Source organism: Notechis scutatus, chromosome 2, assembly GCF_049901735.1.
Source record: "Notechis scutatus isolate UNSWTSFEM ecotype Mainland chromosome 2, rNotScu1.2, whole genome shotgun sequence".
NCBI classification, from domain to species: Eukaryota; Metazoa; Chordata; class Lepidosauria; order Squamata; family Elapidae; genus Notechis; species Notechis scutatus.
In genome coordinates this window covers 18,824,095-18,886,570 of record NC_142010.1, presented here as the reverse complement: position 1 = coordinate 18,886,570, position 62,476 = coordinate 18,824,095, and the positions used below count along the sequence as shown (strand labels likewise).

The 62,476-nt window shown below is 41.5% G+C and overlaps 3 protein-coding genes across 5 annotated transcripts; all 3 read left to right on the top strand.

The window, feature by feature from the left end:
* Positions 1–1,961: 1,961 nt before the first annotated feature.
* Positions 1,962–12,959, top strand: LOC113423176 (E3 ubiquitin-protein ligase TRIM15-like). Its single transcript, XM_087954067.1, has 4 exons — positions 1,962–2,152; positions 6,489–6,584; positions 8,781–8,879; positions 11,379–12,959. The coding sequence occupies exons 1-4, from the start codon at positions 2,083–2,085 to the stop codon at positions 11,897–11,899; spliced, it is 786 nt and encodes a 261-aa protein (XP_087810193.1). The 5' UTR covers positions 1,962–2,082; the 3' UTR covers positions 11,900–12,959.
* A 2,017-nt stretch (positions 12,960–14,976) lies between these two features.
* Positions 14,977–28,635, top strand: LOC113423189 (butyrophilin subfamily 1 member A1-like). 2 transcript variants are annotated; one of them, XM_026684476.2, is made up of 4 exons: positions 14,977–15,411; positions 21,662–21,760; positions 23,668–23,766; positions 26,453–28,635. In XM_026684476.2, the coding sequence occupies exons 1-4, from the start codon at positions 15,336–15,338 to the stop codon at positions 26,971–26,973; spliced, it is 795 nt and encodes a 264-aa protein (XP_026540261.1). In that variant the 5' UTR covers positions 14,977–15,335; the 3' UTR covers positions 26,974–28,635. The 2 variants fall into 2 exon arrangements, with proteins under 2 accessions (XP_026540261.1, XP_087810503.1); XM_087954377.1 differs by lacking the exon at positions 21,662–21,760.
* Positions 28,636–30,760: 2,125 nt separating this feature from the next.
* Positions 30,761–51,857, top strand: LOC113431997 (E3 ubiquitin-protein ligase TRIM7-like). Of its 2 annotated transcripts, XM_087954375.1 has the most exons (4): positions 30,761–31,185; positions 42,335–42,433; positions 47,232–47,330; positions 50,410–51,857. In XM_087954375.1, exons 1-4 carry the CDS (start codon positions 31,110–31,112, stop codon positions 50,928–50,930), a joined length of 795 nt encoding a protein of 264 aa, XP_087810501.1. In that variant the 5' UTR covers positions 30,761–31,109; the 3' UTR covers positions 50,931–51,857. The 2 variants fall into 2 exon arrangements, with proteins under 2 accessions (XP_087810501.1, XP_087810502.1); XM_087954376.1 differs by lacking the exon at positions 42,335–42,433.
* The last annotated feature ends 10,619 nt before the right edge of the window (positions 51,858–62,476 follow it).

Sequence of the window (62,476 nt, the reverse complement as noted above, 5' to 3'; positions counted from 1 at the left end):
AAGACAGCGCACCAACGTGCCCACTATCCCTGTCCTATTGTTTCTTTTTATTTTTCTTATATGTATCTATTTCATGTATTCATAACTATGTTTATACTTATACCTATTATCTTGTAAGCGATTGACAAATCAAATAAATAAAAAATAAATAAAAAGTGAATTTTGCCCTATTTTATGATCTTTCTTGCCACAATTGTTAAGTGAATCACGGCAGTTATTAAGCTAGTAACATGGTTGTTAAGTGAATCTGGCTTCCACATTGACTTTATTTGCGAGAAGATCACAAAAAGTGATCACATAACTCTGGGAACACCCCAAATCATCATAAGTATGAATCAGTCACCACAGTCTAAATTTTGATCACGTGACCACAGGGATGGTGTAATGGTCATAAGTGTGAAAAATGGTCATAAGTCACTTTTCCCCTGCAGTTGGAACTTTGAATGGTAAGTAAATAAACTGTTGTAAGTTGGGGATTATCTGTATGCAGAAGAACACATGTTCCCACAGAATCTTCACTGACAATGGAGCCCTGACCATAACCTGGAACGAATCTTTTATCACTACTTTATTATAAGAGGTTAATTAGGAGATGGAACAGCTACCCCATTTTCAGGGGTGGGATCCTACCGGCATAACAACCGGTTCGGTGAGTGTACGCTTTGTACTCATGCGCAGTCAGGGGTGGGATTCTACCAGTTTGCACCTACCCGCTAGAACCGGTTGTTAACATTCTAAGCAGTTCGGAGAACCGGTTGTTAGAAGAAATTACTGGCCTAATCCTGTAAGGAAGGCAGGAAGGAAACATTCTGGTGTTGCTTACAGAAACTGCCTCTCCGTTAACCCTTATTACTTTCTTGGCAGGACTAGATGTCCTGTCTCTGGAACGTCTCTGGAGTTTTTTCCCCCTCCTTTTCTGGTACTTTGCTTGTGTGGAGTGACCATTTAAAGTTACAATGGCACTGAAAAAAGTGACTTATGACCATTTTTCACACTTATGACTGTTGCAGCATCCCCACAGTCATGAGAAGCCAGGCGAGAAGATGCGTGCCTCGATGTGAGTGGTATTGAGTTGGCCACACCCAGCCAATAACATGACCACCAAGCCATGTCCACCAAGTCACATGACCACCAAGCCACACCCACCACCTAAGCCACGCCCACAGAACCAGTTGTTAAAAATTTGAATCCCACCCCTGTGTGCAGTACTTGCAAAACAACTTCTCCTGCGAGCAATTACCATCTCCTGCTGACACATGGCACTCAGCAGTGCCACGCAAAGCAACTCAGGTAAGAATAAAGGACATCCTAGAGCCCGGGCGGGCGGGTGAAAGAAAAGATCTTTGGAGAGAACCAGTTCGGTGTCAGCTACTCTTCAGAGCTACCGGTTTTATAGAACCAGGCCGAACCAGTAGAATCCCACCCCTGCCCATCTGGATTTTTTTTTTCTCTAAAGAGGTGTCATAGAAGCCATGGAGTTGAACTTTCTTAAAACATATGGAAAAAAGGAATAGCAATAGCATTTAGATTTATATACCACTTCACTGTGCTTTACAGCTTTCTCTTAAGCTGTTTACAGAGTCAGCATATTGCCCCCCCCCCAACATTGGGGTCCTCATTTTACCCACCTCGGAAGGATGGAAGGCTGAGTCAACCTTGAGCCAGGTGGGATTCAATCTGCCAAATTGCAGGCAGTCGGCAGTCAGCAGAAGTAGCCTGCAGTACTGCACTCTAACCACTGTGTCTCCACGGCTCATCAATCAAGTGATTGGAGTGATTGTCCTTAGAAATTGAGGTTGATTCCCAACAGACCTAGAAATATCTACCCTCAACTCACTTAGCTGTCTCCAACCCAGAACTGTTCACAAGGCATCAGTTGTGCGCTGATGATTACAGTTAAAAAATAACCCTCCTCTCTCTCCCCCCCGCCCTTTGAATTTAATTCATCATTTCTAGGGCTGGCTTCCTGAAGGCAATTATGTAATTGCTTCAGACTGACTGTTTAAGGAGCTCAAGGAATTGGTAGTTTCTGGTTTGAAGAGTGTGAAACTTGCTGCAGCCATTAACAACCACCTCTGGAAGATGGATGTCGATGGACTTGTATATTTGGAACCATCAAACAGACACTTGCCAGCTTCTAAACAGAGCAAAGGTAAGGACTTTTACTGCCCTCTGCATGTGGGCAGTATTTTTTTTTAAAGGCAATTTAAGAAAATGGTGAAAGTGAATCCAGTCCCTAGCAGTTTTATCTTTTTTATAGTAGGAAAAGAAAGAGAAAACTAAGACTGTCTTTCTTAATATCTATAGATGCCTGCAGAAATTTTCTTTTTTTCTTTTTCCTTTTCAATCCTGGAGAATACATCTGAAATCTACAGACTAAATTTGCCATTTTGATTGGGGGGCACGGTGAACAACTGAGCTTTTAAACGTTGAAGAAAGTTTGTTCATTTGTTACAATGGGACGAGACCTTGGGAGGATTAAAAAATAGATTTAAAATTTGTCATAATAGTGGGAACAATGGAGGAATGGTTGCTGAAGATGATGGAACAATTAATTTCTAATGATTTTAATGTTCTAATGATGATGGTTAAATTAGCTTCTTTGACCAGAGGTAAAAAACAGTATCTACGTCTGTAAGCCGATTGAAAACCCGTTTTAGTCTTTCTGAATGAATTGGAAAAATATGTTTTTATGATTTATGGTTTTGATGATTAGGAAAAAAAAGAAACCTGGATAATAGAAAACATGATAGATATTTTTTTTTTTGCAATCGTAGGTAAAAATAATTTTATAATTGTACTTATATTTACTGCAAAGGAAATCAGAAGTTTCTTCTATTTCTTTGTCATTCATTCTTTTTGCATGTTTTCTTTCTCTTCTTGCTTCTTCTATTCTTTACCTGTGTTATTTTTAAGTTCTTTGTAAACTTATTTTGAATAAAATTGTCATAAACTTCAAAGTTTTTATTGATTGAACTTCCTGTATTCCAACTTCCTATGTTCTAACAACTTTTTGGTGCCTGTATAACGGCTCTTCATAAACTACCTTTTTTTTTTTTAACAAAATGCACTTCAAAAAAATTACTCCTTCCTTGTCAGATTTTTATCAGCTACATTTCATATTGTTTCCCTCTTCTCCACCATCTTATGATCTGGTCATATTAGGCAGGAGAAAACATCTAAAAAGCAAAGAAGGTGGAATACATGCCAATGCCGACATGATCTGAAGCTTCTAAAGACAAGAGTGTGTTCTTCGAGGTTCATCTTTAATTTTGTCTTTAGGAAAGGGGATGTGTTTAGTTTCCTCCATAGTTCATATCCTGCCATTTCTTATTTATACCCTATGTTTATTTGTACCCTATGACTATCATGAAGTGTTGTACCTTATGATTCTTGACAAATGTATCATTTCTTTTTATGTACACTGAGAGCATTTGCACCAAGACAAATTCCTTGTGCGTCCAATCACACTTGGCCAATAAAAGAATTCTATTCTATTCTATTCTATTCTATTCTATTCTATTCTATTCTATTCCATTCCATTCCATTCCATTCCATTCCATTCCATTCCACAAAACTGCGCATTGAGCGGAATAATGCATATTAAACAACTCAATTAAAATTTTTATTACAATCACAGATCAGCATAAGAAGGATGGAATACAAACAATTAACAATTTGAAAAGCTAAAAAATAAATATATATAAAATATGTACCTCACTAAATCTCTCATGATACAAAATACTCTCAACAAACAATTCAAATACATATTAAGACTGGTTTGAGACACAGGTCATCATCTGGTGGATTTTAATCACTCCTATGCAAAACCTGGCAAGGTTTATGTTGTAGCAGGATTAGCGTCTCCAAGCTGCAAGGAGGTATAAAATTGTCCCGTGCATATTTAAAGAATGGGCATTTATAAGATATTGGTCAAATGAGGCCAGCATGAATGTCGCTGTTGTGCTGGCACAGGAGGAACAGTTTTTAAAATTTATTTATAGTTACTCCTCAACTTACAACGGTTCATTTAGTGACAGTTCAAAGTTACAACGGCACTGAAAAAAGTGACTTATGACCATTTTTCACACTTTTGACCATTGCAGCATCCCCATGGTTATGTGATTTACATTTGGATGCTTAACAACCAGCGGTGGGATTCAAAAAATTTTACTACCAGTTCTGTGGGCGTGGCTTAGTGGGCGTGTAATGGCTTGGTGAGCATGGCAGGGGAAGGTTACTGTAAAATCCCCATTTCCACCCCACTCCAGGAGAAGGATACTGCAAAATCCCCATTCCCTCCCCACCCCACTAACCTGCTTTCCAGCTCCGTTCTCCTGTGCAGGGCAACAAAAGGAGACCCAGCCAATCAGCTGGGACTCGGGAGGCAGAGAATAGATGTGGGTGGGGCCAGTCAGAGGTGGTATTCTGAACTACTCAAAATTTCCGCTACCAGTTCTCCGAACTACTCAAAAATTCCACTACCGGTTCTCCAGAACTGGTCAAAACCTGCTGAATACCACCTCTGTTAACAACTGTTTCATATTTATGATGGTTGCAGTGTCCCAGGGTCATGGGATCATCTTTTGTGATCTTCTGACAAGCAAAGTCCGTGGGGTAGCCAGATTCACTTAACAACGGTGTTATGAATTTAACAATCGCAGCGATTCCCTTAACAAATGTGGGCCGAAAAGCTGTAAAATGGAGCAAAATTCACTTAATCAATGTCTCGCTTAGCAACATAAATTTTGGGCTCAATTGTGGTCGTACGTCGAGGAGTACCTGCATTTGTATAAGCATCCCATCTCACTGTTACTACGACTTTAGGCTCCGCTCTGTTGTCTCTAGATGTCCAGAGTCACAGTGACATTGCTTCTCTGGGTAGGGAAATTTTCTTGTTTCAAAAGCAGCTGAGAAGGTATTAAGCAACTAGATGGGCTTCTTCCACATTTTGTCAGCCTTCAGACAAGGGAAGGAGAAACAAAGCCAGGGGAAATCCACTAACCAGCTTCCTTAACCACTGTGGTCTTTCTTAACGCTCTAAGGACAGCACTGCCCACAAGTGAAGAAGATCTCTAGATTTTAGGCGAGAAGACTTTCTGGGTTGCTCAAGAACAAGTGCATTGCAGGCTGACGTGGCTGTGCCTCTAGAAAAAAAATCTCTCGCTAAAAAGATTCAAAGCACACCACCTCATCCCCATAATTTTCTTCGCTAAATTGGACCTGTGTCAGAGCTCTGGCATCCATCCTCATTCAAATCATGAGTCTCTAGCCACATCTCTCAGAGTTTTTTAAAAAAACACCAAGATTTATTAGGAGTAAACATGCCGGCGCTACCTGAGTACAGCCGACTCTGAGACACATCATTCATTTCCCCCTTGACCCTGGTCTTCCCTCATCCTCTGGATGTATATTCTCCAATGGGACACATCCATAGCCAAGAATCATCAATCATGCTCTCCAGTAGTAATCTTGAGTGCTAGAAGCTTCGGCCGCCTAGCAATTATCTATAAAAATATTTAACGTATGCATTGCTTCCCCCACTCCCTTTCTGCTGACAACTCTAAAAGACCAGAGCAATATTTTTAACTTGACAACCTGCCTACAATTCCTTCTCTCTACAAAATCATATACTCCAGGTAGTCTGGTGCAAGTTACACATAAGGAAGCAAAAAAAAAACACCATTCATGGCTCCCACTTGTGGCCAAAGTGGGATTGATTAGCTGCTCTGGAAGAAGTTGAAATTCTCCATTGGAAAGACCTACAGTTTGATTGTTTTCAGCCTTTGCAAAAACCGCTGCCTACTTATTATTCGCTCATTGTCCTCCTAAGTCCTTCCTTAGGGCCTTCCCAGAAAACCTTTGGGAAAAGGCAACCTATTTAGCTTCTAGATGCAAAATTGGGCTGTCACATCTCTTGGTTTTATGTTTCATTTTAATGTCCCCTTTGATCTTGTTCTTATTTCTGGTTCTTCTTGTTACAATACCCTTTGATGAGGAGTTAGTTAAACCAAAACGAAATGCAAAGTAATCTCTCCTTCAGCATCTTCTGAAAGGAGATGGAGAACTTTTTAAGAAGAGAGGGGACACCCACTTGTCTCAAACTGTATAGGGTCTCCTACTTGAGCAGGGGGTTGGACTAGAAGACCTCTAAGATCCCTTCCAGCTCTATTCTGATGAAAGGGTTGAAGAATGATGGACCCCCTTCTGTAAAACTGTTGTTATACCACATGATAAAACAAGAGGAGCAGAATGTAGTGCCATTTTATTCAAGACAGCAAGATCCGATGGACATTTGTGGCATCTGCTTTACTTCCCTATCTAATGTCCCTGTGAGGAAGGTTGGGCTGAAAGAGTGAGCCCGTCCTTCAAACTGTGAGTTTCCATGGCTGGGGGTAAACCTGGGCCTAATACTTTAATAACCCACAACACAGTTATGGAAGCTGGTGGATGGATGGAAGGCTAAACTCTATCATTAATATCCACAGGTTGTTCCTTTAATCTCTGCTGTAAGATTATCCTTGGCATTTCGGTGGCGGGAAATGTAGCTCTGGCTGTGGTTTTAATTCTTCTCGTGCGTGGGGGTAAGGCAAGTTCTGCATTCTTCTCCTGGCTTGTCATGCTTTTTCATGCTGTATTGCATAGCTATAGAAATACACAGAACCATATTGACACCCAAAATATTTTATTTATTCATTTAATTATTAAATTCAGAAACCGCCCATCTCCCTCTCAGAGACACTCTGGGCACCACAGAAATAAAATATTAAAACGTAAAAATGGTATATAAAATGTTTAAAAGAAGCCAGGATAAGTAAAATTCAATGTTAAAAATTATTCGAAAGTGGGGGGGGGGGAGTTTTCAGGGTGCTAACCAGCCCTATGGCTGTGTGCTCCACTGTGTACTCCAAGCAAGATTGCAGAGCCAGGTTTTACACCTTTCTGAGAGGCCAGGACAGCGGGGGCCCACCTCACCTCCGTGGGAGGATAGCAATAGCACTGAGACTTATATACCGCTTCACAGTGCTTTACAGCCCTCTCTAAATGGTTTACAGAGTCAGCCTATGGCCCCCAACAATCTGGTTCCTCATTTTACTCACCTCAGAAGGATGGAAGGCTGAGTCAACCTTGACCCTGGTGAGATTCGAACCACCAAATTGCAGGCAGTTGGCAGTCAGCAGAAGTAGCCTGCATTCTAACCACTACGCCATCACAGCTCTTTAGGATGTTCCAAAGGGTGGGGACAACAGCATAGAAGTCTCTCTTCCTGGATCCCACCGGTCAGAATTGTTGGATGGGGTCTATAATATGCCTTCTCTGCCTTCATCGAGTGAGACAGGCTGAAGTAATAGGACAAAGATGATACCATAGGTCCCCTGGTCCCCTGCCATATAAGGCTTTAAAGGTCATAACCAACACCTTGAATTGGACCAGGAAGCAAACTGGCACCCAATGTAGATTGTGCAGGAAAGGTGTTATATGCCCTGTTCCTTGGGTGCCCAAGTTTGCCTGCACGGATGCAGTCTGTACCAGCTGAAGCTTCTGGATACTTTTCACAGGTAGCCCCATGTAGAGCAAATTGCAGTAAGTCCAAACAGAAGATGACCATGGCGTGTATGACCAAGCAATTAATAACTTGAATTTGTGAATTGGGCTTCTTGGTGAGGAAATCCTTTGAAATGCCTGAATCTGAGACAAAGCTATTTCTTGGTACTCTTATCCATTAGGAACTTTGTTTCTTAAAATAATTCTGAATACCAGAAGTCTAAGGCTGTGATGGCAAACCTATGGCACGCATGCCAGAGGTGGCACGCAGAGCCCTCTCGGTGGGAACACACACCATCACCAGCTGCTCTTCTGGTTTCTGGCATGCCAGCCAGCTGGTCTTTATGGGTGCTGGAGTGCCAGAAGATGGCCCAAAAAACAGGCTGTTCTGGGGCCTTTTTCAGGCCATTTTTCAGGCCTTTTTCAGGGCCATTTTGAGCCCGTTTCTCAGGCCATTTTCAGGCAATTTTCAGGGCCATTTTCTTTTTCAGGGCCATTTTGAGCCTTTTTCAGCCCGTTTCTCAGGCCATTTTCAGGCAATTTTCAGGGCCATTTTCTTTTTCAGGGTCATTTTGAGCCATTTTCAGGCCGTTTCTCAGGCCGTTTTCTAGGGCATTTTCTTTTTCAGGGCCATTTTCAGCCCATTTCTCAGGCCATTTTCTGGGCCATTTTCAGGCCCGTTTTAAGGCCTTTTTCAGGGCCATTTTGGGCCATTTTCAGGCCATTTCTCAGGCCATTTTCAAACTGTTTTTCAGGCCTTTTTCAGGGCCTTTTTCAGGGCCATTTTCAGGCCATTTTCCAGGCCTTTTTCAGGCCATTTTCTGGGCCATTTTCTTTTTCAGGGCCATTTTCAGCCATTTTCAGGCCGTTTCTCAGGCCGTTTTCTGGGGCATTTTCTTTTTCAGGGCCATTTTGAGGCCATTTTTGGGCCATTTCTGAGACAAAAACAACCCCCCAAAAAATCCCCAAATCAGCCCAAAAATGGCCTGAAAAAGAGCCTGAAAATGGCCCCCAAAAGGGCCCAAAGAATGGTCTGAAAACAGCCAAAAAACAGGCATGCACGTAGTGCTCTGGCACCCGCACATTGCACATGTGTTCCGGTTTGGGCCCTCGCTGCTGAAAAGGTTCGCCACCACTGGTCTAAGGGGTTTCCTACTTCCGTGAGCTGCTTGTGAACCAATATAAAACAGATGTGTTTGTTGGATGGCATTAAATTCTAATTATTTTTTTTTAAGATTTCCAGGTTCATGCTGTTTCAAAACCTGCCCCTTACCAGATCCGGAGTTGCATGCTAAACTGTATTCCTTGTCGATCTGCTACAAACAGCATAACAGGTAAAGTCCAACTGCTCTAGAATTGAGTACCATCTTTATTCCTCTTTGTGGTTTCAAAGCAGAGGTGGTATTCAGCAGGTTCTGACCGGTTCTGGAGAACTGGTAGTGGAAATTTTGAGTTGTTCGGGATACCACTTCTGACTGGCCCCGCCCCCATCTATTCCCTGCCTCCCGAGTCCCAGCTGATTGGCTGGGTCTTCTTTTGTTGCCCTGCACAGGAGAACGGAGCTGGAAAGCAGGTTAGTGGGATGGGGAGGGAATGGGGATTTTACAGTATCATTCCCCTGGAGTGGGGTGGGAATGGAGATTTTGCAGTATATCCTTCCCTGCCACGCCCACCAAGCCACGCCCACAGAACCGGTAGTTTAAAAAATTGAATCCCACCACTGTTTCAAAGATATACAAGACGTGGTGGAAAAGCTCACACACTGATGAAGTGTTTTCAGAAGTAGACTTTTCTCCAGTGACAGGATTACACCAGTGTCCTTTGAAGCTCCACGGTGGTCATTTTGGCTTCAGGCTGCAAAATGAAGCAAGGTCATCTAGTGTTGCACAATGCTGAAGACCTTTTGGGGGAAGGAAGATAGCAACTACAAAAGGGATACCAGTCCCTTTTGCAGTTATTATGCTTTCCACTGACAGTATGCTTTGCTGAAGAATTTGGCCATTCAGTTGCAACAGAAACTAAGGACAACGATAACAGGAATTTAATAGGAGTGTGAGCTTTGTTTTCCTGCCTAGTCTTTCTTGCCCGCTTACATTTTATTATGTTAGAAAGTATTGTAAAACACAAAAGTAAATAAGAGGACAATGTGGGGAAGGGGAGAGGGAGAAGAAAAGTGAGGAAAGAGAGGGAAAGAAAAAGAAAAAGAAAAGCATTGACTTCCGACTCTCTCTGTTACAGTAGAATAAGGCATTAACAACAGATCACAAGTTTTTGCTTTTCCATAATAGTATGAACACATCAGTGGTGGTATTCAGAAACTTTTACTACCGGTTCTGTGGGCGTGGCTTGATGGGCGTGGCCACATGACTGGGTGGGCATGGCTTTTTTTGCAGCCCCCACCCATTTTGGGGGACTTCTTAGCCACAGAGGAGCCTCTGGTGGGGAGGCGTTTTTGCTCCCCTAAGGCTCCTCTGGGGCTCTGGAAGGCAAAAAATGGAGGAGGCTGAGTTCCTCCCTCCATTTTTTGCCTTCCTGGGCCTCAGCAAGGGGAATCCCAGTACAGCTGATCTTATCTACAGCTGATTATCGGGAGGGGAAAAAAAGAAATACATACCTTAGGCGAATGTCAGGCAGGCGGGCGAGGTGAGCGAGCATCGGGCAGGAGGGCGATCGGGTGGGGGGCGTGGCCAGCCAGAACTTACTACCAGTTCGGCGACCCACACCAAATTCTTGCTACCGGTTCATCCGATCCGTTGCGAACCGGCTGAATACCACCACTGAAACACATCATTTATATAAAGATCTATCAATCTAATCTGTAAAACCCAGAATGGAAGTTTCATTCTTCTCCACCTCAAGCACAAAGTTCAGAAGCGGTTTCCATGTGGAAACAAAAGTACTTATGTTCTTTTTTTTAATCGAGGTAGTGAGTTTTGCCATTTCAGCCAACTCCATCAACCTCTGCAACTGTTCTTCCATAGTAGGAATCGAAGTGTCCTTCCATTTTTATGTATTTCAATAGTCTTGCTGCCATCAACATATATAGTAACAAAATTCCCTTTTTTTTCTCCAGTTCTTTTTCCGCTAGACCCAAGAGGAAAAGTTCTGGTTTCATTTTTATCTCCATTTTCAGGATTTTCTGTATTTTCTGGATTTTCTGTGCCGTCACTAAACAAATGATTGTAACTTGAGAACTACCTGTGGAGGCAATGAAGAGAGCATGTGAAAAGACAAGCTTACATGGCATGGAGCTCAACGTGCCAAAACTAGCAATCATTAATTTGAACAAGAGAGAATTAGAGGAAGGAAACGTAGGGACAAAACCAAAGTTTTAATCACTTTTACAGAGAAACGGAAGGAAAAGGATATCTGTTAAAGCCAAACTTCTGTTAGATCAGAAATTTTAACAAGAGCAATTTTGTGCACAATATAGGCAAATATTATGTACATTATGCAAACTGTGTAGCCTAACTATGCAGAGTGATTTTGTAATTTATTTTAACTTACTAATTTTGCATCACCCAGGTAACGTTTCTATAAAATATGAAGTCTAGTTTTTTTCTATTGCATCCAGAGACAGATGACAGGGTGTCTGTAAAACAGAAGGCTTACTGTATATAATTGAACAAAAGCTATCCTGAAAAATATACATACAGCAATTCCTTGATGCAATTGCTATTGTATCCAGCCAGCTTTATCTTATTATTTCCAGTTCTTCCAAGGTTTTGGGGGCAGAAAGCCTTACTCCTGGGCATGACATAAGAAAAATTAGATGGCACACAAAAGATGGTAATTCCTTCTTCCCAAAACTGTTTTTTTCCCCTTTCAAACAGCAAACCTGACTCTGGATCCAAGCACAGCTCACCCCCAGCTGTACGTATCTCCAGATTTGAAAAGCGTGAGATGGAAAGCCATGAAACAGCAAGTGAACACCAGTCCTCTGAGATATGAACTTATGGCCAGTGTCCTAAGCCACGAGAGCTTTAGCTCTGGGAAGCTTTGCTGGGAGGTGGAGGTGGTGGAGGAAGGGGAGTGGTGGGGGGTAGGAATTGTTAGGGAGTCTGCAAACCGGAATGGGCCCATTGTCCTTCAACCAAGCGGAGGTTACTGGGGAGTGCAGCGAATTGACGGGCAGCACCAAGCCATCACTCATCCCAGGACAAATTTGTCACTGAGTCATTCGCCGAAAAGGATCCAAGTTTCTCTGGACTATTCACAAGGCCTCATAGCATTCTTTGATGGCGACACGAATGCTGAACTCTTCACTTTTCCTAAAGCAAATTTTGCTGGAGAGAAGATTCACGCTTGGTTCGTGATCTATAAGTGGAATGGACAGCTTCTCCTCCATCCATGAGATGGTGGAGCAAAGGGGTCATCATACTGAAGATTTTCAGACTACCTTCAGCACTCCTCCATTCTTTGTGTTTCTCCATGCACACCATTGTCATGGGTGTCTTTGATTTCCTTTGGCCTTCCTTTCCCCTTTTGATTTAGAAGACAACTGCGTTATCTTCTAAATCAGGCTGTCAGGATTTCGACACTTAACCCCATTTAAATCACGAGTCTCTAGCCAAACTCCAAAAAGATTTATTGGGAATTAACATGTCCGGCACTGCCTGGGTGTAGCCAACTCTGAGACACATAATTCATTGTCACCCTTGACCCTGGTTTCCCCCCACCCCCTGGGTGTATCATAATTCATATTCTCCAATGGGACACAACCATAGCCAAGAGTCATCAATCATGTTCTCCAGTTAGAATTACGTGCGCCAGAAACTTCAGTCACCTAGTTACTATCTTTGAAAATATGTATGGAGTGCAAGCTGCCCACTGCTTCCCCGTCCCATTTTGTTGGCAACTCACAGAAATAGAATATGAGTTGACACAGGGGTGTCAAACTCACGGCCCATGGGTCTGATGCGTCACATGCTGGCCCCACCCCCACCCAGTTTAGCAAAGGGGAAAAAAGTCCCGATATGTCATGTGATGCTGCCGTGACGTGAGTTTGACCCCCCTGTTCTAAATCAAAGGTCTCCTACTACCTTACCTTCCTCATCTCTCCCAATGCCACCCCTAGCCAGCTAACCAGAGTCAAATATTTTAGGGATGAAAAAAAATCCCAGATTTTTTCAAACATTCAAACAACAAAAATCAACAGATCCACAGAGATTAAAACACAGGGGGGGAAATGGATATTTCTGGGAAAGACCAGCAAAGGATAACTCTAGGATCAGTAGGATATTTTGAAAAGAAAGCGGATGTTTTAAGAGAGAACCACACCAATGTACTTCCATGAGTCAGATTGCTATGGAAGCATCTTAGATGCCTTTTAAGTCTTCACACAATGTTTGCTTCTGGCAGCGTGGAAGCTTCTAAATAAAATATGGGGATGTGATTTTGATTTTCAATTACAAAGGAAAACCCGAACTCTCAGATTCGGGTTTGCCCAGATGCACCAGTCTGATTTCTCTAATAAATTCTTACCTGGATGAACTTTGTTTCTGAGTGCTGAATGAAATGGGGAGTTTCGTTGGAATGCTGACAACTTCGTTTTCTCAGGGCCATCTACTGCCTCTACTTTCTTCCACTAATCTCTGAATTTGGGGGCTCAGCAAGGCATTTTCTAAATTCCTCTTTCAGTGCTTTTTACTATTACCCTTCGGCCAAAAGAGAAGAAATAATTGAGCCCGCTGTCCAATTATCTAACATTCAGAACATCAAAGGAAAAGGGCTAAAACCATGTCTCATTTTTAGCAAGTTGTGGAAAACCAACCATGAGTTTTGAGCAATAAATTATGATTGTAAAACTCTGTCTTAGCAGGACACATCAAGTTGTTTACTGTGAATTGGAAGGAACCTATGACCATATGGAATTCACCCGTTATGAATAATGCCAATTAATGAGATCTATAAGGCCCAAAACCTCATGCCATTTCAGTGGGTCAAGAATAGATGAAACTGAGATCTTTTCTAATAATTTGGAATCTGGAGACAAAAATCACTTTTTCTTATCTTCTCTGAGCAACCCAAAATTAGGAAAGTCTGGAAATTGTTGTAGACTCATTGGAAGACAAAGAATTCTCTTTTGTTTCCCTAATTAACTTGACAAAGTGTGTTAGGCAGTTATTATCATCATATCTGGAACTTCCTGACACAATTCTACACATTAATCACTCATTGGTTCTGGGAGGTGTATTTACACCATACTCAGCAAAAGCCCTTAGTTCTTTGGTGTAGACCAGGAGTGTCAAACTGGATTTCTTTGAGGGCCAGATCAGCATTGTAGTTCCCCTCAGTGGATTGGAAGGGGGGAAAGTGGTGGAGAGATGGGACAGATGCCTCCTGCAGCACCCTGCCAGCCAAAACAGAGGTTAGGGCGCACGTGGCTCCCCGCAACACATTTTCGGCCGCCCTGGCCTCCTGCAGTGCTCTCCAGGCTGAAAATTGGCCATACAAGGGCCCCAGAAAGCCCCTGCATGGTCCGTTTTCGGCCTCCCCAGCCTCCTGGACAAAAATGACCACCCTCTTTTGACCAGCAGAGGCACTGCGGGCTGGTCCTTTGATATTTCTAGGCCGGCCCCACAGACCAGATTTAAACACCCTGCAGGCCAAATCCGATCCACGGGCCTTGAGTTTGACACCCCTGGTATAGACCTTTTTCCTGTTTTTCTTGTAGGTACCCAAACACAGTTAAAGTGTCCCCTGACTCTCATGATCAGAGCTTAATTATACGTTTCCTACACTGAATTTAATGGGGAAAAACACATTTTCCATGTTGCATATAACTCCTGTAGGGAATTCATTGGTTATAAGTTGAAGGCCATCAGCCCAGATGACTTTAAAACAGATTAGGCAAATTCCATGAGCAGGACAGCGAAACAGAACTATTGTATTGCCTAGATGTTGGATGAGGAGCGGGGAAATCCATTCATTCTCCCTCAGGCCAAACTACCTCATAGGATTGTTGTGACAAGAGGAGGGAGCAATAAGTACGTCACTTTGAGCTTCTGTTACAAAAGGTACAATAATGGTGACATAAAAAATAAAATGGATCTTAGAATGTTCTTCTTCCTCCTCCTCCTCCTCCTCCTCCTCCTCCTCCTCCTCCTCCTCCTCCTCCTCCTCCTCCTCCTCCTCCTCCTCCTCCTCCTCCTCCTCCTCCTCCTCCTCTCCTTCTTCTTTCTTCTTCTTCTTCTTCTTCTTCTTCTTCTTCTTCTTCTTCTTCTTCTTCTTCTTCTTCTTCTTCTTCTTCTTCTTCTTCTTCTTCTTCTTCTTCTTCTTCTTCCATCTTCCTCCTCCTCCTCCTTCAACAATGTAGTTGTGAGTCATTAGGGGCTCATCACCATATCCTGGGATGATTCATTCTGTTGCATAGGAGATGTGCCACCCACAACTCCTTCCAACTACTTTCCTAATCCAGACACCTGACTTCTTCCTCAAGAATTGCGGTAAACACTTGCAACTGAGCTTACAGAAACAGGATGAGAAATAAAGAGCAGAAATGGCTACCTCCATGTCTGAATCCGGCTAAAAGCACCTCTCAGCTAACTATCCTATGGGCAACTTCAAGCACCAATTCACTCCTGATGATTGTAACTAAGGAATAAGCTGGTCTTCTATCCCACTTGGGCAAAAATTGTTTACTGACTTGGAGGCTGGTTTTGTAAAACCAGTTACACAATTGTATCAGACTGGCTGTTTGAAGAACCTCAAAGAACCATCACTTCCTCTTGCGAAGACTATAAAACTTGCTACCAGCAAAAAACAAACAAACCCAAAAGTTCTAAAAGATGGATGAAGATGGATATATGAGTATAGATCCAAGTAAGAGAGACCATCCCTTGCCAGCCATTAAAGGAAAGAAAGGTAATATCTTACAGCTACTTATTTTTCTTTTTTTTACTCTGCATATTGGCACTAAGGATTTTTTTAAAAGGGAAAGTGTAGAAAAGGGTGAAAGTGAATCTAGTCCCTATTGTTCCTGGGGGGAGGGGGAATTACATTTCTTAAATGTCATTTTTGTTTAACAGAGAACACTTTCCTTGATTATCTACATGTCTTTTGCTTTAAATTCTTTCTGTATATCTAGCAATTATGCGAGGGAGGGAGAGGGAGGGAGTGTTTGGTCTAGTGGTTAAGGCAGCAGACCAGGAACCAGAAACAATGAATTCTAGTTCTGCCTTAGCCATAAAAACCAGCTGGGGGATTTTGGGCTGGTCACTTTCTCTCAGCCTAACTCACCATACAGAGTTGTGGTTGGGGGGAAAATAGGAGGAAGAAGGAGTATTACATATGTTCTCCTCCTTGAGTTGTTTATAAAAATAATAAAGGCAGGATATTAAATAAATGTATAAATTATATCTAGAAGCTAGAGACTAAAATAGAGAGGTTGACTGGCTGGCAGGATAAACAACTGAGCTTTTAAAAATGGCAATAAATCTCATTTCGTACAATGGGACAAAATTCTGGAAAGATAAAAACCATTTTTAAAGTTTACAGAATTACAGAATGTCTGAGTTGGAATGGAACCTGGAGGTTTTGTTTTCTAATCCACTTCCTGCTTAAGCAGAAGATCCTATACGATGACAGAGAAATGGTTCTTCAATCTCTTCCCACAACGTCTGTTCCGCTAATTAAATTGTTCTGACAGGAAATTTCTCCTTAATTCTGGGATGGATCTCTCTCTGATAAGCTTCCATCCGTTATTTGCCCTCAGGTGCATTGGGGAATAGGTCGATCCCCTCTTCTCTTGACAGCCCCTCAGATTGAATAGAAGAGAAGAGAATGGAGCTGGAAGGGACCTTGGAGGTCTTCTAGTCCAGCCCCCTGCTCAAGCAGGAGAACCTCCTATACCACCTCAGACAAGTGACTGTCCAGTCTCTTCTTAAAAACCTCCAGTGTTGCAGTACCTATGATTTCTGGAGGCAAGCTGTTCCACTGGTTAATTGTCCTCACTGTTAGGAAGTTTCTCCTTAATTCCAGGTTGCTCTTTGATTAGTTTCCAACCATTATTTCTTGTTCTGCCCTCTGGTGCTTTGGCAAACAATTTGACTGTTTCCTAGTATGATTTGATTATTGATTGTACCCTATGACTATCATTAAATATTGTACGTTATGATTCTTGATTCATATCTTTTCTTTATGTATACTGAGAGTATTTACACCAAGACAAATTCCTTGTGTGTCAAATCACACTTGGCCAATAAAAGTATTCTATTCTATGTCATACCAGGGCAAAGCAATAGACGCAATCTACATAGACTTCTGTAAAGCCTTTGATTCAGTGGTACACGACAAACTACTCCTAAAAATAAAATCCTATGGTATCTCTGGACAACTGAATAACTGGATAGAAGCATTCCTGGCAAACAGACAACAAATGGTCAAAATTGGGAGCGTCCTATCAAATTCTGTACCTGTCAATAGTGGTGTCCCCCAGGGCAGTGTTCTAGGACCAACTCTCTTCATACTCTACATAAATGACCTCTGTGATCATATTAAGAGCAATTGCGTTCTTTTCGCTGATGATGTAAAGCTGTTCAATACCACAGACAATACTGCTACCCTACAAAAAGATCTTGACTATGTATCAGAATGGTCAAACAAATGGCAACTTCAAATCTCAACAAATAAATGCTCTGTCTTACATATTGGCAAAAAAAAAAATCAGAAAATAAAATACAAGCTGAATAGTCAAGATCTTGTTGATGACCCAAGCTCTGTAAAGGACCTTGGAATACTCACCTCTAATGATCTAAGTGCTAGAGCCCACTGCAACTACATAGCCAAAAAGGCATTAAGAGTTGTTAACCTAATCCTACGTAGCTTTTTGTCTGGTAATATCACACTACTAACCAGAGCATACAAAACATTTGCTAGACCAATACTCGAATACAGTTCATCAGTCTGGAACCCACATTACATATCTGATATTAGCACAATTGAGAAAGTCCAGAAATATTTCACAAGAAGAGTTCTCCACTCCTCTACTCGTTGTATAATACCTTATGCCACCAGACTTGAAATTCTAGAACTAGAAAACCTTGAATTACGCCGTCTTCGGTCTGATTTAAGCATGGTATATAAAATCATACATTGCAATGTCCTACCTGTCAATGAATACTTCAGCTTCAACCATAACAACACAAGAGCACACAATAGATACAAACTCAAAGTTAACCGCACCAAACTTGATTGCAGGAAATACGACTTCAGCACCAGAGTGGTCAATGTCTGGAATACTCTACCCGACTCTGTAGTTTCTTCCCCAAACCCCAAAAACTTTAACCTTAGACTGTCTACTATTGACCTCACTCCTTTCCTAAGAGGTCTGTAAGGGGCGTGCATAAGCGCACCAACGTGCCTACCGTCCCTGTCCTATTGTTTCTTATTCTTCTTTTATTTTTCTTATATGTACCCATTTCATGTATTCACAACTATGTATACACTTATACTTATTATCTTGTAAACAATTGGCAAATCAAATAAATAAAAAAATAAAAATAAATAAAATCGTATGACAACTTGTCATGCCAGTGGAAGTTTTTACAGAATGAATTTCCGATATTAAGTTTCCTTCTCTTCCTGGCACAGCACTGTATAAAGTGTTTGGTTTCTTGTTTTGGAAAATGTGCTTCAGAGAAATCAAGTAATCCCATTCTTGCCCCATCAAATTATCTACAGTATTGTTTTCCTCTTTCTCTATCACCTAATGATCCAGTAATCTTAGATGAAAAAGAAAGTAAAGAAAAGTGGAAGAAAAGGAATACAGATTCACATCCCTATGACCATAGATCTCTCAAGATAAACTTGTTTTCTTTGAGATTATAATTTCATCTATGTGGGAGGAAGAGAAACTTGCAAAAAAGTTAGTTTCTTTTTCTGGTCATTTCTACTATACTTTTTAAAAATAGCAGATTGTAGGGAAGAATGCATATCAAGAACATAATTGACTTCTCCCACATTTGTAATAGTCTAATTTGTCTTCCTCCATGTGAGTGGAAAATGAAGTTACTGTGTCCCATGATGGACTTTGCTGGCGCTGGCTGGAGAGAAGCTCTGAGTGGGAAATTCCAGCAGATTCACCTCTGTTCCAATATTTGTGTGGTGTCTTCTTAGGGTGGGTTTGCTTTCTCCTGTAGGGCAGATGGTTAGGGTTAGGGTTTTTTCATCTGCCTTTATAGGTAGTCCTCAACTTACAGCAGTTTGCTTAGTGACCATTCAAAGTTACAGTGGCACTGAAAAAAAAGTGACTTATGACCATTTTTCACACTTAAAAACTGTCACAGCATCCCCCTGGTCATGTGATCAAAATTCGGATGCTTGGCAACTGGCTCATATTTATGACGGTGGCAGAGCTCCAGGGTCACGTGATTCCCCCTGGATGACCTGACAAGCAAAGTCTATGGGGAAGCCAGATTCACTTAACAACTGCAGTTTTTAACATTTAAGAATTGTGGCAACAAAGGTCATAAAATGGGGCCAAATTCACTTAACAAATGTCTTGCTTAACAACAGAAATGTTGGGCTCGATTGTGGCCGTAAGTCGAGGACTACTTTTATATTGTAAAGGGCTGCAGCTATTTTTATTGCGGACACCCAGTGTCAGCCTTGTGACAAAGAGAAATACAGCTGGGGGAATCCACCAATCGTCTTCCATTGCTGGTCTCTCCTTAACACTTTAAGGACAGACCCCTCCACCTGTCTCATTCCTGGGGCTTGGAAATCTGGACAGCAAATTTTAGGCTAGCAGAAGGACAGGTGCGTGCAGGTGAACAGAGCCATTTGGCCATGCCCTAGATTAGAAGATATCTCTCCTAGGAAAGATCGAAAGCACTCATACCTCATCCCCTTAATTTTCTTTGAGAAGCTGCATCTGTCTACAATACCTCAACTTTGTAGAATCTGAACTCAGGACAGTAAGGTCCGGGCCATGGGTAACGAAGCAAAACGTCCCCCTCTCTGGAATCATTCTATGCTCTGTAAAATTATCCTCCCACACTCCAAGCCAAGAACCACAGGTCACTCTTTGGGCCCCTGAGATCTAATTTTTGTCACTCTCTTATCACTGGCTCATATGTCACATAAAGCTTTTCCAAAATATGTGTAAACAGGTAAGCTATTTAACGCTGAGTTGGGAAGGTTGGTTGCAATTTTTTTTAAGAAAAAGCTTCTCTGGATGAATGGTGGTAGTGTTTTGTTATTGTTGTTGCCTTACTCACTTCATGCTTCCAGGTACACACAACAGTGTACACAGCACCCCTGCCAGTTTCCCCCCCGCAACTGAAATATCCCTTTAAGGTAGACTGGGCTGAGAGAGGGAATATGATCGGCCCATAGTCACGAAGTAAATTCCTGTGGGTTCAGGTGGATTTCAACCTGCTCAAGAACTTTTATGTTACAATACCTAATTTATTTATGGCATATCATACATGGGCTAGCCATATATATTAGCATTTCACCTGGACTAGTAAAACATAATACAATATTAATATCAAAATGTCATACTTTGGCTAATGCATCTCAATGGAAGATGATGCAATGGAGTGTTAAATGTGATTGGCAGGCATTTGCCAAGCTAAGCATAATTTTCAAAAACAGCCTCCCCCTATGCCTGAAGAGAAATGTTTTCGATCAGTGTGTACTACCTGCTCCAACTAATGCCGGAAAAACATGGATGCTAATCTCACAATCGATACAAAGGCTAGGAGTGGCACAAAGAGCCACGGAAAGATACATGCTCATCATCACAAGACAAGATAGAAAGACTTGCACATGGACTAGAGAACAAACGGAAGCATACGATGCCATCAAGAGAGTAAAAGAAATGAAATGGAAATGGGCTGGTCCCATAGCAAGACAGACTGATGACAGGTGGACCAAGGCAGTCACAGAATGGATCCCACTTGATAAAAAGCATCCACGAAAGAGACCTAAAAGAAGATGGATCAATGAGATCAGCAAGTATTGCGGGCCCAATTGGCAAAAGAAAACTCAGGACCATATTGGTTGGAAGCATGCGGAAGAGGCTTTGGTCCTGCGGTGGATAGACAATGGCTAAAATGGTGGTGATGATGATGATGAAGAAGAAATGTCAGAAGGGTTTTTTTTAAAGTTTTTCTTTATTAAACAAATAAACAAACAACCTTTTTACATTAAAAAGGTTGAACATGGTACAGTTTTCCTAACATCAATCATTGTCTTTACTTTGCTAAATTCAGTAATATTACATAATTTCCATCTATGCACTTTAAATATACATATAGTCATTCCTTGTTCTCATAGATCTTCCTCGTCTCTAGCCAACCAGAAAATTTATCCCATGTTTTATAATATTCCGAATCCTCCTTATTTTTTTAGTTCTTTTTTTTAATTTATCCATTTCTGCGCATATTGTAATTTTCCTCAATATTTCCGATTCATTTGGAATATCTTTATTTTTCCAATTCGTTGCATATGCCAACCTTGCTGCCGTAATTACATGGATCATTAAGTACATATTTTCTTTATCATATTTCCTAATGTTAATTCCTAATAGAAAGAGCTCAGCCCTATGTTGTATTTTAATTCTACACATAAGAAACATCAAAAGTTTAAATACCAATATCTAGGCCAGAGGACTCCAAATTGGCAACTTGAAGACTTGTGAGCTTCAATTCCCAGCATTCTGGGAGTTGAAGTCCACAAGTCTTCAAATTGCCACGTTTGGGGACTCCTGGTCGAGGCCATTGAACCATTGAAACACAGCATCGTTTATATTTTTTTAAAAATAAGATACTGGATCAGCTTACAGCTGGTCACGATGTGATCTAGAGTTTGATGTGGGTCCCCGCAGTCACACTGAGGGGAGAATACTGCACCCCATTTATACAGAGAGTCCCGGCAGACGCCATGTGAGGTGTAAATCCTATTCAGGATTGTCCATAGCTGAGGGGATAGTTCAAAATCTGGCACCTTTTTTGTGGGGTCGTTTATATGTCTTCCTACGCCTGGGCGTTCAGTCACCTACCTTTCAGTCACCTACCCACCTTTCCATTGGGAATCGATGTTTAAGTTACAATACTTGATGTAAATTAAGGAACGGATGATGAACTTCACAATTCCCTTCTAATCCCAGATCCTCCGAGGAACCTTCTCCTGTGGAAAATTTTGTTTGGCCTTTCGACTGTAGGAAATGTGGTCCTGGCTGTGCTTTTGATTGTTCTCATTCTTCCAGGTAAGAAATGTTCTGCTTTGTTCCTTCAACCTGTCATCGTTCTCTCCTGCTACCATATAGATGTGGTGGCACAGTGGTTAGAAGGCAGTATTTCAGGCTGGCTCTGCTCACTGCCGTAAGTTCGATCCTGACTGGCTCAGCCTTCCATCCTTCTAAGGTGGGTAAAATGAGGACCCAGATTGTTGTGGGGCAATAGGGTGACTCTGTAAACCGCTTAGAGAGGGCTGTAAAGCACTGTGAAATGGTATATAAGTCTAAGTGCTATAAGTACAACTCATCTGCTAAACAGGAATGATGCAGATAAACAATGTGTCAGCCTTGGAAGCCATTTTTCTCTTGGATGCTTTGAGGCTGCCACATTCAGTGCCTGGGAATTTGGGAGGGGGTATTTCATGGCGGGGTAGAAGATTAGACACAACAACATTCTTTCTCAGAGAGTCAAGGACCTGTTGCCCTGCACCTGGAGGGGAGTGAGTGGAGGGATGTCTCCAGTTGGGACGAAGAAATGATTGGGCCATGTGATGGACTGATGGATGCAGGGGATGGATCTTTAATTTTTTGGGGGAAAGGGAAAACCCAGAACTCTCAGATTCGGCTTTTCCCAGATGTGCCAATATGACACTGTAATAAAATGGACCTTTGAGGAAATATTTGTCTTGGAGTTTATTGGTTTGGAGTTGGTTAGTTGGAACGCTGCCATAATGATGGTTTAAGATTATTTCTACTACTCAGGTAATATTTTTAGCACAGTAGCACAATTTGCCCTCAATACAGGTAGCCCTTGACTTATGACCACTTGGTTGGTGATCATTCATTGCTATGACAGACCTTCCTGGAGCTATTTACGACCGTTTTGAAGTTTGGACAGCCCCTTCCCCCCAAGTCATGTGGTTGGATTTGGGCGCTTGGCAACTGGCCCACCTTTATGGCTTTTTGCAAGATCCTGTGGTCAGGTGACCACCATTTAAGACGTTATTGGTTGGAAATTCGCATTTACTTCCAGTTTCCAGAAAAAAAATGTCTATTGTCTTCATGGTTGCAGCACACACACAAAAATCATGAAATCAGGCACAATCATATGATGACCCATTTAATGACCTCATTGACCCAACACCAAAATTTGGGCTCAACTGCAGTCATATGTTGATGGCTACCTGCATGTACTCCAATGAATGTTCTAAGATATACTGGATGATCAGAAAATATAGCGAGAACATCACAGCACTTTATGTTTTTCCCATCCCATTTGCTGAAATGCAACTGCACAGATCTGAATAGACTCTCAATATGCAATCCATCAGTCCGAGTGAATATACATATATATTCTCATACAGCCATCCAGCCCACTTACAACAGAGCCAGTTTTTGAGCCAATTTGTGAATCAAATTGAAGACAGAGGTGGTATTCAGCAGTTTCCGATCAGTTCTGGAGAACAGGTAGAGGAAATTTTGAGTAGTTCAGGGAACTGGCAAATACCACCTCTGACTGGCATCTGTTCTCTGCCTCCTGGGTCCCAGCTGATTGGCACAGGAGAACAGAGCTGGAAAGCAGGTTAGTGGGGTGGGAAGGGAATGGGGATTTTGCAGTATCCTTTCCCTGCCACGCCCACCAAGCCACACCCACCAAGCCACACCACGCCCACCAAGCCACACCCACAGAACCGGTAGTAAAAGAATTTGAATCCCACCACTGATTGAAGATTAATCATAATAACAATCCTAGACAAATGTAGTTTGCAATGTTTTGCTCTTATTCATAGGGCTTTTATTTTTAAAATAACTCTTTAAACCAACAACAAAACCTACAAGATTCCAATGTTTTCTATTTAGTGGAGGCGTTTGTTTTGTGAACCAGGATAAATGATCTTGGATGGCATCCAGGCTCTAAAGTTGACTTATTTCTTAAGGTTCACAGAATGCCGGTCTTCCGAATCATCTATTGAAGCCAATCCCCAGCTGCGTCAAGAATTGTATTCCTTGCGGATCAGCTAAGGACAGTGTAACAGGTAAGGCCTGCCTTTTCCAGCATACACTAAAATGGGATGCTTTCCATCTCCACTTTCAAAGAGATGCAGCATAAAAGTTCATAAACAGGTAGCCCTTGACTTATGACCACAATGGAGCCCAAAATTTCTGCTCTTAAGTGAGACATTTCTTAAGTGAGTTTTGCCCCATTTTACGAACTTTCTTGCCATCGTTGTTGAATGAATCTGGCTTCCCAAATAGGCTATTAGTTAAATGTGATCATATTATTGCTAGAATAATTTGCTAAATGTAAATAGGATGAATATTATTTTGTTTGTACTAAAATGAGATTAGAAAGGTGTTGAGGTAATTCCCTGTTAGGTAATTCCCTGTTAGGAGAATGAGCACACACAGGGAGATGTAGTGAGAGTGGTGAAGAATAACACACAACCAGCACACAGATACACTGCTATCATCTTCCATCCATTTGCCAATGATACATGTTGCTTACTCATAGACATCTTTACAAACCTCTCTCTATCTTTGGTAATGCACTGCGATGCTCCACTATCAACAACCCACAAATCATGGTTTACAGTTGAATTGCTAGACATAGCTAAATTAACATTCTTCTTTGCCTTCTGGTGATTACCAGTATCTTGTCGTTTTCCCTTCTTACAGAATCTAGCTATATGTCCCCTAGCCCCACAAGAAAAACATTTCCTAACAGTATAGGCAGTTGAACACAAATCCTCCTCTTGTGGTTATTCTTTCCTCAGTTGGTCCCTATCCAGCCGTTTTCTTGCCTCTTCTAACAACCTTCCAGTTCTGTCAGTCAATGTCGGTTTATCTCTGGGCAGTGAAGATATGTAATCATCATAACTTTCATCCAATGAGGAAAGAATGATGTAAACTTGATGCAGCTCTGAAAATATCAGTTCCTTTTCATGTAGCTCTTGAAAAGTTCTTTTCATGAAGTTCAAATGAGCTAACATATCTCCACCTTTCAGAAGATGTGCTCTAAACAGTTTACATGTAAGATGTATGTGTGCACCTACACTGTCAGGAACATAAATCCTCTTCAAATTCTCCCAACACCTAGCAGCAGACTCTTTCCACGAATATGGACAAGCTGCTGGTCACTCAGTGTTAGTCCAATTATACAAAGAGCTCGTTCATTGTTCTGTTTAAAGTCAGCAAGTTTCTTGGCATCATCCTCATTTTCTGGATCCCAAGCATTTACATCCGGTGGGTCTTGAACTACATTCCATAAACCTTCTTTACGCAGAAGTAGACTGCACTTCATAGACCAGGATATATAGTTTGTTCCATACAACCGGGTTATCAGTGATAGACTTGTTCAAGTGTCTTGTGCCATCTTTACCAGGACAGTAAACCACAATTACAGTAAAGAGCTGTCTGTATACAATACTGTGTATTCACACTAACTCTCAGTTATCTGAGCCAGGTATGGCCTGGGCCCATAACCAGTGTTTAGGTAATTCCCCGTTAGGAGAATGAGCACACACAGGGAGATGTAGTGAGAGTGGTGAAGAATAGCACACAACCAGCACACAGATACACTGTATAGTAAAAATGTAGTTTTTTACTTCCAGTAAACAGCTAAGCGAAGTTCAACAAAATAGTCCAAGTCATTCACGGTTAAAGCAGTCAGTTTTCAGTCCAGGGATAATCCAATAACAAAGTCCAGTATCAAAAACAGTTCAGTAAATAGACTCACATCAAATCCAAGAATAACGACGATCAGTAACAGTCAATAAGGAAAAATGCAGGAACAGCAACACTCTCAACAACAGGACAAAACAACCCAGGTTACTGGCTTCATCTTATGGCCGTTTGAGGAACCACACCCAAATACAATTTATAGCATTCCCTTAAAGAGACAGTATTAAAATGTCTATCCTGGTTTATATGTTTTCCAACTCAACTGTTAGGTGACTTACATTCCTAACAAAAGGGACTTTGTTTTAAACATGCTAGTGGCACAGCTAAGAACTAAAAAGGGGATAACCAAGAGGGAATATAAATTAACATGAATTTATGAATGGTTATATATAATTTGTTAAACACTGCAAATACAACTAGTCATATATATTCATAATCAAAAGTGATCTTAAGAATATAGAGATTGATATAAAAACAACATATAGGAATTTGGAATAACCAGGATACATAATTTGTATTAATATTAATTATTAAGTTAACAGTTTTGATATGAAATTATTGTCATGTTTGAAAGGCTCTGAGGAGGAAGCAGAATCAGAGGCAGAGGCAGCAAAGAACAACTATGATTTGAAATTATATTGAAATTAAACTCTTGGATGTAATTGTCTATAATTTCTTGGCTAAATTTACTTTGCTCCCAGGGCTCCCAGTTAGAAAGCCTTCATCTAATAATTAGCTAAGATATTTTTTTTTAAGCCAACTTACTTTTCTTGAGTATTCGCCTCCAGGTTTTCCAGGGATTAAAGAAACTAACTTATTTTTTCCCCATCATTGGAATAGGGCTTTTATTTTATTTTATTATTTTTTTTGAAAAAGATAGAGCTACCAGTTGGGTGAGCAAGCCTCTTCGCCTTTTAGAAGATATAATTTTAGCATAACTTGACCACCAGTTACAATATTTATTATTAATTAAATAAACCAGGTGGCCTGAGAAAGTTGGCAATTCCTTCTCCCTCAGCAACTTTTCTTTCTTCCACACAGCACATCTGACTCTGGATCCAAACACAGCTAGTCCCAACCTCTACGTATCTGCTGATTTGAAAAGTGTGAGATGGAAAGGCATGCAACAGCATGTGAATGCCAGTCCTCTGAGATTCGACGCTATGTCCTGTGTCATAAGCCATCAGAGCTTCAACTCTGGGAAGATATGCTGGGTGGTAGAGGTGGTGGAGGGAGGGGAGTGGTGGGGGGTGGGAATTGTAAGGGAATCTTCAAAAAGAAACTCGCCGATTCATTACGATAATAATGGGGGCTACTGGGGAATCCAGGGACATGGGGGACGGTATGACGCGATCACCCATCCCAGAACAAATTTGACAGTGTGCCATCCTCCGAAAAGGATCCGAGTTTCTCTGGATTATTCACAAGGCCTCATAGCATTCTTTGATGGCGACACGAATGCTGAACTCTTCACTTTTCCTAAAGCAAATTTTGCTAGAGAGAAGGTTCATGCTTGGTTCTTGATCGATAAGTGGAATGGACAGCTTCGCCTCCATCCATGAGATGATGGACCAAAGGGGTCATCATACTGAAGATTTTCGGACTACCTTCAGCACTCCTCCGTTCTTTGTGTTTCTCCATGCACACCAGTGTCATGGGTGTCTTTTGTTCAGGTAATTCCCCGTGAGGAGAATTAGCGCCTACAGGGAGACGTATTTGAGAGTAGTGTTTGAATAATACACACACAGCACACAGATACACTGTACAGTAAATGTAGGTCTTTTTACTTTCAATAAAGGTTTTAGGCAAAGTTCAAAAACAAGCAGTCCAAAGTCATTCACAGGTTAAATCAGTCAGTTTCCAATCCAGGAATAATCCAATAACAAAGTCCAGTGTCAAAAACAGTTCAGTAACAGACTTACATCAAATCCATGAATAACAGTCAATTAGGAAAAATGGAGGAACAGCAATACTTTCCAACAGAAGGAAAAACAGACTCACTGAGACACACTCTCTTCTGAGATTAAGACTAAGACAACCCAGGTTTCTGGCTCCATCTTATGGCCGTTTGAGAAATCATACCCAATTACACCTCCAGGACTCTCTTATAAATACAGTATTAAAATGTCTGTCCTGGTTTATATATTTCCAACCCAAATAGCTGTTAGGTGACTTACATTCCCAACATCTTGGACTTCCTTTGGCCTTCCTTTCCCCTTTTGATTTAGAAAACAACTGCATTATCTTCTAAATCAGGCTGTCAGGATTTCGACACTTAACCCCATTTAAATCACGAGTCTCTAGCCAAACTCCAAAAAGATTTATTGGGAATTTACATGTCCGGCACTGCCTGGGTGTAGCCAACTCTGAGACACATAATTCATTGTCACCCTTGACCCTGGTTTCCCCCCACCCCCCTGGGTGTATCATAATTCATATTCTCCAATGGGACACATCCATAGCCAAGAGTCATCAATCATATTCTCCAATTAGAATTACGTGCACCAGAAACTTCAGTCACCTAATCACTATCTTTGAAAATATGTATGGAATGCAAGCTTCCCACTGCTTCCCCCTCCCTTTCTGTTGGCAAATATTGTATGAGTTGACACAGGGGTGTCAAACTCACGGCCCATGGGTCTGATGCGTCACATGCTGGCCCCACCCCCACCCAGTTTAGCAAAGGGGGAAAAAGTCCCGATATGTCATGTGACGCTGCCGTGACGTGAGTTTGACCCCCCCTGTTCTAAATCAAAGGTCTCCTTCTACCTCACCTTCCTCATCTCTCCCAATGCCACCCCTAGCCAGCTAACCAGAGTCAAATATTTTAGGGATGAAAAAAAATCCCAGATTTTTTCAAACATTCAAACAACAAAAATCAACAGATCCACAGAGATTAAAACACAGGGGGGGGGAAATGGATATTTCTGGGAAAGACCAGCAAAGGATAACTCTAGGATCAGTAGGATATTTTGAAAAGAAAGCGGATGTTTTAAGAGAGAACCACACCAATGTACTTCCATGAGTCAGATTGCTATGGAAGCATCTTAGATGCCTTTTAAGTCTTCACACAATGTTTGCTTCTGGCAGCGTGGAAGCTTCTGAATAAAATATGGGGATGTGATTTTGATTTTCAATTACAAAGGGAAAACCCGGAACTCTCAGATTCGGGTTTGCCCAGATGCACCAGTCTGATTTCTCTAATAAATTCTTACTTGGATGAACTTTGTTTCTGAGTGCTGAATGAAATGGGGAGTTTCGTTGGAATGCTGACAACTTCGTTTTCTCAGGGCCATCTACTGCCTCTACTTTCTTCCACTAATCTCTGAATTTGGGGGCTCAGCAAGGCATTTGCTAAATTCCTCTTTCAGTGCTTTTTACTATTACCCTTCGGCCAAAAGAGAAGAAATAATTGAGCCCGCTGTCCAATTATCTAACATTCAGAACATCAAAGGAAAAGGGCTAAAACCATGTCTCATTTTTAGCAAGTTGTGGAAAACCAACCATGACTTTTGAGCAATAAATTATGATTGTAAAACTCTGTCTTAGCAGGACACATCAAGTTGTTTACTGTGAATTGGAAGGAACCTATGACCATATGGAATTCACCCGTTATGAATAATGCCAATTAATGAGATCTATAAGGCCCAAAACCTCATGCCATTTCAGTGGGTCAAGAATAGATGAAACTGAGATCTTTTCTAATAATTTGGAATCTGGAGACAAAAATCACATTTTCTTACCTTCTCTGAGTAACTCAAAATTACGGAAGTCTGGAAATTGTTGTAGACTCATTGGAAGACAAAGAATTCTCTTTTGTTTCCCTAATTAACTTGACAAAGTGTGTTAGGCAGTTATTATCATCGTATCTGGAACTTCCTGACACAATTCTACACATTAATCACTCATTGGTTCTGGGAGGTGTATTTACACCATACTCAGCAAAAGCCCTTAGTTCTTTGGTGTAGACCAGGAGTGTCAAACTGGATTTCTTTGAGGGCCAGATCAGCATTGTAGTTCCCCTCAGTGGATTGGAAGGGGGGAAAGTGGTGGAGAGATGGGACAGATGCCTCCTGCAGCACCCTGCCAGCCAAAACAGAGGTTGGGGCGCATGTGGCTCCCCGCAACACATTTTCGGCTGCCCTGGCCTCCTGCAGCGCTCTCCAGGCTGAAAATGGGCCATACAAAGGCCCCAGAAAGCCCTTGCATGGTCTGTTTTCGGCCTCCCCGGCCTCCTGGCCAAAAATGACCAGCCTCTTTTGACCAGCAGAGGCACCGCGGGCTGGTCCTTTGATATTTCTAGGCCAGCCCCATAGACCAGATTTAAACACCCTGCAGGCCAAATCCGATCCACGGGCCTTGAATTTGACACCCCTGGTATAGACCTTTTTCCTGTTCTTCTTGTAAGTACCCAAACATAGTTAAAGTGTCCCCAGACTCTCATGATCAGAGCTTAATTATATGTTTCCTATACTGAATTTAAAAGGGGAAAAACACATTTTCCATGTTGCATATAACTCCTGTAGGGAATTCATTGGTTATAAGTTGAAGGCCATCAGCCCAGATGGCTTTAAAACAGATTAGGCAAATTCCATGAGCAGGACAACGAAACAGAACTATTGTATTGCCTAGATGTTGGATGAGGAGCGGGGAAATCCATTCATTCTCCCTCAGGCCAAACTACCTCATAGGATTGTTGTGACAGGAGAAGAGAGGAATAAGTAGGTCACTTTGAGCTTCTGTTACAAAAGGCACAATAACGGTGACATAAATAGTAAAATGGATCTTAGAATGTTAGTTCATGAGCCACCCCCTAATGGCCTCTTTGGGAGATCAACTGCTAAACTATATCATTGCTGGTGATTTCCGTTTCTTCTTCTCCTTCTCCTTCTTCCTTCTTCCTTCTTCCTTCTTCTTCCATCTTCCATCTTCCTCCTCCCCCTCCCCCCCCCCGGAGTGGACTAACGATATGGGGGGACATAGGTAACTATGTGGAACCAGGATAAACAAAAAAAATCAATCATTTTGTTCTTCGTTCTTATTTAAAACTTGGCCTTCAGAGTTGGTGTGCAACTTGGAGAGATAGAAACAAATGAAACCCAAACATTTAGTTCCCAATGAAATATTGACACTCCTTTCCAATGGAAGGAGAGACTGATTGCCTGCAAAGGGGCTCCAAAGTTGTGTAAAACCTGTTATCTTAATGCACCTTCTTCAACAATGTAGTTGTGAGTCATTAGGGGCTCATCACCATATCCTGGGATGATTCATTCTGTTGCATAGGAGATGTGCCACCCACAACTCCTTCCAACTACTTTCCCAATCCAGACACCTGACTTCTTCCTCAAGAGTTGCGGTAAACACCTGCAACTGAGCTTACAGAAACAGGATGAGAAGTAAAGAGCAGAAATGGCTACCTCCATGTCTGAATCCGGCTAAAAGCACCTCTCAGCTAACTATCCCATGGGCAACTTCAAGCACCAATTCACTCCTGATGATTGTAACTAAGGAATAAGCTGGTCTCCTATCCCACTTGGGCAAAAATTGTTTACTGACTTGGAGGCTGGTTTTGTAAAACCAGTTACACAATTGTATCAGACTGGCTGTTTGAAGAACCTCAAAGAACCATCACTTCCTCTTGCGAAGACTATAAAACTTGCTACCAGCAAAAAACAAACAAACCCAAAAGTTCTAAAAGATGGATGAAGATGGATATATGAGTATAGATCCAAGTAAGAGAGACCATCCCTTGCCAGCCATTAAAGGAAAGAAAGGTAATGTCTTACAGCTACTTATTTTTCTTTTTTTTACTCTGCATATTGGCACTAAGGTCTTTTTTTAAAGGGGAAGTTTAGAAAAGGGTGAAAGTGAATCTAGTCCCTATTGTTCCTGGGGGGAGGGGGGATTACATTTCTTAAATGTCATTTTTGTTTAACAGAGAACACTTTCCTTGATTATCTACATGTCTTTTGCTTTAAATTCTTTCTGTATATCTAGCAATTATGAGAGGGAGGGAGAGAGAGAGAGTGTTTACTCTAGTGGTTAAGGAACCAGAAACAATGAATTCCAGTTCTGCCTTAGCCATAAAAACCAGCAAGGGGATTTTGGGCTGGTCACTTTCTCTCAGCCTAACTCACCATACAGAGTTGTGGTTGGGGGGAAAATAGGAGGAAGAAGGAGTATTACATATGTTCTCCTCCTTGAGTTGTTTATAAAAATAATAAAGGCAGGATATTAAATAAATGTATAAATTATATCTAGAAGCTAGAGACTAAAATAGAGAGGTTGACTGGCTGGCAGGATAAACAACTGAGCTTTTAAAAATGGCAATAAATCTCATTTCGTACAATGGGACAAAATTCTGGAAAGATAAAAACCATTTTTAAAGTTTACAGAATTACAGACTATCATAGTTGGAATGGACCTTGGAGGTTTTCTAATCCACTTCCTGCTTAAGCAGAAGATCCTATACAATGACAGAGAAATGGCTCTTCAATCTCTTCCCACAATGTTTGTTCTGCTAATTAAATTGTTCTGACAGGAAATTTCTCCTTAATTCTGGGATGGATCTCTCTCTGATAAGCTTCCATCTGTTATTTCCCCTCAGGTGCATTGGAGAATAGGTCGATCCCCTCTTCTCTTGACAGCCCCTCAGATTGAATAGAAGAGAAGAGAATGGAGCTGGAAGGGACCTTGGAGGTCTTCTAGTCCAGCCCCCTGCTCAAGCAGGAGAACCTCCTATACCACCTCAGACAAGTGACTGTCCAGTCTCTTCTTAAAAACCTCCAGTGTTGCAGTGCCTATGATTTCTGGAGGCAAGCTGTTCCACTGGTTAATTGTCCTCACTGTTAGGAAGTTTCTCCTTAATTCCAGGTTGCTCTTTGATTAGTTTCCAACCATTATTTCTTGTTCTGCCCTCTGGTGCTTTGGCAAACAATTTGGCCTCCTTTTCTTTGTGGCAGCCCCTCAGATACTGGAATACGGCTACCATGTCACCCCTAATTCTTCTTTTCTTTAGACTAGCCAGACCCAAAACCTGCAGCCGTTCTTCATGTTTTAATCTCCAGGCCTTTGATCATCTTAGTTGCTCTCACTGAACTTTTTCCAAAGTCTCAGCATCTTTTTTGTAGTATGATGACCAGAATTGGCTGCAGTATTCCAGGTGTGGTCTTATTAGGATTTTGTAAAGTGGCACTAATACTTCATGTGATGTTGATTCTATGCCTGTTTATACAACCCAGGATCGTATTAGCTTTAGAAAACGACTATCATGTCACCTAGTCCTTCTCTTTGTTAGATGAGACATTCCCAATTCCTGCTATCCTTCTTCATCTGTTTTATCTTTGTTGCTCTTCTCTGCACTCTTATCTAGAGTCGGAACATCTTTTTTATATTGTGGTGTCCGAAAACTGGAGCCAGTATTCCAGGTATGGTTTTTCTAATGTAGGATAAAGTGATACTAACCTTCATGTCATCTTGATGCTATCCCTTTGTTGATGCAGCCTAGGACTGTATTGGCTTTTTTGGCCGCTGCAGCACACTGCTGGCTCACATTTAAGTGGTGGTCTGGTAGGACTTCAAGATCCCACTCAGAGTTTGACACTCATCATACCAGTGAAACACTAATATTCCACTATTTTTATACTAGTGTATTACTGGTATGTATTGTCACCATGGTAATATTTATTTATTTATTTATTTATTTATTTATTTATTTATTTATTTATTTGTCAAGCGATTATAAGGTAACAGGTATAAGTATAAACATAGTTATGAATACATGAAATGGATACATATAAGAAAAATAAAAAGAAACAATAGGACTGGGATGGTAGGCATGTTGGTGTGCTTATGTACGCCCACTACAGACCTCTTAGGAAAGGGGTGAGGTCAATAGTAGACAGTCTAAGGTTAAAGTTTTTGGGGTTTGGAGAAGAAACCACAGAGTCAGGTTGAGTATTCCAGATGTTGACCACTCTGTTGCTGAAGTCATATTTCCTGCAATCAAGTTTGGTACGGTTTTCCTTGAGTTTGTATCGATTGTGTGCTCTTATATTGTTATGGTTGAAGCTGAAGTAATCATTGACAGGTAGGACATTGCAATATATAATTTTATGTACAGTACTTAGATTGGACCAAAGACGGTGTAGTTCTAGGTTTTCTAGGTGTAGAATTTCAAATCTGGTGGCACAAGGTATTCTGCAACAAGTAGAGGAGTGGAGAACTCTTCTTGTGAAATATTTCTGAACTTTCTCAACTGTATTAATATCAGATACATAATGCGGGTTCCAGACTGATGAGCTGTATTCAAGTATTGGTCTAGCAAATATTTTGTATGCTTTAGTTAGTAGTGTGATATTACCAGAGAAAATGCTACGCAGGATTAGGTTAAAAACTCTTAATGCCTTTTTGGCTATGTAGTTACAGTGGGATCTAGCACTTAGATCATTAGAGATCAGTACTTTAAGGTCCTTGACAGAGTTTGGATCATCAACAAGGTCTTGACTATTCAGCTTGTATTTTATTTTCTGATTTTTTTTGCCAAATATGTAAGACAGAGCATTTATTTGTTGAGATTTGAAGTTGCCATTTGTTTGACCATTCTGATACATAGTCGAGGTTTTTTTGAAGGGTAGCAGTATTGTCGGTGGTGTTACATCATCAGCGAAGAGAACACAGTTGCTCTTAATATGATCACAGAAGTCATTTAGGTAGAGTATGAAGAGAGTTGGTCCTAGAACACTGCCTTGGGGGACCTCACTGTTGGCAGGTACAGAATTTGATAGGACGCTCCCAATTTTGACCATTTGTTGTCTGTCTGACAGGAATGCTTCTATCCAGTTATGCAGGTATCCAGAGATACCATAAGATTTTAGTTTTAGGAGTAGTTTGTCATGTACCACTGAATCAAAGGCTTTACAGAAGTTGATGTAGATTGCGTCTATTGTTTTGCCCTGATCGAGTTGTGTAGTCCATATGTCTGCATACAGACAGGAGGTTATGCAACTTGCCTCATGGTGTAACTGGAACAATCTGGAATTGAACACACTCAAAACCATAGAAATGGTGGTAGACTTTAGAAGAAACCCTCCCATACTACCACCTCTTACAATACTAGACAACACAGTATCAACAGTAGAGACCTTCAAATTTCTAGGTTCTACTATATTATATGACCTAAAATGGATATCTAACATCAAAAACGTCATCAAAAAAGCACAACAAAGAATGTTCTTTCTGCGTCAACTCAGAAAGCTCAAACTGCCCAAGGAGCTGCTGATACAGTTCTACAGAGGAATTATTGAGTCTATCATCTGTACCTCTGTAACTGTCTGGCCATCACTCTGCTAAACAAATAATTCCCTCAACACTGTTCAACTATTTACAAAGTGTGCACTACTATTACTGTTAATCTTCTTATCACTCCTTATCACCCATCTCCTCCCACTTGTGATTGTAGGACTGTAACTTTGTCGCTTGTATCCTTATGATTTATATTGACTGTTTCCTAGTATGATTTGATTGTTGATTGTACCCTATGACTATCATTAAATATTGTACATTATGATTCTTGATTCTTAACAAATGTACATTTTCTTTATGTATACTGAAAGTATTTATACCAAGACAAATTCCTTGTGTGTCAAATCACACTTGGCCAATAAAAGTATTCTATTCTATGTCATACTAGTGGAACTCGTATGACAACTTGTCATGCTAGTGGAAGTTTTTATAGAATGAATTTCCTATATTAAGTTTTCTTCTCTTCCTGGCACAGCACTGTATAAAGTGTTTGGTTTCTTGTTTTGGAAAATGTGCTTCAGAGAAATCAAGTAATCCCATTCTTGCCCCATCAAATTATCTACAGTATTGTTTTCCTCTTTCTCTATCACCTAATGATCCAGTAATCTTAGACAAAAAAGAAAGAAAAGTGGAAGAAAAGGAATACAGATTCACATCCCTATGATCAGAGGTCATTGCAATGTCCTACCTGCAAATGAATACTTCAGCTTTAACCATAACAATATAAGAGCACACAATAGATACAAACTCAAGGTTAACCACACCAAACGACTGCAGAAAATACGACTTTAGAAGAAACCCTCCCATACTACCACCTCTTACAATATTAGAGAACACAGTATCAACAGTAGAGACCTTCAAATTTCTAGGTTCTTATCACTGGCTCATATGTCACATAAAGCTTTTCCAAAATATGTGCAAACAGGTAAGCTATTTAATGTTGAGTTGGGAAGCTTGGTTGCATTTTTTTTTTAAGAAAAAGCTTCTCTGGATGAATGGTAGTAGTGTCTTGTTGTTGCCTTACTCACTTCATGCTTCCAGGTGCACACAACAGTGCACACAGCACCCCTACCAGTTTTTCCCCTCCAACTGAAACATCCCTTTAAGGTAGACTGGGCTGAGAGAGGGAATATGATCAGCCCATAGTCAAGAAGTAAATTCCTGTGGGTTCAGGTGGATTTCAACCTGCTCAAGAACTTTTATGTTACAATACCTAATTTATTTATGACATATCATACATGGACTAGCCATATATATTAACATTTCATTTGGACTAGTAAAACATAATACAATATTAATATCAAAATGTCATACTATGGCTAATACATCTCAATGGAAGATGATGCAATAAAGGAAATTGAACGAAGTGTTAAATGTGATTGGCAGGCATTTGGCAAGCTAAGCATAATTTTCAAGATAACTCAAGTAAGCTGGGGATCATGGTCCTAGAAGAAGAACTTACTTTGGAAAGGAGAAAGTGTGAATCAGGTATTACACACCAGTCACACAAGAAGAGCAAGACATCCAAAAAGAGGAGCCACCTTCTGGTTGGAGACTCAATTGTAAGGGATGTAAATTTAGGAAAGGAAACTGAGGTTTTGAAAGAGGTGAAGTGTCTACCAGGTGCTACTGCCAGCAGAGACAAGAAGCATATTCTTAAGATAGTCAAGAATGCCAGCAAGGACTGTGATATTGATGCTATCTTGGTACATCTTGGTACAAATGATCTATCCCAGAAGGATGTACTTTCTGTTCAGAAAGACTTCCAGAGCTTGGGGTATGAACTTAGTAATATGGGTTGTAGGCTTATCTTTTCAGAGGTTCTACCAGTATACAAGGAACAAAAAGGGAAAGGGCAGCGTTTAGCAGAGTTTAATGTGTGGCTAAAGGAGTTGTGTAAAAGGGAAGGCTTTGGTTTTATTAGCCATGATGTCTGCAGCTGGTCCAATGAAAAACTGTACAAAAGAGATGATTTGCATCCATCAAAGTAAGGGACTGAGTTACTTGGCATTAAATTCACAGATTTCCTGGATAAACATTTAAACTGAACAGCAGGGACAGAGAATTAATGGATTCAGAACATCTCTGTCCCCAGCAACCTAAAACTAATAAGGATACCAGTGCATGCAAAATAGATGTTTGCGCAGGTAAGATTACCAAACTTGATGCCAACCAAAACCAAGCATTTAATAGTGAGTGCCATACCATATGCACTAATCAAACAGGTGGCAAGAAAGTAGGGACAGGCAGGCACAACAAAGGTTATGTAGACAGTAAACACAGTGTCAGACATAAAGATCTCAAGTGCCTATATACAAATGCACAAAGTCTGGGGAACAAACAGGGTGAACTCGAACTACGAATACATGAAGGTAAATATGATATAGCTGGAATAACAGAAACTTGGTGGGTTGAAACCCATGACTGGAACATACTGGTAGAAGGATACAAACTATTCACACACAAAAAAACAGACCCCATAAAAGAGGAGGTGGAGTTGCACTGTATGTAAAGGACCACTATATTGCTACAGAAATGCATGAAACCAAAGATGAAAACCTCGTAGAATGCATATGGGTCAATATAAAAGATAAAAAGAATGACATGACCATAGGTGTATATTATAGACCACTCAATCAAGCAAAAATATAGATGTGCTTTTTGCCAGTCAACTAACAAACATATGCAGGAATAACACAACAATAGTAATTGGAGACTTCAATTATCCTGATATCAATTGGAAAACTAATTCTGCACCAAGTGACAAATCAAATAAGTTCCTAACCAACCTAGCTGACAACTTTGTTGTCCAAAAGGTAGAGGGTGAAACTAGAGGGACAGCCATACTGGACTTAATTCTTACAAACAGAGAAGAAGTGACAGAGGGAGTTGAAACTGCAGGAACCTTGGGTGAGAGTGACCATTTCATACTAGAATTCAACATAACACAAACACAAGCAACAGAACATAATGACATCTGAGTCTTGGGATTTAAAAGAGCTGATTTCAATAAACTCAGAGAGAACTTGGGAAAGATTCCATGGATGAAAATCCTAAAGGGGAAAACAACTCAAGAATCTTGGGAAACTCTAAAAAGTATGATCATAGAAGCCCAGACCAGCACAATACCACTGAGAAAGAAAAACAAGATATCCAGGAAGAAACCAGCATGGCTGCACAAAGATCTCTCTGGCAAATTGAAAGAAAAAAAGGACAAGTACAAAAAATGGAAAGAAGAACATACAACGAAGGCAGAATATCAGCAGATAGCCAGAATCTGCAAAGATGAAGTCAGGATAGCAAAGGCTCAGAACGAACAAAGACTTGCAACGAAAGTCAAAGATAATAAAAAAAGTTTCTTCCAACATATAAATAACAAGAAAAAAAATCAAGGAAACAGTCAGTCCACTAAAGAGAGAAGATGGCAAGGAAGTAACAGGCAACAGAGAGAAAGCAGAACTGCTTAACTCATTCTTTGGATCGGTCTTCATACAAAAAGAAACTATAGCTCAACCCACCAAAAACATAACTGTAAAAGACAGACCAGAAATAAAAGTTAAAATAAGCAAAAAAAATAATAATAGTAAGAGAATACCTGTCTGATCTTGATGAAAACAAATCACAGGGACCTGATGGATTACATCCCAGAGTTTTAAAGGAGCTGGCAAAGGTCATCTCAGAACCACTGCACCATATCTTTCAAAAATCCTGGAGCACCGGGGAACTACCAGAGGACTAGAAAAGAGCTGATGTGGTTCCCATCTTCAAAAAAGGAAAAAAAACAGACCCAGGAAGCTACAGACCAATCAGCCTAACATCAATACCCGGGAAGATACAGGAAAAGATAACAAAAAAAAAAAACAAAAAACAGATCTGCCAACATCTAGAAACAAGTAAAGTAATAACTAGCAGTCAGCACGGGTTTGTTAAAAACAGATCATGCCAAACCAATCTTATTTCATTCTTCAACACAGTGACTAAATTAGTAGACCAGCAAAATACTGTGCACATAATATACTGTATTTAGATTTCAGCAAGGCATTTGATAAAGTAGACCACAACCTACTTCTTAGTAAGCTAGAAAAAAGTGGAATAGATAGCACCACCACTAGATGGACTCGCAACTGGCTGGCAAACCATACTCAACGAGTAGTCCTTAATGGGTCTAAGTCTACATGGAGGGAAGTAAGCAGTGGGGTGCCACAAGGTTCTGTCTTAGGCCCTGTACTCTTCAATATCTTCATTAACGACTTAGATGAGGGAATAGAAGGGGAACTTATCAAATTTGCAGATGATACTAAGCTGGCAGGAATAGCTAACACCCAAGAAGATAGGCTCAAGATCCAGATGGATCTTGACAAACTAGAACGCTGGGCCATATCTAACAAAATGAAATTCTATGTAGAGAAAAGTAAAGTCCTACACTTAGGCAAGAAAAACCAAAAGTACACATATAGACTGGGTGAAACCAGGCTCAATAGCAATAACTGTGAGAAGGATCTTGGAGTCTTAGTGGACAACCAGCTAAATATGAGCCAGCAGTGTGCAGCAGCAGCCAAAAAAGCTAATGCAATCCTAAATTATATTCACAGAGGGATACAGTCAAGATCAAGGGAAGTATTAATACCACTCTATAAAGCCTTAGTAAGACCACACCTAGAGTACTACATTCAGTTTTGTTCACCACATTATAAAAAAGATGTTGAGACTCTAGAAAAAGGACCGAGAAGAGCAACCAGGATGATTAGGGCAGGAGTCCTCAACCACCGGGCCGCGGACCGGTCCCGGTCCATGGAGCACTCTGTACCGGGCCGCAAATATTTTTTTAAAAAAATGGCAGCTTTCTTCGCCTTCGGTGAATGCTGCTGGGATCGGGATCAAGGACACAAATGAGAGAAGGGGAGGGAGGAAGCAACCAAAGCCTGTCCTGCTCTCTGGCTCAGCGGCTTCGGTTTCCTTCCGCCTCGTTCCTCTCTCAGTCGCTCTCTCGCTGCTCCACCAGCCCAGGAAGAAACTGCTTCAAAGAAGCCGGGGGTGGCTTTTCCTGTCGCCGCAGCTCCTCCGAGCGCCTGTTTTTACCCCCACCCTGCCCACCCGCGCGCGCGCGGTTCAATCCAGTGCTCCGTTCTGCCTGCCTGCCTGCCTTCTTCGTTTCGGAGCAGCTTTGGCTGAGAATAATAACTATTTGCCTCTTTTATCAGCCGAAGCTGCTCCGAAAGAAGAAGGCAGGCAGGCAGGCAGAACGGAGCACTGTGGATTGAACTGGGCGGGCGGCGGCGGGTGGGGTAAATGGCGCCCGGAGGCGCTGCGGCGACAGGAAAGCCACACACACACCCGGCTTCTTTGAAGCAGTTTCTTCCTGGGCTGGTGGAGCAGCGAGAGAGCGACTGAGAGAGGAACGAGGCAGACACCTGAGGAGGGAGGAGACACCTGAGGGATGGGGCTGAGGGAGGCAGGGCCAGGCGTTCCCTGACTTGGTGGTTTGCTGGCAGACGTTTTATTACCCGACTAGGTAACAACATCAGATGTTACCTAGTCAGGTAATGAAACGTCTGCAAGCAAACCACCAAACTCGGATTCTGCCCCCCCACCCCCGGTCCTTGAAAAAGTGTTTGTGCTTGAAACTGGTCCCTGGCACAAAAAAGGTTGGGGACCACTGGATTAGGGGACTGGAGGCTAAAACATACAATGTACGGTTGCAGGAACTGGGCATGGCTAGTCTAGTAAAGAGAAGGACCAGGGGAGACATGATAGCAGTCTTCCAATATTTGAGAGGCTGCCACAGGGAGGAAGGGGTCAATCTATTTTCTAAATAATGGATGGAAACTGAACAAGGAGAGATTTAACCTGGAAATAAGGAGAAACTTTCTGTCAGTGAGAACAATCAACCAATGGAACAACTTGCCCTCGGAAGTTGTGGGAGCGCCATCACTTGAGACCTTCAAGAAGAGATTGGATGGCCATTTGTCAGAAATGGTATAGGGTCTCCCACTTGGGCGGGTGGTTGGACTAGATGACCTACAAGGTCCCTTCCAACTCTGATTATCTGTTTGGTCTGTTTGGTCTGTTTCAAGAACAGAACAGGCCCTATGCCTGAAGAGAAAAGTTTTTGATCAGTGAGAGCTATCTGCTTTAACATATGCCGGTGAAACATGGACACTAATCTCACAATCGATACGAAGGCTAGGAGTGGCACAAAGAGCCATGGAAAGATACATGCTCATCATCACAAGACAAGATAGAAAGACTTGCACATGGACTAGAGAACAAACGGAAGCATACGATGCCATCAAGAGAGTAAAAGAAATGAAATGGAAATGGTCTGGTCCCATAGCAAGACAGACTGACGACAGGTGGACCAAGGCAGTCACAGAATGGATCCCACTTGATAAAAAGCATCCACGAAAGAGACCTAAAACAAGATGGATCAATGAGATCAGCAAGTATTGTGGACCCAATTGGCAAAAGAAAGCTCAGGACCATATTGGTTGGAAGCATGCGGAAGAGGCTTTGGTCCTGCAGTGGATAGACAGTGGCTAAAATGGTGGTGATGATGATGATGAAGAAGAAATGTCAAAAGTTTTTTTTTAAGTTTTTCTTTATTAAACAAATAACACAAACACAAACAAATTTACATTAAAAAGGTTGAACATGGTAGTTTTCCTAACATCAATCATTGTCTTTACTTTGCTAAATCCAGTAATAATATTACATAATTTCATCTATACACTTTAAATATACATATAGTCATTCCTTGTTCTCATAGATCTTCCTCGTCTCTAGCCAAACAGAAAAGTTATCCCATGTTTTATAATATTCCAAATCCTGCTTATTTTTTAGTTCTTTTTTTAATTTATCAATTTCGGTGCATATTGTAAGTTTCCTCAATATTTCCGATTCATTTGGAATATCTTTATTTTTTATTTTTATTTATTATTTATTTTTCCAATTCTTTGCGTATGCCAACCTTGCTGCCGTAATTACATGGATCATATTTTCTTTATCATATTTCCTAATGTTAATTCCTAATAGAAAGAGCTCAGCCCTATGTTGTATTTTAATTCTACACATAAGAAACATCAAAAGTTTAAATACCAATATCTAGGCCAGAGGACTCCAAACTTGGCAACTTGAAGACTTGTGAGCTTCAATTCCCAGCATTCTGGGAGTTGAAGTCCACAAGTCTTCAAATTGCCACGTTTGGGGACTCCAAAGGCTCTAGGCCATTGAACCATTGAAACACAGCATCGTTTATATATTTTTAAAAATAAGATACTGGACCGGTATCTGGCCTCAGCTTACAGCTGGTCACGATGTGATCTAGAGTTTGATGTGGGACCCCGCAGTCACACTGAGGGGAGAATACTGCATCCCATTTATACAGAGAGTCCCGGCAGATGCCATGTGAGGTGTAAATCCTATTCAGGATTGTCCATAGCTGAGGGGATAGTTCAAAATCTGGCACCTTTTTTGTGGGGTCGTTTATATGTCTTCCTACGCCTGGGCGTTCAGTCACCTACCAGTCACCCACCTTTCCATTGGGAATCGATGTTTAAGTTACAATACTTGATGTAAATTAAGGAACGGATGATGAACTTCACAATTCCCTTCCAATCCCAGATCCCCCGAGGAACCTTCTCCTGTGGAAAATTTTGTTTGGCATTTCGACTGTAGGAAATGTGGTCCTGGCTGTGCTTTTGATTGTTCTCATTCTTCCAGGTAAGAAATGTTCTGCTTTGTTCCTTCAACCTGTCATCGTCTCCTCTACCATATAGATGTGGTGGCACAGTGGTTAGAAGGCAGTATTTCAGGCTGGCTCTGCTCAATGCCGTAAGTTCAATCCTGACTGGCTCAGCCTTCCATCCTTCTGAGGTGGGTAAAATGAGGACCCAGATTGTTGTGGGGCAATAGGCTGACTCTGTAAACCGCTTAGAGAGGACTGTAAAGCACTGTGAAATGGTATATAAGTCTAAGTGCTATAAGTACAACTCATCTGCTAAACAGGAATGATGCAGATAAACAATGTGTCAGCCTTGGAAGCCATTTTTCTCTTGGATGCTTTGAGGCTGCCACATTCAGTGCCTGGGAATTTGGGAGGGGGTATTTCATGGTGGGGTAGAAGATTAGACACAACAACATTCTTTCTCAGAGAGTCAAGGACCTGTTGCCCTGCACCTGGAGGGGAGTGAGTGGAGGGATGTCTCCAGTTGGGACAAAGACATGATTGGGCCATGTGATGGACTGATGGATGCAGAGGATGGATCTTTGATTTTGGGGGGGAAAGGGAAAACCCAGAACTCTCAGATTCGGCTTTTCCCAGATGTGTCAATATGACAACTGTAATAAAATGGACCTTTGAGGAAATATTTGTCTTGGAGTTTATTGGTTTGGAGTTAGTTAGTTGGAACACTGACATAATGATGGTTTAAGATTATTTCTACTGCTCAGGTAATATTTTTATTGTCACATTTGTCACAGTAGCACAATTTGCCCTCAGTACAGGTAGCCCTTGACTTATGACCACTTGGTTGGTGATCATTCATTGTTATGACAGACCTTCCTGGAGCTATTTACGACCCAGTTTTGAAGTTTGGACAGCCCCTTCCCCTCCAAGTCATGTGGTTGGATTTGGGCGCTTGGCAACGGGCCCACCTTTATGGCTTTTTTGCAAGATCCTGTGGTCAGGTGACCACCATTTAAGACGTTATTGGCTGGAAATTCGCATTTACTTCCAGTTTCCAGGAAAAAAAAAGTCTATTGTCTTCATGGTTGCAGCACACACAAAAAAATCATGAAATCAGGCACAATCATATGGTGACCCATTTAATGACCTCATTGACCCAACACCAAAATTTGGGCTCAACTGCAGTCATATGTTGATGGCTACCTGCATGTACCCCAATGAATGTTCCAAGATATACTGAATGATCAGAAAATATAGCGAGAACATCACAGCACTTTACGTTTTTCCCATCCCATTTGCTGAAATGCCAACTGCACAGATCTGAACAGACTCTCAATATGCAATCCATCAGTCTGAGTGAATATACATATATATTCTCACACAGCCATCCAGCCCACTTACAACAGAGCCAGCACACCACACCTCCCCACCAGTATTTATAGAGACGGCAGCTCCGATCACGCTTTGCTCACACAAGCATGAAGCCGAAAGCACCAGCCTGAAGATGGCGAGTGGGACCTCGTCGAAATTTCACCAAGATACTCTCAATCGTACACGGGAAAAGACCCAAACATGCCAAAACCTGCATACCTGTACCCGTGAAAATCTATGAAAACAAATATATATGTATGTACGTATGTATTTATTATACACACACACACACACACACACACATATTCACTGCATACATCACTTGTAATGTGTGAAAATGTAGTCGGTAAGGGAGATAGCAACAGCACTTAGACTTATATATACTGCTTCACAGTGCTTTACAGCCCTCTCTAAGCAGTTTACAGAGTCAGCCTATTACCCCCAATAATCTGGGTCCTCATTTTACCCACCTCGGAAGGATGGAAGGCTGAGTTCAACCTTGAGGCGGTCAGGATCAAACTCTTAAAGCGTGTCAGCAAAATTCGCCTCCAATACTGCATGCTAACCACTGTACCATCACGGCTCTTTCAAGATGCACTTGAAAAGATAGGCCAGGTCTGTTTCCAAATTGACACGGGGAAAAGCATGGCTTAGGTCCAAAATAAAAAGAAGTGTGTGGTTAGGCAGACACCTCCCTAATTCACATGTGTATAGATCATACCACATATTTGAGAGGATTTATATGAGATCATATGAGATGAGATTGGGCTTGTCACTGTGAACTTCCAGAGATTTCCTCAGGATCTAGTTATGCCAGCAGCCCTGGAGAGCTAGGGGACAGGTGAACTAACAAGTTGCCTCCATTTGTCTACGAGTTTGGTTTTTCTGCTGTTTTATGTATTTATTCACTGTGGGGTCTCTGTTTCTTTCTAAGCTTGATTGTTTTCTTGAAGATGTTTCATTTCCCAACTAGGTAACATCATCAGTGCAGAAAGAAGTGGGGTTTGCATTCTGATTATGTACAAATGACTTGCCCTGTCAGTGTTCATGGGAGTGTTATTAACTGTTATTGATCATTATTAATGTACTATTATAATTAATTATTAACATAATTAATTTTTAATAGTTAACTGTTTTTAGTTCTGTTTTACACCACCCAGAATCACTCGTTTGTGAGATAGGCAGCTATATAAATTGGTTTAATAAATCAATCAAACATATGAACCTACATAGTGGTTAGAGTGGCGTAGTAGTTAGAGTGCAGTATTGCAGGCTACTTCTGCTAACAGTCAGCTGTCTGCAATTTGGCAGTTCAAATCTCATTGGCTCAAGGTTGACTCAGCCTTCCATCCTTCCGAGGTGGGTAAAATGAGGACCCAGATTGTTGGGGGCAATAGGCTGACTCTGTAAAACCGCTTAGAGAGGGCTGTAAAGCACTGTGAAGCGGTATACACTGTAAGTTTAAGTGCTATTGCTATTGCTATATGAGAGATGACTTAACCCTAGACAAGAGGCAAAGTGACTCAGGGGATTAATGACACCGGAGATGGTCTCAGATCTGGTGGTTTGAGCTCTAGCACTCCGTGGCAGAGTGAACTCGCTTCAGCTTCTGTCCACCGAATAGTTCGAAAGCATGTTCTGCATTGGTGCTCTGTGCAGGCAGTCAGTTTCTTGACAGTACTGAACCTTCCCGGTTGTGGCGCCCACCCAAGGGGCCCCTGGGTGACATTGCAGGAAGAACCACTTGTCTTTCACTCTGGTACAAAGCCGGCTTGCCCTCCTGTGGTGCAACTTGGGAAGCACACCAGCGTATCCTTGCCAGGGCTCATGCCTTGGCAAGCCAAATTATTACTCTTCAGTAGCATTGTGGTCTCCTAGCTACTCTATAATTATACTTATAACCATACAGCAACAGACAGTAAGTGCCACCTATGCAAAGAAGCTGAAGAACCAGTGGACCACCTGGTAAGCTGCTGCAAGAAGATTGTACAGAATGACTACAAGCAGCGACATGACAAAGTAGCAACAATGGTGCATTGGAGGATCTGCAAAAAATATTATTTGCCTATAAGCAAGAACTGGTGGGATCATAAAATAGAAAAAGTCATAGAAAATGAAGAAGTTAAATTGTTCTGGAACTTTAGAATTCTAACAGACAGGCACCTATCACATAACACCACAGACTTAACAATTGATGATAAGAAAGACAAAAAAAGTCTGGAGAGTGGATGTGGCAATGCCTGGAGACAGTAGAAGAAAAGAGAAAGAACTGGAGAAGATAACAAAATACAAAGACCTACAAATAGAAATAGAACGACTGTGGTAAAGGCAAGCAAGGGTGGTACCAATAATAATAGGAGCCTTGGGTGCAATCCCACCACTTGAACATCATTGCATTGACAAAGATGCAATCAGTCTATTGCAAAAGGCGGCTTTACTGGGAACAGCTTCCATCCTGCAACAATACCTGTAACACTGTCAAACATCCAGTTCTGTCAATCCCAGGCCCTTGGTAAGGACTCGATAGGTAGACAAAAATGCCACACCCAGTCTGGACATCTGGCTGACTGTGCAATGATCAATAATAACAACAATACCAGGAGATGCATGAATTGAAGAGATCAGCTAGAAAAAACAACAACAAAATATTGTGATTTGCAAATTGAAGTTGAGCGATTGTGGAGGAAGAAATCAGTGGTTGTACCAACAGTAATAGGAGCCCTTGGAGCAATACCCAAAGGGCTGCCTAGATACATGGAAATTTTGACCTTATTAGACCTGAATATCCTGAATTTGCAAAAAACAACCACAACCCACCTTACTTAGAACTGCCCTATATACTCAGATGCTACCTTAACAGCTCGGAAGTCCTTGGTTAGAACTTGAACTGTTTAGTGTTCACCAGTCCTAGAATCCAATTTGTGAATCAAATTGAAGACAGAGGTGGTATTCAGCAGTTTCCGATCAGTTCTGGAGAACAGGTAGAGGAAATTTTGAGTAGTTCAGGGAACTGGCAAATACCACCTCTGACTGGCATCTATTCTCTGCCTCCTGGGTCCCAGCTGATTGGCACAGGAGAACAGAGCTGGAAAGCAGGTTAGTGGGGTGGGGAAGGGAATGGGGATTTTGCAGTATCCTTCCGCCACCTGCCACGCCCACCAAGCCACACCCACCAAGCCACACCACGCCCACCAAGCCACACCCACAGAACCGGTAGAAAAGAATTTGAATCCCACCACTGATTGAAGATTAATCATAATAACAGTCCTAGACAAATGTAGTTTGCAATGTTTTGCTCTTATTCATATGGTTTTTATTTTTAAAATAACTCTTTAAACCATCCCCCAACAACAAAACCTACAAGATTCCAATGTTTTCTATTTAGTGGAGGCGTTTGTTTTGTGAACCAGGATAAATGATCTTGGATGGCATCCAGGCTCTAAAGTTGACTTATTTCTTAAGGTTCACAGAATGCCGGTCTTCCGAATCATCTATTGAAGCCAATCCCCAGCTGCGTCAAGAATTGTATTCCTTGCGGATCAGCTAATGACAGTGTAACAGGTAAGGCCTGCCTTTTCCAGCATACACTAAAAAATGAAACGCTTCCCATCTCCGCTTTCAAAGAGATGCAGCATAAAAGTTCATAAACAGGTAGCCCTTGACTTATGACCACAATGGAGCCCAAAATTTCTGCTCTTAAGTGAGACATTTCTTAAGTGAGTTGTGCCCCATTTTACAAACTTTCTTGCCACCGTTGTTAAATGAATCTGGCTTCCCAAATAGGCTATTAGTTAAATGCGATCATATTATTGCTAGAATAATTTGCTAAACGTAAATAGGATGAGTATTATTTTGTTTGTACTAAAAGGAGATTAGAAAGGGACTTTGTTTTAAACATGCTAGTGGCACAGCTAAGAACTAAAAAGGGGATAAACAAGAGCGAATATATATTAACACAAATTTATGAATGGTTATAAAAATTGTATAATTTGTTAAACATTGCAAATACAACTAGTCATATATATTCATAATCAAAAGTGATCTTAAGAATATAGAGATTGATATAAAAACAACATATGGGAATTTGGAATAACCAGGATACATAATTTGTATTAATATTAATTATTAAGTTAACAGTTTTGATATTAAATTATTGTCATGTTTGTTTTAAAATGTAAAATTCCCTGTAACCACACTGTTCACACAACATGTTTGTAGAAACAAGAAAAAAAATAAAAAATGTATTGCAAAAAAAAAAAGAAGAAGAATCTCTATTGACTTTGCTTGTCAGAAGGTCACAAAAGGAGATCATGTGATCTTGGGACACAGCAATGGTCACAAATATGAACCAGTTGCCAAGCATCTGAATTTTGATCACATGATTATAGGGAATGCTGCAATGGTCATAACTGTGAAAAACTGTCATAAGTCAATTTTTCCCAGTTCCGTTGTAACTTTGAACAGTCAGTAAATGAACTGTTCGTAAGTGGAGGATTACCTGTGCTGGTACATGTGGTCCTCAACTTACAATTGCAATTGGGAACAGAATTTCCATCGCTAAGCAAGGCTGTTGTTAAGTGAGCCATGCCTCATTGTATGACCTTTTCTGCCATAGTCGTTAAGCAAATCACTGCAGTTGTTAAGCGAATCCTGCAGTGATTAAGGCAACCCAGTTTCCTTCATTGACTCTGCTTTCCTTAAGGTGATGATAAAGATTATATAAATGGTGATCACATGATCCCAGGACACAACAAGCATCGTAAATGTATGCTAGTTACCAAGTGGCTGAATTTTGATCATGCGACCATGGAGATACCACAACGGTCATAAGTGGAGGATTGGTCATAAATCGCATTTTCCAGCGTTATTGTAACTTTGTCAGGTCACTAAACAAATGGTTGTAAATCCAGGATTACCTGTAAATGATTTCAAGAAATATATTTTATTTCATTGACGAGGACAGCCTATTTTTACTGAAATTCTGCTATTTCTGCCAGTGAGATTCAGAGGTTGTATTCAGCCAGTTCTGACCAGTTCTGGAGAAGCAGTAGTGGAAATTTTGAGCAGTTTGGAGAACCAGCAAATCCCACCTCTGACTGGCCCTGCCAACCCCATCTATTCTCTGCCTCCCAAGTCCCAGCTGATCGGCTGGGTCTTCTTTTGTTGCCCTGCACAGGAGAATGGAGCTGGAAAGCAGGTTGGTGGGGTGGGGAGGGAATGGGGATTTTGCAGTAACCTTCCCCTGCCACGCCCACCAAGCCACGCCCACAGAACCGGTAGTAAAAATATTTGAATCCCGCCACTGGTGAGGTTCCCTATCAAAATGGGCACAGAACTGCAAAATAGAGCAAGGAACACCTGATGCCCAGATCTTGCCGAAGACCTCTGGTGGGGAAGGGCTACAGGTAGTCCTCGACTCACAACAGTTCATTTAGCGACTGTCCCAAGATACACAGGCACTGAAAAAAGTGACTTATGCCTGATGTTCACACTTACAACCACTGCAGCATCCCCACAGTCGTGCGATCAAAATTCGGACGCTTGACAAGAGGCTGATGTTTCGGAAGGTTGCAGTGTCCCTGGTCAGGTGATCAGTTTTTTGCGACCTTCTGACCAGCAAAGTCAATGGGAAACCCAGATTCATTTCACAACCCACGTAACTACCTTAACAAAGGCAAACATTCACTTAACAACGGTGGCAAGAAAAGTCATAAAATGGGGCAAACTCACTTAATAAATTTTTAACTTAGCAATACATACTGTATTTTGGGCTCCATTTGTTTTGGCCCGTCGACTGCCAGCAGAGCTAGCAAAGGAATCGGGCAAGGAGGAGGTTGAGGGGGAGCCTAGGCCAGCTTTGGAGCCTTTGAAAGGCTCTGAGGAGGAAGCAGAATCAGAGGCAGAGGCAGAGCTGGGCCTTCTGTCCTCCCCCAGGTGGAGAGGCAGCTGTCTTTGGGCCCTGAGCTGAGTGAGGAGGACAGGTGGGGACCATCCCAGATGTGTGCATGCATAGAGAGGAGAGGAGGGGAGGGGAGGGGAGGGGAGAGGAGAGGAGAGGAGAGGAGAGCAAAGGAAGGCAATAAGCCGGCTCTCAGGGTGAAAAAGTCATAGACATTAGCCAGCCCCTCCCTGGCTGGGAAATAAATAGTAGGGGTTTGGCAGTGGCCTGTTGAATAGAAAATAAAATACATTTTAGTTTATGGACCAAAGAACAACCATCGTTTGAAATTATATTGAAATTAAACTTTTTGATGTAATTGTCTATAATTTCTTGGCTAAATTTACTTTGCTCCCAGGGCTCCCAGTTAGAAAGCCTTCATCTAATAGTTAGCTAAGAATTTTTTTTTTCTTAAGCCAACTTACTTTTCTTGAGTATTAGCCTCCAGGTTTTCCAGGGATTAAAGAAACTAACTTATTTTTTCCCCATCATTGGAATAGGGCTTTTATTTTATTTTTTTATTCTTTTTTGAGAAAGATAGAGCTACCAGTTTGGTGAGCAAGCCTCTTCGCCTTTTAGAAGATATAATTTCAGCATAACTTGACCACCAGTTACAATATTTCTTATTAATTAAATAAACCAGGTGGCATGAGAAAGTTGGTAATTCCTTCTCCCCCAGCAACTTTTCTTTCTTCCACACAGCAAATCTGACTCTAGATCCAAACACAGCTCATCCCCAGCTCTACGTATCTGCTGATTTGAAAAGCGTGAGATGGAAAGACATGCAACAGCACGTGAACGCCAGTCCTCTGAGATACGACGTTATGGCCAGTGTCATAAGCCATCAGAGCTTCAACTCTGGGAAGATGTGCTGGGAGGTAGAGGTGGTGGAGGGAGGGGAGTGGTGGGGGGTGGGAATTGTTAGGGAATCTTCAAAGAGAAATGGGCCAATTCTTTTCGATTCTCGTGGGGGCTACTGGGGAATTCAGCGACATGAGGGACGGTATGAGGCGATTACCGAACCCAGGACAAATTTGACATTGTGCCATCCTCTGAAAAGGATCCGAGTTTCTCTGGACTATTCACAAGGCCTCTTAGCCTTTTTTGATGGTGACACGGATGCTGAAATCTTCGCTTTTCCAAAAGAAAATTTTAACAGAGAGAAGATTCACCCATGGTTCTTGATCTATAAATGGAATGGACAGCTGATCCTTCACCCGTGATATGGTGGAGCAATGGGGTCATCACGATGGAAGAGCTTCACATCATCTGCCTTCAGCTCTCCTCCACTCTTTCGGTTTTTCTCTTTCACCATCCCTGTTTCTATTTCCTTTGCCTCCAATTCCTTTTGTCCTTCTTTTCCATCTATCGCAGGAGTGTCAACCTCAATTTCATTGAAGGCTACGGTTGACCTCGGGGGGGGGGCTGGGGGCGGTGGCCAACTGGGTGGGTGTGGCCAACTAGGTGGGCATGGCCAGCTTGCCGCCACTCCCCAAACTGCTGGCATGTTTTCTCTTCGCATTGGGTAGACTGGACTGAAGCGACATGAGCCAGTCCCTTACATTTTCCAGGGCGGTTCCGTGGGCCGGATCCGACCACATCGTGGACCCGCGAGCCTTGTGTTTGACACCTCTGCTCTATCGCCACCCCAAATGCCTGTCATGCCCCTGTCAGAATCTGAATCCAAGAAGACAAACAGCTGACAGGGGGAGGGAGTGTGGCTCCATTGACTGTGGAGGAGGCTGGGGAAGGGCAAAGTCCGGCTGAGCAGAGCAGGGAAAAGATAGAACAAGGCAGAGGGAGTTCAGAAGAAGACCCAGGGCCCACCTCCTCTTCATCCTAGGGCACGCAGGTAGGAACAGAGAAGAGAGCAACATGGGTTGCGTGGCTTACTATGGAGGAAAGGGCCCTGATTCCCTTCATTAGCCACACCTGGGAATGAAAGTTTATAAGAACTGAATGCTGACTGCAGCAGCTGCTGGGAGCAAATGTGACTTTATCTTGTCTTTGCTTATCTGTTTTCCTGACATCTTTCTAACTGTGTGAGTTTTGCCATGCTTTCATGCCTGGAATTCTTGCTCCTGCCCTGCCAAACTTATTACCTCAGTTTGGCTTCATTGGATTTATAGTTACAGTTTGTGTTGACCATGTTTTGGACTTCATTCTCTGCAGCCAAAGGCTGTTCCTGGGAGAGTTTTTGTCCATCCAGAGGGTAATCAGGACATTGGGGGCAAAGTTGGAGCTAATAAATGGAATCCTAACCACCAAGAACTCTTCTAGATCAACAATTTACTGAACTGCAATAATTAGCTATGTTTCAAAAATAATTTTTAAACAAGCTTAACGAAAAAGAACTGGAGGTATAAATCACATTTCAATCTTTCTCCTGAATTTGAGGATTGTGCCGAATACTTATTTGTGAGGGGGTCCTTGGTGCCCTCTGAGCTTGGTTGTCTTCTTGCAGATGTTTCAATAATACCCAAACTAGGTAACATCATTAATGCTAGTGATGCACTGATGACATTACCTCGTTTGGGTAATGAAATGTCTGCAAGAAAACAACCAAGCTCAGAGACCACCAAGGACTCTTCATTTCAACCCTGAGCTATAAATATTCTCCTTTACTGATACCTATTTATGGACTAAGGGGATGGGGGACACAATGACTCAGCAGTTAAAGAAACTGGGTTTGTTGACTGAAAAGTCAACAACCCAGATTCGAGTCCCGAGCGCTATGCGATGAGGTGAGTTCCTTTTACTTGCCCCAGCTACTGCCCACTTAGCAGTTTCAAAGCATGCAAATGCAAGTAGATAAATAAGTACCATTCCAATGGGAAGGTAAGAACATTCCCTGCACCTTAACATACAGTCATACTGGCCACATAACCATGGAAGCATCTCTCGGCTAAGAAACGGAGATTACAACATTTTCTGGGCATTTACAATGTCAGCATATTCTCTTCACTAGACTTGCCAAGCCCAGTTCCTGTAACCGTTCTTCATATGTTTTAGCCTCCAATCCCCGAATCATCTTAGTTGCTCTTCTATGCACTCTTTCTAGAGTCTCAACATCTTTTTTATAGTGTGGTGACCAAAACTGGATGCAGTACTCTAGGTGTGGTCTTACTAAGTCTTTATAGAGTGGTATTAGTACCTCACTTGATACACACTTCACGCCACTGTTGCTAGAAACTCTGTTTATATATAGTACCACTGAGCAAACAAAGAGTACCGTCATCGTGTAGCTTCCCTTATTAGCAGCATCTTCATCTTGAATTTTCAAGACTTGTAGTTCTGATTTGTCAGATTTGCAAATGAAATCTTTGTTGCAACTGTGTTCCTGGCCATTTTGTTTTATTCTATTGCAGTCTTCTTTCTGTTACTATAATTTGCTCTTATTTGCTGTAGCTGGCTATGACTGGCTGTTTATGCTGCTATTGCTGCTGCACACTTGGATGCAGTTTCTGGGGCCATTACCTTACTAATGGCTTAGACCAAAAATTTTGGATACAATATTGAATTAGAGGAGTGGGAAAAAATGTGGAATAAAAATTATACTTTAACAAAATCTGCCGCATATAAAGAAAATCAATACAAGATGTTTAGGATATATCTCCATTTAGCTCCAACAAGACTTGCAAAGATATATCCTAATTTAAATCCCAATTGCTGGAAATGTAAACAAGTGAAAGGTACCTGTTTCCAGGTCTGGTGGCTATGTCCAGAAATTAAAATATACTGGACCAAAATACAAAAATGATTAAATGAAATCACCCACTTTCGAATAGAATTGAAGCCTGAATTGTTTCTCCTAGGAATCATTAAGGAAAAATACCCCCAAAAGATTAAATATTTGATTATACATATTATCATGGCAGCGAGAATTGCACTAGCACAAGCTTGAAAAATGGTGACTATACCGTCAGATAATAATCCGTAAAATTTTTGAGCATGCAGAAATGGATAAACTCACCACAGAATAAAACAATAAGGAAGACTCAAAATATTATTCAATCTGGGATAATTGGCATCAATGGATAAATAGTAGGAATATGAAATGTATAGTTTAGAAATAAGATATAAAATTTGTATGTATGATTAACTAGAAATTGTTAAAATGTATGAATATTTGAAATGTATGAATATAGTTAAGACCTTTGTACTGCCAAAGAACGATGAATTGTACAAACTTGTTTTCTTTATAGACATATTTGTATTTTAATATTTTAATTTCAATAAAGGTTTTTTAAAATTAAAAAAAGTTCTGTTTACATATAGCACCACAGTGCAAACAAAGAGTCAGTCACCATGTGCTTTACTGCTCAATTGTAATAGGAAACAGGAAACTCTACTTAGAACAAACCAGAATAGAGCATATACCATAGATCCAAACCTGTAAACACTGCCATCTACTGGCTGAATGCTATTGTAGTTGCTGCACAGAAATACATTCCAACAATGAATTTCAACAGTTATGGATAATTCCAGCTGCTGAGATTTGCAAGCCCAAGATATGGAAACTGTACATCAAGTTTCAGGGGGGAGGGGGGGAGAAGTACAGTAGTCCTCAACTTACAACCATTCATTTAGCAACTGTTCAAAGTTAAAATGGCACTGAAAAAAGTGACTTAAAATCGATACTCATACTTACAACCATTACAACATCCTCACAGTCACATGTTCCACAGTCAGATGCTTGGCAATTGGCATATATTTAAGAGGATTGTACTATCCTGGGGTCACCATTTGCGACCTTCCCAGCCAGCTTCCAGCAGGCAAAGTGTGATATGTAAAATTATACCTGAATGGTTGATTTTTAACACACAAAGTCAATAAGGGGGGGGAGCTGCATTTGCTTAATTGTGTAGTGATTTGCTTAACATCCATGGCAAAAAGGTTGTAAAATTAGGCATGACTCACTTAACAGCTGCCTTGCTTTACCATAGAAAACCTGATCCCAGTTGTGATCCTAAGCCAAGGACTATCTGTAGATAAAATCCTATCTCCTCTAATTTGGAATCCAAAGCCACTTTCTCCTATCTTTCTTGGGAAATCCAAATTCTTGCAAAGCTGGAAATTGTTGAAGGAAGAGAAAAAGCTCTTTTTTGTTTCCCACACCATGGCTAATTAAGCTGACAAGGTGTGTTGAACAATTATTATCATCATCATCACATAGGGAATTTCCCAATAGGAACCTGTAGATTAATCCTCCACATCCCTTCACCTACACTGTAGAAAGGAGTGTTGTAGGAAGGAGTATCTACACCAGGGGTGTAAAACTCAAGGGCCCTGGACCAGGCCTGGCCCACAGGGTGCTTAAATCTGGCCCGCGGAGCCAGCCTGGAAATAGCAAAGGACCAGCCTGTGGTGGCTTTGGCAGCCATGGTCCCCCACACCCAATTTTCGGCCTAGGTGGCCTCCTGCAGCACTCTGCTGGCTAAAGCGGGGTGCCGAGGGGGGCGCACTACACACAGTTTTGGCTGGTGAAGTGGCATCCATTTTGACTTTTCCCTCCCAGCTGGCCCACGGAAAACTACAATGCTGATCCGGCCATTGAAGAAATCCAGTTTGACACCCCTGATCTACATTCTAGTCAGCAAAAGCTGTTGATACTTTGGTATAGATTTCCTTCTTCCTGTTCTTCTCATAGGTGCCCAAACCACAAAGTCAAAATGTTCCTGGTCTCTCATATTCAGAATCTAACTATATCAACTTTAAATTCTCAACATCTACACTCTTACCATCTACAGCAACCATCATAAATCTTTGCCCCTGTCAAGTCTCAACTTGCACAGAACTTCTTCCTGGGATATAAAATAGCTGCTGGGATCTGCTTGGCTGGTTCAGATGTATTATTGCAACTTGGGCATTTGCTGTTTCAACATATTTTCTATATGAATGTAAGAAAGAATAGTTTTTCATGCTATATACTACCGGTATGTACTATTCTTCCAAGCATAGAATTCATTGGTGCCAAACCTGATGCCATCAGTCAAGACAGTATGAAAAGAGGTCAGACTCATTCGTGGACATAGATAAAGCTTTTCTGTTTTTTTATTTATCAAATTTAGAATCTGCTCATCTCCCTCACAGCTCTGTATTCAAAACTTAGCATGGAAAATTGGGAGGAGGAACTAGGAAGAAGGAAATGGGGATGATAGGATCTCCTTCCATAGAACACTGATCTCAACCCATATAATGTTGAAAACTTCTGCCATCAACTTGCAATCTGATCTAGCCTTAATTTTCAAGTACTCAAAGATAAACAAACTATGAACTCTGGGAGCAATATGGCAGATCAGTGACCTTAAACCCCTGAGTGGAAAAAGTATCTGTGTAGTTTCTGTGGGAAGTCAACCGTGGACTAATTCAGCAATGGAACACCATGTTCTAACAAGAGTCAAACAGAAGAGGGTAGGCAGCACCACATCGATTAGGTAGTGATGTTAGGAGATGAGTGGTACATAGACATATACAGTATGAGAAGCCAAGATGAAACATCTCTGTTCTAACAGATCAATGCTTTGAGGTGTAGCTTGCAAATCTTTCTCAGCTGAAGGGCTGCATTTGACCTTTGAGAGAACCGTTAAGGGAGAGAGGAATATAAAAGAGTGTAGGTGGAGTCCAAACCAACAGCATATTTTAATTCACACTGAAATACTGACATTAAGCTCATATTTATTTCCTGGTGGGAAGGAGGGAGGGATTGTTTGCAGCAAGTTATTTCAAGACATCTCAAGGAAGATTCCAATGGTACACAGAAGAATTTATCAAGCCATCGCATGCTCACCAGCAATGGAGTCTTGAGCCAGGAGGGGTCCCAGGTAGGCCACACATTGGACTGATTCTGTCACTGCTTTGTCACAAGGCAAGAAACACAGCAACCACAACTCCTTTCCCAGCCAGTTACCTGACCCCTTCATCAAGAGTTGTGGTGAATTCCTGGGATTATAATATGCATTGCAACATCTGGAGAAGAGGAAACAGATGGAAAGAGCAGGAATGGCTGGATCACAGCCTGAGTAAAGCTGAAAACATCTACTTATCTAGTGATCATCCTTAGATCAGAATTGGCCTATGGAATCTCAGTTATCTACAACGGATTATTATTAAGGGAAATCTTTACTGGTATGAAAGTTGGTTTTGCCAATGCATTAAGTCCCAATGGTTTTAGGAAAGACCCCTAATATTTTGAATATATTTAGTTAAAGTATTTATTTTAACTAAAGCAGTGTTTTATTGTACTGGATTAAATTTATACTTAATGCAATACTTCCTGGTGCGAATTATTTTATTTATTTAGTAGATTTGTTTGGCGCCCATCTCACTTTGAGGGGAGATTTTGAGTCTCTATCCCCCTGTTTATTAAGCTGAATAAAGGATTACAGGACTGATAACAGCAAGCAGCATTTGCAGTCGGGAGTCTTTTACCTTAAATAATCAGATCTGTTCAGGAAGGGCATGATAGTTACCATGAAATAGTGACAATAAAGGAGAACTTGGGCAACAAATAAAAATTAAATGCCATATGGGCTGCCAGATGTAGAAAGTAAAGGAGAACCTAATTCATCTTCTAATGAGTTTACATTTCCATGTGTAGCAGAGAGAGATCAAGGAGAAGGGCGAGGCAAATAGAAAGGCAAATACAGACCCAGCAATGAACAAGCTGCAACAGCTAGTTTCTTTCAAAGAATTTTGCAACAAAAGCAAGAGACAGCTTGCCTTTTAGAACGAAGCAGGCAGAAATGGTGTCATCTTTAATACAAAAAATCTCAATCTATATTCAAGCCTCTCAGAGCTCTCTTACTCTCTTCACTTCTTTCTAACACTTACATGAAACCATGTAAAACTGCGGAAGGAGTGAAGTGATGTGTGCGTGCCGATTTACTGGAGTGACGTTGCTGGATCAGGAGTGGCCTTGGTTGCCAGCCAGCTGTCTCCTGGGTTCAACTGCAAGTGCCCGTTGTCAGTGATTCCATACATGTGTGTCAGTTATCCTTGTGTGTGTGTGTGTGTGTGTGTGTGTTTGAGGAATCCCCATCTGTCTGTGTGACTAAAAAGTGAGCAAGCAAGAAAGGAAGCTAGAGGATTCTGGAGGATTTTTGAATAGCTAGAGGATTCTGCAGTCCAAATGAGGCTCCCACATCATTGGCAATGTAGAAGGTTCTGAAGACCAGGTCATTCTCCCAGGTAAATGATTCTTAATCTCTTTCAGGATTTAAAGGGCACTGTATTCTGCTCAGAAAATAATAACTGATACAGGGAACAAATCTCCCAGTGCAATTCTGATGGGATCTTAATACTATGCACCAGATATAGTACTGGAGTTCAGCCTATCTTGAATGTTATTTACTTATTTACTTGTCAAACATGTACAAGAGAACAAGCATAAGTATGAACATGCACAGGAACAAAGGAAGTAAATACAGATAAATGGGAACAGTAATACAGGGACGGTAGGCACGCTGGTGTGCTTCTGCACACCCCCTTTAAGGACCTCTTAGGAATGGGGAGAGGTCCACGGTAGACAGATTGAGGTTGAAGCTGTGAGGGGTTGAGGCTGTAACAATGGAGTCTGGTAGGGCTTTCCAGGCCACTCTGACCACTCAGTTGCTTAAGTCTTTTATCTTTTGTTCTTTTATCTTCAGCTTCCTGGATCTGAAAGCAGCAACAGTGAAAATTGCTCAGGTAATTCTAGAATACCTTACGCAAGCATGCCTGACTATCAGAACTGTTAACAATAAATCATACCTTGGGTCCTTGGCAATTGTAGCGCAATCCCTGTGGGATATTTGAAATCTTCCGTCAGAGCAACTGATGCAAATCAAACATCCGGAGGAGATCAGGTGGACGAAAGCTATTTTAATGAAATAGTGCAGAGTGGCAAGTTGTAGTCATGTAAGACCTTTTTTGATACTAGGTCCTTTTTAGTCTTTCCATGCTTTTCAGCAATTTTTCACAACTCGTGGCATCCAGGAGTTTTCCCAGAATATTTATGTGGCTCAAACAGTGGGGCTATAATTGAATTCCTCTATAAACTCCCAAAACACAATTCGTGCTCATCCATTGGCACTTTATGTTTAAGAAAGTTTTTGTACTATTCATAGTATGTGCATGCCAGCTGGCTGAGTTAGTTCACCTGGAAGGCAGATCTAAATATCTCACCTCTTCCCCAAAAGGCCCGAATTCCAGGAAGGATTTCAACATCACATTGTAATTTCTCCAGGTTATATAATGCGACAATCAACCATTACACATTGGCCTATTTGCATAGCTGATCTTCCCTTCATGGAGAAGAGATTTCATCAAACTGAAGGTTGCAATCATGCCACTGCTGTCCTAAATGGGCAAAAACAATTACAGGTAGTCCTCAACTTACAACAGTTTGTTTAGGGACCATTCAAAGCTACAATGCTACAATGAAAAAAAATGACTTATGACCGTTTTTCCACACTTAAGATCGTTGCAGCATCTGCATGGTCAGGTGATCAAAATTCAAATGCCTGGCATCTGATTCACATTTATGACAGTTGCAGTGTCCCAGGATCATGTAATCATCTTTTGTGACCCTCTGACAAGCAAAGTATCAGGTTTCCAAGCGATGAAACCCATTCAAAAAAGAAATATACAAAGTCCATCTTCCAAAACAAATTTCTTTTATTTAGGTAATCATCACATTGGCAAAGTCTGTTGTATTTCTGGATCTGACACAAACCGGAATTACACCACATAATATTGTAAATTGGAAACAACCCACAAAAGTCACATTCCCCAATAAAAAGAAATCAACATTGCCTGGTGTCTTCAAACTCCACCTCCAGTTCTCAGCTGGGACAGCCTCTGTTCCCACAGGAAGGAAAGCCACATGGCCAAAACAATCCTCACTATCTATTCACTCCTCCCACCTTAAGAATGTGGCGAGCCCGAAGCCCGCCTTGCACAAGTAAAGAGAAAGAAAAAGGAATATATGATTAGAATATAGAACTAAATAAAATGGCTACACGTATGTCAATTTCGGGCTCGACACAAAGTCAATGGGGAAGCCAGATTCAGCTAACAACCATGTTACTAATGTCAACTCTGAAGCAAATCTGGCTGAAGCCATCTTTTGCTGCCTCATAGTTGCCACGAACTCTGAAGGGGGGAAGGGAGGGGGAAATAAATAGTCAAAACAAAGAAGCTTTCTCATGGGAACCAAGGTCATTCCAACAGGTGGCAGTTGAAAGAGGAAAGGAGTGACCAAATAACCTACCAACTCTTTTGATTAGACAATGTGACCTGTGAAACTGTTGTGGCCCGCCAGTGGCCAGTGGAGCTGGCGGCAGACTCGGACAGTGATGAGGTTGGAGAGGAACATGGGCCAGTCCTGGAGTCTGGGGAAGGCTCCGATGAGTGCTCTGCATTGGAGGCAGAGATGGGGCCAGGGCTGTCTGACAGCTATCAGCTGCCTTTGGAGTTGGAGAAGAACAGTTGGAGCCTGTTCCCAATGTGCTCGTGTGCAGAGCTGCCAGGAGAAGGGAACAGTTAAGGAACAAGGGTTGACTCGGGAGTAAAGGCTCAGGTGGATGGTGAATGGCCCCTCCCACAGGGAATAAAGAGGAGCGAAAGGGAAGTGGTGTTTGCAGGAGACAATTAGTTCAATTCATTAGGGTGCAGATCTGTTCCTGACTTCTTGCCAAATAATTGCTGTTACAGCGTGGAATTTGGAAGATATCAGCCTGGCAACTCTCCAAGCGTAATAAAGGTCTGTAGTTGTGAAATCTCATGAAAGACTGTGTGCCGGGACTTTGCTGGAGAGGAATTCACTTTAATCTAAATGAAAGGGGTTTTATCAGGACGAGGAGTCTGCTTCATGATCTTGGGAAGCCTAAGTCAGAACGGACACCTGGGGAGGGAAACTTTTGCTCTTTTTAACTATGCTAAAACTGGGGAAAACTTTAAAGTTGGTTTTCAGTAGCTACGTCAATATGATGTACCCAATAAACATGTTCTTTGAGGAATCAACCTGCCTCGGAGTTCTGCTTTTGGTGGCTGCGTTACTTAGAACACCGACAGCTAACTTAAGAACTTCTGTGAGTCCCTTAAACAACTGTGGCAAGAAAGATTTTAAAATGGGGGCAAAACTCATTTAACAGCAGCCTTGCTTAGTAACAGAAAATTTTGGCTCAGTTGTGGTCGTAAGCTGAGGACTATCTGTACTGCAGTCACAGTGAGAGGAAACTCTACCGCACTGAAATAACAGAAAATATTTTGTTAGTAACCTTTTTTTTACCAATTTTCTTCCTCTCCAAACAAAAGTGTGGTATTTCTGCTGCAATGAAATTTTGCCCACAAAGATGGAATTCACCGGGAAAGCTTTTCATTCATTCATAACTGAGCCAGTTCCATTTGCAGTGAGGAGACCAAGAAAGCACTGCCATTTGGCCCAGCCACCTGCTGCCCAAATGATCAGCGCCGAGCGCTCATCAGCTGTGCACCATTGCAGCGCACCACTGCTGCTCAGGCCTCCAATTGAGTGCCACCTTTCAGCCTGTCTGGCTGTTGCCCAGCTGATCAACCTGGCACCCCGGTGTTTTCGAATTCTACTGCTCCAGGTCCTCCCCCCTCCGATACATTATTTCCAATTAATTTAATTCATGTGATTTAATTACATGAAGACATTTGTAATTGGTGGATTGGGAAAATGCTCTGGGCATAATTGATTTGGTCAGCAAAGCATTTGATAAAGTAGACCACAGCCTACGTCTAGGTAAGATAGAAAAATATAGGGTAGACAGCATCACCACCAATGTCAACTAAAAAGAGTACTCCTTTGGTCTTTTTAACTGCCAGAAAAAGGGAGTGGGGGAAAACAAGGCATTCCTTAAATGCCAAGATAATCACCCCCAGTAGCCCAAAGTTGTCGGAGCATAAGAAGGTTATTGGAGAGCATGATGGATGACTCTTGGAGATGGATGTGTCCCATTGGAGAAGCCACATCCAGCGGGTGGGAGGAAGACCAGGGTCAAGGGGGAAATGTATGGTGTAATTTAGTATCAGCTGCATCCAGCTTACGCCAACCTGGCCACTCCTAATAAATCAATTTACTTTTCTCTGAGATGCGGCAAGAGACTTTTGATTTGAATGAAGGTGGATTTGTTGGAGCCCTGACAACCAGATGGATTCGTAACTGGCTGACCAATCATACTCAACACACAGTCCTCAATGGAATTATATTTACATGGAGGGAAGCGTGAAGTGGGGTAGTCCGAAGGTTTGCAAAGATCACTGCTGCAAATCATCAGTATTTCTTCTGCAAAAGGTGCAATTACGGGTAGTCCTCAACTTACGACAGTTCATTTACTGAACGTTCAGAGATACAACAGCACCGAAAAATGTGATTTATTGACTGTTCTTCATAGTTGCAACCTTTGCAGCATCCCAGAGATCATGTAATCAGAATTCAGATGTTTGACAACTGGTTTGTATTTATGTATTTCGTTGCTGTGTCCCAAGGTCATAATGATCACATTTTGCGAACTTCTGAGAGGCAAAGTCAATAAGGAAGCCAGATTCACTTAACAACCAAGTTACTAACTTATCAACTGCGGTGATTCACTTAACAACGGAGACAAGAAAAGTCGTAAAATGGGACAAAAATCACTTAACAATGTTTCAACAACAGAAATTTTGAGCTCAATTATGGTCATAAGTCAAGGACTACCTGTACTTAGAGATTGTATCTAGTATTAATTACAAGTGTGTATTAAGCAGCTGCTGCAGTAAATTC

Bases quoted from the DNA above. Each gene is read 5' to 3' on its own strand.
- LOC113423176 (XM_087954067.1), top strand. From the start codon at position 2,083: ATGGATGTCGATGGACTTGTATATTTGGAACCATCAAACAGACACTTG. The intron at 6,585-8,780 runs GTAAGGCAAGTT...TTTTTTTTTAAG, and splicing joins AATTCTTCTCGTGCGTGGGG to ATTTCCAGGTTCATGCTGTT. The intron at 8,880-11,378 runs GTAAAGTCCAAC...CCTTTCAAACAG, and splicing joins TGCTACAAACAGCATAACAG to CAAACCTGACTCTGGATCCA.
- LOC113423189 (XM_026684476.2), top strand. From the start codon at position 15,336: ATGGATGAAGATGGATATATGAGTATAGATCCAAGTAAGAGAGACCAT. The intron at 21,761-23,667 runs GTAAGAAATGTT...TTATTTCTTAAG, and splicing joins GATTGTTCTCATTCTTCCAG to GTTCACAGAATGCCGGTCTT. The intron at 23,767-26,452 runs GTAAGGCCTGCC...TCTTCCACACAG, and splicing joins AGCTAAGGACAGTGTAACAG to CACATCTGACTCTGGATCCA.
- LOC113431997 (XM_087954375.1), top strand. From the start codon at position 31,110: ATGGATGAAGATGGATATATGAGTATAGATCCAAGTAAGAGAGACCAT. The intron at 42,434-47,231 runs GTAAGAAATGTT...TTATTTCTTAAG, and splicing joins GATTGTTCTCATTCTTCCAG to GTTCACAGAATGCCGGTCTT. The intron at 47,331-50,409 runs GTAAGGCCTGCC...TCTTCCACACAG, and splicing joins AGCTAATGACAGTGTAACAG to CAAATCTGACTCTAGATCCA.